Raw genomic sequence first — 72,089 nt, forward strand, 5'->3', positions numbered from 1 at the left:
GAATGTTAATCCAGTGTTAAACAAAAGCAAATTAAGGCAAACTTGCATTTTCATCATACACGGAATACATTATAAAATACATTTCTTCCAAGAATTCGGAATGATCTATAGTGATATTATTTTATTTGCCCTAACTCGGTAATTCTAGATTTCCTAATGTTTAAAGGAATAGTAAAACTACTGACACATTCTTTAATTCCTGGTCCCTAAGCCCTGACCATAACCTACTTCTTAACATATCATTTCTACTAAATCTATCTAACATTTCCGGAACACGACTCAACAAACGCTCCAACCTTAAACTATAATCCGCTACACTCTCACCTTCTCTTTGGCTTTCACTCTCTGGCAACCTCTCCAGAGCAGCCCTTTCTACAGCATAAACCTCTCCACAACAGCAGCATCAAAATTTCCCATAGCAGAATTTTACTATCAATTTAACCTCTATAAAGCAACAACCTCTCAACAGAGGTCAATATTTGTATCTCCCAAAGAGTGTTGCTCTGCAGAGGTTGCACTGTATCTCTATTATTATCTAGTTAAAAGAAAGATTAAACAATTATGTATGACTGAACCAGTCTTATAATATAATAGTGTTTTTGATATCATATATAATATCCCCTCTCCTTCTGAGTGTGTGTGCGTGCGTGCGTGCGTGTGTGTGTGTGTTCGTGCGCGTATGTGTGTGTGTGTGTGTGTGTTCGGGTTTAACGTTTTTTTTAACAATTTAAACGACGGTGTCTACTTGTAGCAGTGAGCACTTTATAGTGCTGCCTCGCTGCAATATCACGCCGTAGACACGTGACATGATACCCCAACCAGTCACATTATACTGACACCGGGCTGACCAGTCGTAGCACAACTCTCTTAACGCAGAGCGCCAAACGAGGAAGCTACTAGTACAATTTTTTATGTCATTGGTAGGACGCGGCTGGGGATCGAACCCACGACCTCCCGCACTCGAAGCGAACGCTCTACCACTAGGCTACCGAGGCGGTTCTTCCTTCTGTGAGACACTGCTATATCTTTATCACAGAGGGTACAGAAAATGGCTGATATGTGTCTAATTAATGTTCTACTGGTACCTCCAGATAAATATACAAGTAAAGAAACACTCAAATATATTTGTGACATCTTGTTGAATGTATCCTGGATTCAATTTACGCAAAATAACTTTCTTTGAGTACAGACTGCCCTCCAGCTCTGGGTTTATTCTTCCCAATTTCAGTCATATGAAAACAGTAACACTACACTATGAGTGGATTCCTTTCCATATTGGTGAGTAATAAATGGCTAAGTTGGGAGCATAAAATATTTATATGCATGTACATGAATCACTGTGAACTGCGTTTGTTGTATTGAATGAAGTTAATTGTCATAAATTAACGAATTAATATAGACACTGTGCCATTTAGACTAAATCCTAGGTCTTGTTAAGCGTCTAAGAGTTCCTTCTGTCGTGGTTGGTGTTGGTGGCGGACGATCTCGTTGTTCAACAGTGGGTGCATTTTGATGTTTTGCAGGAGGCTGCCCTCAAGTGTTGGCTCTTGCACCTGTTCATCAATTGGAGGTAATTCAGGTCAAGACCTTTTGCTAGAGACTGGTGACTTGGTCTTAGCATCTGATGTATGTGATACTAAGTATTATTTTTTTTATGTGACTCGAACGCTATAGGATCTGGTTGTGGCTTATTGTGTCTAGATGCAAACTGAAGATCTGATGTAATAATCTGTCTGCTAACTGTAGGAAAAACAGGCGTATACTTTCGCAGAAACTTCATATTAAGGACTGTAACGTGACCGGATACATTAAAACGAATTACATTGTGATGAAACTGACGTTCTTAAACTACCAGTTTTGTTCCGTTTCAAAGGATGTGGACCTGTTTGATTTTTGATTTTGACAAGTCTCCTACACACAATGGGTGCAAGCGTTTGGTATGTTCAGAAAGTCTTTCAGCTATTTTCATGCGTCTGTTTCTGAATGCTTCTTCGTGTAGACTAAGTATATCACTTCAAGTATGTTTTGGGAGCGTAGGATGTCAGGAACTATTGGTATGAAGTCCTTGATAGTTTTACCAAGCACTCACATTGCTGGTGATATCTTTGTATCACTGTCAGGGTTTACAGTATAGAAGCACCGCACGCTGAATGCTGTCTACATCCAGTCCACCGTTAGAACCAGTATTATCTGTGATCAAGCGTTTCACAGTTTAACGCCCACCTCTGCTCTGCAATTGATGTGTGGAACGCTGTATGTCGGGTTGCCTAGCTTATTTTCTGTACTTGTTTGAACCGGACTGCAAAATGTATGATGTACTTTTTACAAATGAAGTAATGTCTCTGTCATTGAAATGCAATGGCCATATTTTGAAATAAAGCAATCCATTAAGCAAGCTTTTACAATGTTTTATAGGTCAGAAGTAATTAAAACATTGTGTTATTTAAAAGTCTGGTAATGGTCTCAGTCAAACGAAGTGGGTTCCTGTCAAAAGCATGCGGACCCAGTCAAAATTTAAGGATACTAGTATGCCGCCGAGCACTGTAGCGGCAGGTGCTAATAACGAACCGATTACCAATGTGACAACCGTCACGTTTACTGATTATCTGAGGGTGCGATCAACTATTCCTGCTTGGCAGGTGGTCGTGTATTGAGATCTCAGACCGAATTATATAGTTTTCTCCATTTTCACCGGACATATTTTTATGCCCCCAAAGGTGGGAATATTAAAATCGCACTGTCCGTCCGTGCGTCCGTGCCTCCGTATAAATTCTTGTCCGGGCTGTAACTCTGTTATCCATAAAGGGATGTTGAAATTACACGGCACAAATGTTCACCATAATGAAACGACATGTCAGGTGCAAGACCCAGACCCCTAGCTCCAAGTTCGAGGTCACACTTAGAAGTCAAATGTTAAAACAGGGCCTGTTTCGTGTCTGATCCAGAACTCTGCCATCAATTAAGTGATTTTGAAATAACTTGGCATAAATGTTCGCCATAATGAGTCGACGTGTCATGCGCAGACCCTGACCCCTAGCTCTAAGGTCAAGGTCACACTTAGAAGTCAAATGTTAACAAGATCTGTTTCACGTCCGGTTCATAACTGCAATTCATCAAGGGATTTTGAAATTACTTGACATAAATTTTCACCATAATGAGACGACGTGTCGTGCGCAAGATCCATACCCTAGCTCTAAGTTCCTTAGGTCAAGGTGACACCTAGAGGTTAATGGTAAACATGGTCTGTTTCTTGTCTGGTCCATAACTCTGCCATCGATGAAGTGATTGTAAAATTACTTGGCATATATGCTAAGGGGGCATTTGTCACTAATAGTGACAGCTCTTGATTCTTTTTTTTTTTCCATTTCATGAATCGGTCTAATAAGTTAAAAATTGGCCCAGCCAGAACGGACAAACCGGAAAATTTCCGAAGTCTTGCCCGGCTTGCCTCAGACTGAACATTAAAATTCAAGTTTAAACAAAATGACAACAATTGATATGAGAAATTGAAAATAATAAACCAATATTGTTTCAGTAGATATTCTAATGTGTATTATATAAAACAGAGCTAAATTCCTTCTATTTTGCATCTAAGTTTAATAGTTTGACTAACTCTTTTGCGCGCTTTCCTGTGCATTGTATTGATTAAAATAGTAGATAAAGGTTCCTAAAATGCTTAAAATCACATCACATTTTCTTTTTATTCCAATAACGGACTAGTGAAAGCTTTCTCTAAATTTCGGAAAAATGATATAAACTGGCAGGTGTGCAGCTTTAAAGTTATAGCGACAACTCTCAAAACAGTTTTAAATGCAGGTGATCTGCTGCCCTTCTGCATCTTCTAATAATGAACGAAAGGTTCATGTGTTAATTTAATCTGAATACCGGAAATGGGCAATATTCTGCTAACAGAAATGATGTCTATGGATTGTCTTATGGATAGATATAGCTGACATGAAATTCTAGTAATTATGTGCATAGATAGTATTAGCCTTCAGTAAGAACTATATATCAAGAATAGCATATTATCAACGTAGCCCTATATTACTCCTACAACATTTTATTTTTCAATCTCCGTTTCAAAATGTTTACATCCTGAGGTTGATCTCGCGCCTTATCAAAGCAAACATCACATCGCTTATATGTGCATGTGTGTATGTTAAAACTAGTCCCTGAGTTGCATATCGTACAGACATATCTTATCAACTAGACGACATATATATTGTTCCCAATCTCGTACATCTAATATTTATCTCGCAAAGTTAAAGTTATATTGTAAAGAGGGTTAAGATACATTTAAAGGTAAATATTTTTTATATTTATATTAATAATCAAAAATTGTGTTTTATTACGTAAAGATTAACGAATGCGAAGGGCTTCTCAGTACGTTACAAATATAGGCTCAGTAAATTTACTAAGATTTTAGTATTATTTTCTGATGTTTATAGTAGTTTTTATATCGTCTCATTGTCAGTTATGTAAAAGGCACTAGAGATATATTTATACTACATATAAAAATGTGAAAATTTGAAAATTTTCAGTCAGTCTTTGAATGGGGTGAAAAAGTAACGTTAGACAAAATGTCTGTTTTTTTAGGTCATAATTATGTCAACGGTGACTACGAGCGAGGTAACTATCCGACAAAGTAAACCAGAAGATGTGAAGCTTTTGATGGAGTTTGCTGAAGATTTTGAGTGGGATCTATCTATGTATGACCATTTGTCATACATTAAAATTGACCCAAATTATCTGATTGTTGCTGCAGACAGAAATGACGAGCCAGTAGGTAAGTTCAATGATATCGATACTTGTATATGTATTGGGATACTTGCTGGGAGATAAAAATATGGAACGGATGTGTCCTGCTAGGAGAGGAAACTAGTTGTTTCACTTGGAAGCAACCTTATAAATTAGCCAAAAGAATTTCATTCTCCATACAGTATTAAATAACAGCGGTACCCGTACCGAGTTAAGCCTTCGGTGAAACAGTTTCGCATGTCACACAATGTTTCAAACAAACACTTTAAAAGTAAGTCTAAAATTCATTTACCAGTTAAAAGCAATTTTTAAACTGTATGACATTCTTTCAATATTTGTAATGACTGGTTTTTCACTCGATGTGGTCATACTTGTATGTCACTGTTCCAGGATTTTGTGGTGTAAGTCAGAATGCTCCGAATACTGTTTACTTTGGTAACTTCATTGTGCGGAAAGATCTCCGAAAAAGAGGCATTGGACGGTTGCTATGGAAGGCCATGTTAGAGAAGGCCGGCGATCAGAATATTGTTCTGGACGGGGGCCCAGACATGGCAGACTGGTACATAGCACACGGATTTCCCTTCCAGGCTTATAAAGTCCAATTTTGCGTGGTTAAAGTTACAAGCGACATGAAACAAGGTATTCAGACGTCATATGACACTGTGACACTTACTGAAAACATGTGGCCCGCTTTAATGGAATATGATAGGCAAGTGTATCCAACCTTTGACCGAACGAGGATTTTACGTGCCTGGTTTTCGGGAGAACTTGTTCGCGTTGCTGTTGCTATGAAAGCTGGGAAAATTGTAGGATATGGTAGCATTCATAGGAAACCGAATAATGAATATGGACTTCGAAATGTTTTTGGCGACAATGAAGATGTCATTGAAGCTCTTTTGCACAATATGCTTTCAGGATTACCAATAGGGACTGTTGTTCACTTCATGATATTAGAAGACAAGCCTTTACCGAAATACATTCAACATAGTGTAGCGGTTGAGGAAACTGCTATTCGAATGTTTAACAAGGTCAAAATTGAAGCCAACACTGATAAGATATGGCTTGCAACTGCACATATAGTTTAGTATAAGGTGTTTCGATTCTTTATTTTGATATATGTAGGATGTTTAAAATATGTAGACTGGTTCTACTATTTTGTCACGTGTAGTATAGTAAAACTGGTACTGTTATAAACAGTAACTCTTTGCATTGAGAACTTTTAATCATAATTAATTTGCTCTTTAGATATTTACAATAATAGAACATTTGCACAGCATAAAGAAAAAAAGAAAAAAGGGTTGAGTAATAAGTTCTTCCAACACCAATGAATGCCCTCCCCTAACGATTTACATATAAACGTTGATCGGCTGGCGAACTGTATGTATAAAATATCGGTCCATGTAGTATTTCAATTTCTTTAATGCAGTATCGCTAGATCTATTATCCTCAAAACCTGTTTTGGTGATAATAGGTCCATCCAAAGTAAAATTATCTGTTTAACGCCCCACAAAAGATACACCCGATTCTGAAAACTAGGCCTTTCTTTCGAGTTTAGGAGTAGAAAAGTTGATAGATATATTTCTGCTATACATATATCTTGGTTGCACAACCGATATAGACAAAGGGAGGTAATAATGGACTTTTTTTGCATTTAAAACGAATTTTGCGAAATATATACTTGTCAATAAAAAATCTTTGACAATTTTGATACAGTAGGCTTATATTCATATTATTCGTGAGGAAAAAATATGCTTATTTATTTTTATACTTACGCTAAAATAAAACTATCTTGGTTGGGCAACCAGGATAGGAAAATCAAATTTTAAAAATGCTTCCAGCGAAAATCTGACATATATAAAGAACTCCGTGAACATAATAAGCGTAAATGATCCAATGGTGAAATTTTGAGAAAAAACACATCCATTTCTTTATCAAAATTTGACTAACCACCTTTAAAAGTACATATTTGTTTGAAGATCAGGCAATATAGAAAACAAAGCCACGGAATATAATGCAGGCGCGTAGCTGCTTTTACGCAGATACGCAGCTGCGTAGTGAAAATCTGGCAAGCATGCACAATTAAACTGGTTAATTTATTTGGTTGCAACAAGAAGTCTATATCATGCAACGGAGATTGCTTCATACGCAATCATTGCTTACTTCATATTTTGTTTAAAGTACAGTAAACTGAAGTAATAGCAAACTGGTTTATATAATCGGTTGATTTAAAGTGCATTGAAATCCAACAATAATTGTCTTTGTAGTTTTATAACAATTTAGGTACAGTCATTATCCTACTGTTTGATTGCTTATTTTGTAATAATCCTGATCATGTGAAATATAACATTCATACGCCGTCTACAAGTCAAATAAAAATATGTCTATAAAATATAATACAATGTCAAAAATTAATAATTGTTGGTTGAGAAATCGGCAAAGAGACATTTTCAAGGCTAAAAGCTTTTGAATAGAACAATTTTTATATCACTGCAGACTTATTATGTCACGCATAATAATTGTAACGTTATTTTCAGATATCATAGATATAAAATTGTACTTAAATGTATGAAATTATCATTTATTCCATGGTCCCAATGTTGTAGAAAATAAAATATTAAAGAAATCAAATAATTACACCTAGTTAAATCCTACGTGTATTGCCAAGGTTTAACACTGGTACAAGTCATACGATATTACAGTATCTGATGAACAATTAACAGTGAGATAAATATGTTCTTCTTTATAATTGGTGATTACAGTTTTTTCCAATGGCCTTATAGGTAACTAAATTATATGTTTTATATTTTAGAAGACCTTAAACAACATTCTAAAAAATTGTTCAATCAAGATTTTTATGTAATACTTGGTTTTAGATGTCATTGAGATATATCAACAATCATGCTATGTTTTTAAAAAAAATTATGATTCAATATTGTAGGTAAAGTGTCTACCCAATGTCAATGTTAAAACCTGAAATTTTCGTTCTTTCGCACTTCGCCATTGTGACCTCGCGCTTCTCCATCATGATCAGGCGATACGCGAAGCGCGGAATCATGATGGCAAAGCACGAAATCATGATGGCAAAACGCGAGATCACAATGACGAAGCGTGAAATCGAGAATTTTCACATGCGCGAAATCACGATGGCAAAGTACGAAATTGCTGAAGTTTCGCGATCTTGCCATTCGCCATCGTTATCTAGCGCTTTGCATATCGTTAGAGAAAGCGATGAATGAAGCGCGAGATCGTGATGGCGAAACCGTGAAATTATTTAAAAGGTGTAAGAAACATTCTGCAGAATACTGTTTTTAATTAGTTAAAAAGTTAAAGGAAATACCTATAACGAAGTTGACGAAATGAAGACGCCGCTATACCGGGATGGTTTCCCTATGCAAGGTATCAGTTTCAGATTTGGTACATTTGTCTTTGTTGTCTAGCCTAGTATTAAGTTTGGAGTTATGGCAAATCCCTTGTAACAACTATCGTATATATACTTACAGACATATCTCTTGAACGATATACCCAGTCATAAAGATATTTTCAAAGTGTGTCACCACTAACTACTAGTATTTGTTTTCAATTAATATTTGCACATATAAAACATTGATCACTAAACCACAGCTTGTACGTGCAATATTACGTACATACCTAGTGAAATAAAACATTTTATATAAACAATTAACAAAGAATAAGGTTTTAGTGCAATGTTTCTGCTTAAAAAAAAACACGCTAAAATGCACCATTTGCCGTTCTAATATTGATAAATAATCAAGAGGAGGATACACCGACCCCCCCCCCCCCCCCCCCCACACACACACACACAAATCCATTACGTCTGCGTACTATGAAAAACGCCCATGCTACGCGCCTGTGATGGGACATCGCGAGAGTTTATATTAGGTTAGAAGTAAACAATATATACAGTCAAACCTGTGTTAAGACCACCTCTGAACAGAGACCAGCTGGCTCTAAAGACCACATGTTTTGTTTCCCATTTTAACATTTACAGTGTATTCTAACCTGTGAATAAAGACCACCTTCCAATAAAGACCACATTTTGGCTCTTCCAAGGGTGTTATTTATATACGGGTTTGAGTGTATTTTCATCATTAACAATTCATTCCTACAATCAGAATAAAAGTCATTAAGTTAAGAGCATACAGATACATCGTATGAACAAGAAATATCTTTAAAAATGATGGTCGGCGAATTGTAATAAGGAAAGAAGTTTATGAATTTTTCATCTAACATTCATCTTTCATCTAGCATTTTTCAAATTGCAAAACTAAACACCGCACTTTAACAATTTAAATGGTTCTCTTTTAATTTTTCGCAAAGGTTTTGTAGGGTTGCAATTTTGTTTCGTTTATCCTTAGACGAATAATTACAGCAGTAGTTTGATGAAGATTCATGAAGCGTTTCATGAGAAGAGGTCATTAAACGTGTTTATATTTTTAGCTAAATTGGTCCCTATCCCCTTTGTAACAAAATAGCAGGAGACCTTACGATATTGTTACACATCGAGTTTGATAAAAATCCATTACATTTTAGTGGTTAATGCGAAGAAAGGCATATCTACTTTTAGCTATGGTGGTCCCTAATAGGGCCCAAGTTCCTATATAAATACATTTGGAAGAGGACCTTATAATGATGCTCCAGACCAAGTATGACAAAGATCCACCAAGCTGTTCATGAGACGCTGTATAAAGGCATTTCTAGTTTTAGCTCTAGCAGCCCCTAAAAGGGGTTAAATGTCCCAGCTGAACAAAGTTGGCTGCGGGCCTAATAAAGATGCTACAAATCAAGTTTGATTAGAATACATGAGAAAAAATCAATTAAAGGATTTTTTTATTTATTATTTTTATTTATTTCTAAAATAGGGCAACTGATCCCGCTTTAACAAATGCATATTCGCTATTCATAAATCTTTGGACAATGACGTCACACCTATAAAAAAGTGAAGGTCAAGCAAAACATACCGTTGTAATTATTTCAATATTTCTGTTTCATAAGCAAAGTTTGACCGTAGTCATATCACATAGATAAACTGTATGCTGCGTACCTTCATTTCAGAGTAATGAGATTCAGTCATTATATAGCATATATATAATAAAACAGATTTCAACTGAGTTCAATATTTGCATACCATACTACAGAAAAATATTCATATATAATAAATCAGTTAAATAATTTATAACAAATATATCAAAGCAAACAAGTACTCATTTTAATATGCAATCTGAATAAGTCACAAAAGCAAGAAACCTTTTCGTATACAGACGACAATTGTAAAAAGGAAAATCGTTTAAAAAGCACTTCTCTACTACATAAAAGACTCTAATCACACCCTTATTCATGTGATACACAGACCGTAATCAGCTCTTTCTTTAATTTGATATATGTTGGTATTTGAACAGGTTTTTATCATATTTATTAAACTTACTTATCATTTTGAGATATATCAATATTCTTGCTAAATATACTGAGCCAAAGTTAGCTTTAAAACTGTGAACAGCGTCGTTTAGGATAAACGCTTTGTCTACATTTCACTCAGCGTAGCACAATCAACAGAGTGAAAGAAATTGACACTTTCGTCCAATCAGGCAGAGTGTTGCATAAATCTTCCATTTTGATAAATTATCTATAATGCGTTATCAAGAATTTAGACGGCGTCGCCGAAAAAAAGATTAACAATGTAAACCATTTTTCCTTTGACCGTTATGCGATTTACATAATAATTTTGCTTTCAGCAATGTGCGTCACATATCTGCGTATACTTTTAAACCGAGACCCTTTAAAATCTGATTATGAATTATTCTTACTTTTTATGACTGACTTCATCCATACTTATTAAATGTATACTCATAGATAGAATTTTTACAGGAATAAAGATTTAGAGCAAATTGCAAATTAAGTTCCATTTTTGTTAATTTTTAACATGTACTTACTTGAAACATTTAAACAACAACGTAATATTAAGAAGCGTGACACGCCATTTGTTTGAAGAACTTTCTCATAAACTTGTAACACATTTAAGACGACAAGTTTATCAAACTATAGACGGAATAAAATAAACTCTGCCCGAAATCATCGTTCTTCAATGATGAACGAAAAACAACGAAAAAGTCAATCGAAGAAACTTTGAGTAACATTCTTTTCCTATATTAAGTAGATAGATAAAATCAAAATGTTTACACTCCACCATATTGAATATATACATGTCAACAATCTTGTCTATAAACAGTTTTATATCAAAGAAGTTCTGACGACAGATTATAAGGATCTTACATGCCTGCCTGTATAACAGAGGTGTTTCCCTAGTCGGTATTAAGACCCTTTGTTTTGTTCACAAGAGATAAATACGGAGACTATTCAAATTTTGTATAATTAAGTAGGCAGTGTAACTAAAAATATAAACTTCAAATAGGAACTATCTATTTTAGATATATGTGTAGTTAACTGCATCAAAGTTCAAGAACTGAAAAAATATTAAAATATCATTTTCTGAAAAAGGGTTATTTAAGCTGAAAAAAAATGATCCCGGGTAAAATATCTGGAAAAAATGGAGAAAACTCCGCTAAGACTTAGGTAGGCTTACGTTGGTATTGACATAGAACCTCATGCAAACTATCTACTTTTTACCTCTAAGCATGGAAAAAGCATGCTTAATTGCCACATGGATTAGCAATCTGAATAGAAAACTATGTAAAGATCAAATAAATCAATGCCCTGGGGAGAGTGGCACAATTTTCTGTGGTGAAATTTGTCAACAAACAGACGATTATTTTTAAAAAGTCAAAACCCACAGAATTTTACAAGGTGAAATATGCTGAAAAGGCTACTGCTGGAAAGAGAACAATCTCAACTACCCATATATATGCGTCAAAATATGGGGAAAATATCTAGAAATATGAGAAAATCGAAGAATTCAATTTCAGGACTTTTGGATGCATGACTGTGTTATCATGCATAGCATTTAACATAGATAGGTTACTTTTCCTTTGCACTGATATAAAATGGACATGATTAGGGTTAACAAACGGTGTCCACTCAACAATATCACTATATAAACAGATTGTTTCCCTTGTGTAAAGAAGGTTTAGGGTAAGTCTCTAAATTATGCTCTTTTTCTTCTCCTGTATTAGTGACAAAACTGGTTTCTGCATTTCCTGAATCCTGGAGGCCGACCTTTCCTGTTTTCAAGCTAAAGTGGTAATTACGGTATATTTATTTGTAAGTCTAGGCAAGAACAATATAATTATATAAAGCATGACATTCAAACTAACAGAAAAAATCCTGTGATCTAGACCTTTAAGTTAGTTACTCAAGTTTAACATACACAAATGTACATTCTACTGTTCTACTGTTATTTAATCAGTCTTGCCCCGTATGACTTTTGTCGGAAATTTTAAAAGGATACAAATGTAAATTCGGGGTTGGCTTTTGGTTGTAGATAACAAATAACTTTTAATATATTAATCAGGTGAAAAACAGCAATTTCATCTAATCAAAGATCATTACAATGGTGTTATTGGAGTGGTCTTTTCAAGTAATAAACTTGTCTGTAATATAGTTGTCCTATACATCTGTTTACGTTTTTAACAAATCTAAAGGTATCAAGAAATAAGGTCCCTATTAAATTTGGTAATTTTTTCAAATTCAAACGGTATATAACTCTGATGATGCCCATTGTAAAATGTATCTCAAATCATCATTCTGTGTCCATTATAAAAAGTACCTCAAATGGTCATTCCGTTCAAGAAATGCATAGGATAAGGCAAATTGTTCCCATTTTAAATGGAAGTATAGTCAAATTATTTATTTTGGCATGGTATCTATCTTGATATTGAAACGTATAGATATACGTCATTTCATTTCCATAACTGATACTGTGTCTTTTTGATAATGTCCAATTATGAGACTGGACCTTTTGCCGTCATAAGAAAGACACATTGGTTTGGACATAAAGTCGTTTTGTGTGACGACTGGGTCCATACTAGTTTTGTCACCTTCATAGTCGATACAATATATACAGCAAGTATCGGCGTCTGTAACAAGCAGTCTATCTGTACTGTCTAAACAAATACCCCAAGTATTTTGCAACTCATCAGGCTTTAAAGTACATATATGTTTGCCATCAGTACCAATAATTTGCACACCTCCATACCTATCAGATATGTAGATGAGATCCCTTCTTTGGCTTATAACAATGTGATTAAACCAAACTTTACCGGCTTCACAGCTATACAATACTGTTTTATTCTGGAAGTCTGAAGTGTAACTATATACATTCCAGTCGTCGACAACAAAAAACTGTTTGCCGTTGTAAGCAATGCCATTACTGTCATGGTCAAACTTAACGAAACGGGTTCGCTTAAGTTTTCCCTCATAATTTATAAGTTGGACACAGTCATAGAGAGCAACAGCTGCTTCGTTGTTTTCGACATTGCATACATCCCATGGTTTGTCAGACATTGAAATATGACTGACAACCTGAAAGTTTTGATTCAGCTTTTTCAACCTTTTATTACTGTTATCCACAATCAGTATATCCCCATTTGGCAGCACACAACATCCGTAGATATCACACGTACTTTTATCCTTCTTCACCTTTATTCTGTGTTCTACTATCTCTTTTTTGCCATCTATTTCATCTTCTGAAATACGCGTTATCTGACGCAATCCAGGACACGATCTGTATGTTGTAAAAGAACAAATCAATTAATACCAATTCAAAATCTACAATATACGCAACTGATTGATGGATTCAAAAGTATTCAAAAACATCTGACAGAAGCATAATGAATTTTGCTATACTTGTGCTTGGTTCACATTGAACTAAATGTCGGGAAGCGTAAGAGTATTCAAGTTGTATACTGAATCATTTTTATGAGAAGGTATTTTTTCACAATCAGAATTAGTATGAGAACACCTGTATTAGTGTCAAAATATCAAAATTGAGATAACAAAATGTTCACGAAGAACAATCTTTTGCCTTTCAAATATGAAAATTTGAAGTAATTATCTTCGCTATTTCAAGAGTTACAATGGTTGTAAGTAAGTCACCGAAGACATTTTGAGATGTGATTATTATTTAAGTCATTAATGCAACAAACTGTGCGAATCACGTACTAAACATTATACGTTTGAATATTTAGGAACAGTTTAAAATGGTTTTACTGAAAAATAACTTATCCGTATATTTTTGGTTTTATCATGGGTCTTTTATCTACACACCTTCTTTTTTCATGATGCGTAGGTGCTTTGGAATTTCTGTTGCCATGACAACACAAATAGCATTTATTTGTAAAATATGGCAGAATTTGATTTCCCTTAGATAACTTAATTACAATATACTTGTTTCTAGTTTCTGCAGGAAGGTAAGAAAAACGGTGATTTTCTATTATTTTAAACTACTAATTATGCAAAAATTATATCATGCCACTAATTAATACAGGTTTTCTCATGGAACGGCCCGTATATATATTTATCGTTCTGCAACTTCCGCTTCACCTTTTCAATGCCTATGAACATTTTTCGTAAAAGTAGAATATCAAGATCTTTGAGAATAAGACCTAATTAAGTAGCTATTTTGATGCTAACACCTGTTTAGAAATTAACAAATTTTACATAAAATGTTTTTATCATAACCCCACAAAAATTATACTCATTAATCTCAGTAACTTATTTCTTGAACAAAAGAATAGAGAAAATAGTTTCCATAAACAAAAGTATACACACACCTGTGATAGTTAAATCAACAAGTGAATAAATTACAGGATACGTTGTATGTGTTCAATTATTTAAGAGTTTTAAAACTATTTATACACGATGGGCGGTTACACGTCGAACGTAATAATTTCACCGAATTATTTCTTAGGACTTATGACCGCCGAAGTGTATAAATAGTGATAAACACGGTTTGCAATATGCACAGCGTGTGTGTTTGTGTGTGTGAATAAATCAAAACATTGGTGCTAATTATGATATTTCGTTTTAAACCATTGTTTAAGTTATATATTTTATCAAATCTGAGATGCGTACATGGCGCTAAATATCACGTCGACGTGACGTCAACATAGTATCACTGTGAATTTTTAAGCTTACCTGGTCATATTAGAGTTCTAAATAATGTATTTATCTATAGTATATATGTAAATTTTATTTAATGACACTTAATTATCGACCATTTTAGCCAACATACATGTTATCAGGACATTCATTTTAACATGATTTTCTTTTATTACATTTGTTTTCAAATATAAAACTTTCACAGCATAGAACTTTTGGCAGGCTTTCAACAGGATATTTACTTTTGAAGGTCAGTACGTAGATATCTTATTTCTATGTACTTTATTTCTCTTTCGTGCGAATTGTGTTTCTTAAACACGCTTGACAGCTTCGGAATAACAAGTGAAGTCTAGTAGTTCTTGCCTACCTAACGGGGAAAGTATACATTTATCCGAGCACGCGCCGGGGATAGATATTCCTGTCTTTCCCTAGGGAAAAACCTTGTCTAAAATAGCGTGCACTAAGCTGACGTCACATAGTACTGGTACCATTGTGACGTCATAAACTTTATAAATAATGTCAGGAAAATTTGTCTCCACGATCTATTTTGAACATGATAGGCAAGAAAAATGATCTAACATGTCTGCCTGTGTAAGACAGCTGTTTTCCCTACCCTCGGGACAGCATGGATAAAAAACCTCGCTAACGCTCGGTTTTCCATTCCACACTGTCCCTCGGGTAGGGAAAACCCCGTCTTACACAGGCAGGCATGTAAGATCCTTATATTCATTTTATATACTAATTCATTAAAAATCACTCTTTTATTGAATTTTCGGCCACCTGGCCTTTATCAAAACATGAAAAGTCATTGATACAGCTATGTAACATCCATATTATAAACCTTGTTTTGTCTCAATGACGTGACGTCATTTCCTGTAAACACGACGTATAAGTATAGGTATAAGAATTAAAAGAATTTCTGAAAAAGAACCTGACTATATCAAACACAGAGGAGAACTGAAACAACAGCTAAGAAAAAGAGGATATAGTGGTAGAGAACTTGAACAACAGTTGCAACGGGTCGATAAATTAGACAGGCAGGAATTATTAAAAACAAAAAAGAAGACTGAACCAGAAGAAAAGAGGCTCCCATTAGTGCTGACCTATTCCAAAATGTTACCAGATATACGAAACATCCTGCGAAAACATCAAAAAAGTACTCTATAATTCAGAACGTATGAGAACTGTCTTCCAGGAACCACCATTGTTAGCCTTCAGAATAGATAAAAACATTCGTGATGTATTGGTACATGGCAAAACTAATAGAGCTTTTAGATCTTCTCCTGATATATGTTCCTGCCACATTTGCCTACTGATATTTAAAGGGGAGGTAGCTGACACCACAAAGAGACACACATACCAGACAGTTACACATACCAGTTGTAGTGATACCAATTTAGTGTATGGATTACTATGCAAACCATGCAATAAAACAATATATGTTGGGGAAACTGAGAGGAGTCTGAAAGAAAGAATAAGTGAACAGTTGCGTGATATCAGACAGCAGGTTGAAAAGCCTATTAATCGTCATTTTATAGGTCATACTGAAAGGGACTTGCAAGTGGTAGTACTGCAAAAGTTATACCATGAAGGCCGCCTTTACAGACAGATAATAGAGGAGAAATGGATGAAGAAGCTTGCAACGAAATTTCCACATGGTTGCAATGTTAAATATAACTCATAAATTGAGTGACAGACACATGTGAAATAATACGGGAAGTGACGTTACGTCGTTTGACGTCGTGTTTACAGGAAATGACGTCACGTCATTGAGACAAAACAAGTATTATAATATGGATGTTACATAGCTGTATCAATGACTTTTCATGTTTTGATGAAGGCCAGGGGGCCGAAAATTCAATAAAAGAGTGATTTTTAATGAATTATTATATCTACTTCCCTATGGAAGATCTTTGAATGAATACATTTTATATACGTTATGTAGGTTATGAAAAAAGTAAAATCGATACTTTACAAAACGATATTGTGCTCGTCTATGAGCTAAGATGGTGCTCCAGTATAATATTTCTGTAATATGCCTAGAATATTGCATCTATGAAAATTCTGAATTACTTTTCTTACATCTCTTCTGTAATGTGTGAAATGATTAAATAATTGTATTATCACTTTAACATAAATAAGAAAGTTACCCATGCTTTTCAGGCGCACACTGTTGACAGCAGAATAAGAAATGGTCTGAGCAGTACAACTTCACTGATTCTTCAGGATGTATGCTGCATGTCATTTCGTCATACTGGTCGATTTCTATCCCAGATCCTTCTGTAATTTATCAATAATCCAAGTTCTATCTCAGTGTAAAACTAGATATCAAAACTGGTAAAACTGTATATTCTGATTTTATCTTTTAACTAGAAAACGACCAACAGGTACATATTCGGTAGCTATGTTATTAATTTGATATTTTTCAACAAAATTATACGACTTTTTTCCCCAAATATCCTGAGATTTATACCTAAATAGCTGAACGGGAAGCAAATAAACGTGTCCGATACCTATAGATTTTCATATGCATCTGAAATGCATCTTAAAATAGATTTACTTTCTGAAGTACTAACAGTTTTTTTTAAAGGAGCCGCCAACATAGGTTTCTGGTGGCAGCTAAAGTAGGCAACAAACGCACGGACGAAGGGACGCCAGACAACAGACAATATATGTGATCAAAACGTTTCACAGTGGGCTCACTCTATTCAAACAAATAGATATCATATCAGATGCATATGGAAATCTATATAGAAATCAAACTATTCATCCAGCTATCAGATATCACATCAGATGCAAATGGAAATCTATATAGAAATCAAACTACTCTTCCAGCTATCTATAGGAAAATTTTACAGGTATTTCAGTGTTAAAGATCACTTCTTAGGGACAAAGAATCCAATGCACATTCATTTTCATTGTAACTGCAAAAAATCCTACAAAAGTTAATGAACATCTAAAAATTACAAAGTTCAAAACATGGCTACTTTCCTTTTGATATTGTTTCCTTTTAATATTGTTTAAACATCTGTAAATCAAATTATGTAGTTGTGGAATATGTACGCGTAAACTGAACAGTGTCTAATATTCCTGAAATATGCATTTAGATCTTAGAAGAAATTGACACTTTTCCTTTTCAAGACATATTCTCATCAATTAATTTACGACAAAGGTAAACTTGAGGGGAAATAAATCGGTTGACAAACTCTTCATAACAAAAGACAAAAAAAAATGTCTTCATTTTGAATATAGCACATCTAAAAGATCTGGAGCATATTACAACATGACCACTTAGTGTAAACGTTAGATGTTGTATTATGTATGTTGTATTAATATTTGTATCATTTAACCCGCCCACTTAGCTCATTAGGAAGAGCGTCGGTCTACGGATCGCAGGGTCGTGAGTTCGATCCTCGGGCTGGGCGTATGTTCTCCGTGACTATTTGATAAACGATATTGTGCCTGCAATCAGTAGTCCTCCACCTCTGATTCGTGTGGGGAAGTTAGCAGTTACTTGTGGAGAACAGAACAGGTTTGTACTGGTACAGAATCAAGGAACACTGGTTAGGTTAACTGCCCGCCGTTACATGACTGAAATACTGTTGAAAAAAAGCGTTAAACCCAAAACAAGCAAACAAGCAAATTTAGCGGACTTTTCCGCATTTAAAAATATTCTTACTCAGGTGTGCTTCTACATCTCTAATGCTTTCATTAGAGACATTCACATTTACACAAGTAACATTTGGACAATCATCTTGTAACGCATTTGCAATCCGCTTGACAGCATTTTCAAAGTCGGGTTTTAGGAACGTTTTCAGTAGCTCTCTCATACTGTGACATGTTGAACATCGGATTTTGAGCAGTACGCATTTATCAACTATTTCATATATGTACACATCATTGACGTTGTGTATAAGTGTAATGAGGGTATTGACGGCACTGTCCAATTTGCTTCTAGTACACTTTGGTTTTTTCTGTATCATTATGTCTAACTTTGTAACGAAAACTTCAAGTAGTTTGGCTGTTTCCCCACTGACTATCTCTACAGATGTGGCCAATATATTGATTTCCTGGTGTATCTCTGAAAACAGTAATATTGAATAGCATGAGAGCCAGGATTTTGCAGTAAAATCAATTCGAAATGGGAAAAATCAAATCTGACTGGAGATCACAACACTGAAAATGACTACTCGACTACTTGACAGTTTATTTATAATTTAGAACAGTGTAAGTAAATAGAAACTGGAGACGACAAAACAAAACAAGAAAAAAAAAAACGAAAAAACAAAACAAACAAAAAGTTGGACGACAAAACAAAACAAATAAACAAAAATCCCCTTTTTTATCTATTCCAAGTTGTTTTTATTATTATTATTATTATTATTATTATTATTATTACAGAAAATTATCTCTCATTTTTTTCTGTTGCAAACTAAAAAAATTTTCATCACATATAGAAAATGATATTTTTGAGAACTTAATAAAAGAAATTTGTTATTAATTTTCTGTAGTATTTAGCTAGAAATGTATTAATTTGTATCATGTGATGATTATATTAAAAATAAATTATAAAAAAAAAATGACTACTCTACGCTGTGAACATATTATTTTAGTATACAAACATGAATAACAACCATTTCTGGTAATGTGAAAAAGGTGATCAATTATTCGAAACTATTAAAATGATTTATCTTAAATAAATAGAAAGTTAGAAGCTTCTCAAATATCCTTTAAAAGATAAATGATTAAATTACTATTTAATTGTGCAGACATTTTACGTTTTTTTTTGTGTGCAAAATATGCAGTGATCTTATTTACCCTGTTCGCTTCTAAATTCTTTTTTCTCTAGTATCGTTTTAGTCAGTGTTTCTTCTAATCTATGTAGTCTTCGGTTCCTTTTGTTAGTTGTACGAGTTATTATGCCTGCAAACATGAAAACCAGCTGTGCACGTGTATAAAGTTTATTGGCTATGATAAATTACTTTAAGAGATTGAAACTTAACATAATTAGAAGCATTTTGTAGAAGTCTGATATGTTTTTGGAATAGAATCAATAAGACGCTACATGGAACATTAGAAATAATTAATACTTAAACAATTAGCACATGATTAAGCCAGTGATATTTGACCTCACCAGAAAAAATCAGTATGAAATAAAAATGGAAACTCCACAGGTATCTGAACAAAACAAAAACGAAAATATTGCAGGCTCGATTTGTCGTTTTGGGCTACCTGTGGTTTTCCACTTTTTCTATTTAATCCGGGTACGGTAGTGAAAATGTACGCCACAGCCCGCGCACTCTAAGTCCTAAGACTAGACAGTACTGTTAACACAATAAAAATGTCGTGTCTCACGATATCAGCCAATCGGCAGTAATGATAAAACAAAGGAACTCTACAGGTCGCCGTAATGTAAAATACATGAAAATCTTGAAATATAATGAACCAATAGTGAACATTTGTCACATTCTAAAAAGGAACAATAGTCTAGGTAATGCACTTTGAGTAAAAAAAATATTTGTCGTAACACTATCTGACTAAGTTGCATTATCTAGACTGCTTTTAATCTTACTTCCCAAAGGTGTTCTCTGGGCGGATTCACTTTCCCTTGCTTTTGTGTTTGTGACCAGTGCTGAAGGCATATCACGCTGTATTAAAGATGTAGTTGTAGTTTCCACACCATTAGACTCACTTTTTTCTTTTACCACAGCAGAATCTTGATGTGATGTGGTAGTAAAACTTTCTGTGGTGGCCATTACATTAGAAATGGTTACTCCTAATGCAGACATAAATGAAGATTGTGTGTAGTATACTTTACATTTATAAAAATATGTATAATAAGGCAATTATAATATATATACTGATTCTGTTTTCTACCGAACAACATTTCGTTACATTTGCTCTAAACGTGTAATCGCCTTTGATCAGTATTCAGCTGCAAAAATAGAATGCCTTTTTAAAATGATACATAGCATGACAATACGATTGTAACATACACTTTGGATAAATTGCATACCTTAATTATAGTACACGAAACGTTGCTTTTCTTACATTTGTTCATATTGTTTTATATTTTGGTCTTCTAATTGGAGTGAAAATTTGATAATGGATCTGTTTAAAGGTATCTATCCTGCCTATTCAAATCGTACCCTACCTGTTCTAAATGCTTTTCTCATGATTTCAGTGAATATACTTCTTTACCGGGGATAAAAACGGTGAAAAGTTTTAACCTCCATGACAGTTTGATCTAGCAGAGTAACGTTCTATAACATCGTGTTACAGCATTCTTTTTCAAAAAGCAGCGATGGTCATGTCAATGCACTGGCTATTAGATTTCTGTTATTTAAGCATAAAACTACTGTTCATGTCACTTTTCGGGGATGTTTTAAGAAGAAAGAAAACGTGTTAACTGAGAGATTCTCGAGCTCACGTGCTGTTATAACACCTTTTTATATATGCGCGTTCCGTGGCAAAGCGTTACCGTATAACGGCTCCAAAACAGATAATTCAAATGGAAATGACGTCAACTTAAAAAAAACTCAGATATTCCCGCGCATTTCATGGTCATTTAATTACTTTGATGGATAATTCATTCGTTTATTAGTTTCTTTCGCGTTTTATGTTAGAATAGAGTTAGCACATATTCATTTCGTGTTATAACATCTTCAGAATAACTCGGGATACGTTGGTACCCTCGCCCTACGGGTTCGGGCACCAACAAATCTCTCGGGATTCTGCAGACGTTATAACACGAAAAAACATGCGTTATCCCTACATAAACATAGTACACACATATCACCACAGCTTGTTTTTTTTTTAATCAGACACGTTCTTCTGACGTACAAGTGTTTATGGTGGCAAACATCTGTCTCTATTCGAGCCTCAAAACGTGATTTGTCACCTTTGTCATTTACAGTTGGAATGGGCGTCATACTGTATGTAATGTAAATTCGCATTGTTTATAATGTTTTAACAGGATTACTGAACTGTGGCGGATAGATATATTCACTTTAAGAACATGGTAATTTTCTATCTTTATAAATCGGGTGTAATTTCTTAATGATTTGGATTACAAATTATCGCTAGTAGGATCCTCTTCAGAATGATGTACTTACTATTAGGGCTTTTGTCAACGCTCTTCGCTTTAGGGACAACTGACACAGCTACGGCAAACTCCGTGGATTCAAGAGACCAAATTGTAACTGGAATTTAACAGATGTTATCATTATACTATCGTAATACAGTGCACAATGGTCTTCTCATTGGCATCACAATAAAAGAGCAATAATTCTTCTATTCTGGAGAAATTGTTATACGATAATTAGTATTGTTGTGTAAACAATTATATGAATCTTAATTGACTGCTGTTAGATAAATCATCCTAAACATGTACACCAGTTTTCACTTTCTGAGACGCGGAAACTTGTGAAAATTGCTGTATCTGTTTTTCAGAAGAAGTTGACAAAACAAGATATATGATATTATTGTGTTCGTTTCGTCTATATAAAATGGATGTTAGAAAGTAAATTATTGAAATCTGTATTTGTGTACGTAGAAATCACACAATCAAAAAACAGATAGGAAAACGCATTCATATATATCTTATATATGTGATAATCTATCTTCTTTGGTCACTTTTTCATATTATTTAAAGCATTGTTAAAGTATCAATTATTTATATATCACAATACACTCAACAATATTATTGTGTTTGCATTTCTGCTGCTACATGTAACAAGCACTGTACATTTATCTAAAACACCTTGAAGAAATGTCCCCAATTTATAATTTACTACCTGTTAAAGGAAAAAAAAGAAAGAAAAAAACAATATGCATTAATTTTATTGAAACACATTTAGAATGAAAATGAATGGCAAAGTCATTTTAATAGATAATAAACTTACCATGATGAAAAGACTGACAAAGTAAAAAAACAAAACAACAGTGATATCTTTTTTTTTCCAGCGCATTACTTCAGTTCAGCTTTGATATGTACAACACTAACGTGATCTTAATATCTTATGATGAAATGAAAGATCTTACTTCTTTTGAGAGGGTCGTAGCGTCCAACAACACTGTTTTGAGGAATGATCAGCCTTGAAATGTGTTTCAAACTGTCTGCAGGGTTAAGTCCACGTTTTAATTGCTCTTGAATTAAACAGTGTATTAACTTGTATAATCAATTCAAATTGATATAATAACTGAGAACGGTCATTTAAATATAATGAACACTGACTGAACATCAAAAAAGATGTCTATTGACTAACTGATTTACTTTTGAGAAAAATTATCATTACAACACAATAAACTACAATTACTTAATTAAGCATTAAATGTTTTACAATGCTCCTAGCTAACAAAAACAGAACACAAAAGAAAATAACTACCTATACTTTGTACAGCCTTTCGAAATTGCTCAAGATCAACTTCTGCTGATACTAATATACTTCTACCGGTCATCGTTGAAAATGCTCGCGAGATGCGACTGAGAGTGTTGCCTGCTTTCCCTTCTTCAAAAAGGGACCACAAGTCTAGAAGAGCCGTGGCGGCTGTTACACGTACTGGTAACGTTACTGCTAGTTCGCCACCTACTTTCTTTTGGTATGCTGCTATGTCATGCTCACATTTTGCTACGAAATATAAATTATATGAACGCATATATAATATGATATGTGTTTGTCTCAAATGGACATTTTTACTAACAAAGTGTTCAAGCTTATGAGTCATTTAATCAAAGAAGTTACACAGAGACATTTTTCGATTGGTGATGTCATTAACATCACATTTCCAAGAAGATATCTGTTATTCTACGGATGTTTAATTCAAATTAACATTAAACTGATTTGTTTACTAAAAAATTGTCATGCCAGATCGTGTCATTAATATCAAGGTTAGCGAAGAATAGCTCACTTGAGCAATTGTGAAACAATAGTATTCGTCATCCATCGTTAGCCGTGCGTCGTCACAAATTACAATAATACAACAACAGAGGTCGAAAATGTAACTAAATATTTTAAAAAGCTTGTTCACATTGTTTGTCTCTATGTGATATTGGAAGAATTTGAACCTGAGCTATACGAGGTCAACAGCTAGGTCACTACGTCAAATAATAGAAACAAAAGCTTTTGTAACACCCATCCATAATTTGATCAATGTTCTACTTGATTTAAATAATATCTAGATAAGGCATGTTAAGAATGCTTGTTTTAATATGAATTAGGTAAATTTTTATACTATTACTTATCTGTGGTTAGAACTAGGTCATGTCAGCAAACAAGGTCATGACCATCCTTTTTGTTTAATCGCCGGAAATAGTATTATGATCATGCTTTTGTAATATTTTATTATCTTTGTAAGAATCATGTTTAAACACGTATGTTTATTTTAGCATAATAAATCTACCTGCAAATATGTATAAATGAACACAATTTACAAGTACTGCGCTAATCTATGGGAATCTGCATAGTCCATTTGTAATTCATCTAAAACATCACCGTTCAGTACATTGCTAAACTTGTATTGCAGAAAGGCCTTTAAATCAATCATGCAAATAAGAAATATGCCAAAGATAAGACATTTGTAAAACTAAATCTTCAGAGATTGGAATATGTATCATATCAATTGTTTTATGTTGCTATAGAAATAATAGGCTTGAACATAATTTCAACCCAAATATCATTGCGTATACATATGCGCAAAGTATACATTTAACACTTTGCAAGATGTACTGTTTACTTACTTTCTATTTCACAAATATTTATCTTGTTTGAGTGTAAATCTGGTATGATATAATACCTTTTCTATGAAAATTTTATTCTAACATCTTACTTGGAAAAGCGTTTGCAATTGAAAATCGTGTTATTTGTATTCGGTGAATGTGATTTATATTTTTGAGTAGCCTTTTGTCTATATTCATCTACGCAATGTCATATATGCACTTTCCCAAAATTTCCAGTAGTGCAGTTACACAATACATCAATAGATATGCAACATATCAATAAACGAGGGGAAGTCAGATCTGTTTAAGATTAACGCGCTTCCGTATAAATTATTACATTTCATGGACTTAAATACCCATATACATTGAAACGTTTTAACAGGCCACACTCGTATAAAGTGGTGCTATTAATCGTAAGCATAGAGCCTCTTAAGTAGGAAGGAAAGAAGGAAATTAGGTCTACATAAAGATGCGTTGTTCTCTGAATATTCCAGCCAAGCAGATTGTAGAATGGTATAAAGCTGTTTAAGGTGATTCTTACCCTTCCAAAGCCATTGTTTATTGGTGCGTAAGGGTATGGAATAATGGAGACTGTAGAGTCCAAGATCTACAGTGTGTAAGACGCCTTAAAAAGTCAGCATCATCTCATTACATTATGCTTTAGCAGCCATTGTAGCAGAAGACTCGGGAGATATACATTTTCCGAAATAGCTGCATCAGTGTGCATTTAATTGGGAAGTGTTCATTAACTAAACACTTGAAATTATCGAAGGTGTTTGCAAGGTGGGTACCCCATCTTTTGACAAAATGTAAAAAGCCCAAAGGGTGCAATGTTGCAAAAAATTAATAAAAATAAACGAGGTTACGTTATTTCGATCCTTAAAGGTTGATATCAACAAAAGGTGGCTTGGGAAAAGGTAAAATAACCAGTTATCAAAAAAAAAAAAAAAAAAGAACGGAAGAAATTGCAAATTGTTTCTTTACACAATTTTCTTTAATTTAAAATGTCCTGTTGTGCAAACACCCAGTGCACCGGCAGATCTATTACTAGAAAGTTTTAAAGGGACAAGATTTTCAAATGTGTTAGAAAACATCACGTTAAACCTTGCCAACAAACTGGTCTACGAGGCATCTGCCTTATTTGCAGACAAATACAATGCTGTACAGCAGTATTTGCAGGGCCAGCGGGTCAAGCAATTGACGCTCCCTACATATTCGTCCAACCTGTGCCTTTTCTCTTTCCTTTACTGAAAAGAATGCTGGCTAGGCGTCACTACAATTCCAGAAGCGCCCTTGGTAACGCAGTTTATCAGTGTCTGCGTAGTATTTCAAGGACAGACTACTCTGTGGTCATGGAAAATCCGGACGGAAAATTGCGTTTCTGTTAAAGGGTGAACATTTTGAGGGACTGGTTGAAGTAATATGCTTAAACTCAGTTTTTTTTCTGAAGTTTACATGGACAGTCTCAAAATTTTCTGACTTCCCCTCATATAAGCTTGAAAATGTATCATCTTTACCATAACCTACCTGTACGCAGTATTTGTCTAATCTTTTCATAATTCTCCATTGTTTCGTGCATTGACAAAGTGCATGAAATACCAGTCTTCGTTTGTATCTCTTCAGAAATGGTTCGAAGACGCAGCCTAAAGCTGGCGCTGTCCAAATACTGTAAAAGAGCTAACACACCTCCAAGAGACGTACATTTTACTTTTAGTAAGATACTGCTCTGTTCAGCAGTATCAACCTTTGCTCCCTTTATCTTATTGATTTCAACAAGAAGACGTTGGATGGCCTCTTTAACTTCTTTTGTATCTTCTGGATTATTTGCAAATTGCTCGACAACTTCGATGAACATTTTTTGTATAAACTGTCTGTCTTCACTGTTGACTTTCTCAACTTTGATTTTAATACCTAAAACTTGAACAGTTATGACAAAGATTTAGTACAGGAGTTATATTGCATTTCTATATTATATTTTGTTCGATTGCCAAATGTGATACAAATATAGTGAAGCTAATAAATTTTAAACATCTACCTGGTTTCATGTTATCAAACTCATACCAATCTTGATTTCGAGATTTAAATAAAACTGATATTGATTAACTTGCCGTTAAATGCCTTGGTATAAGAAATGACTATTCAGTTTACCTGAATCGATTGGAATATGGTTCTTTTCGACAAGCAGTGCCTTCAATTCTTCAATTAATTCCCCTTTGGTGGCTACAACATACAGTGTAAGAAATATTACATATATGAAAGACAACACGTACTTTCCTAATAAACAAAAAGAAGACTGAAACTGTGTGTTATTATGCCATAAAATCACAGTTTGTACGTCACAATTATTATGTCATAGCGTCAAATGTCATAGCGGCACACTGGAAATGAAAACCATGATAATAGTTTAGATGCGTATTTCATCTTAGCTCCAAACAATGATTTTATTCAATGCAGTTTATTCCAAAATAAAAAGTTGATATAAAATGAAATTAATTAGGTACTTTATGTCATACTGATGAAATACCGATCTGAATTATTTCATTTGTGAAAGGTTCGATATTTTAGAGACGTTCCTATCTATTTTGATTTTTAGCAAGGGTCTCATCAGAGACACTTGCTTTAGTTAGGCTAAATCCGAAGACACTCGATGAAAGCCTTTAGATTTGAACCGCCAAATTCACATGAAGAAAATAGTCCTTGGTTAACAAAAAGAAAGCAGCGGTAAGCATTTGCGATATCAGCTGGAAAATGGATTTGAAGTGATAATACTTATACAATAGAAATCACCCAAGAGAAATTCGCTGTTAAAATATTGTAATTACAGAATTAAAACAAAATGTCTTCCCACGCGAAAGCGACCTTCAACGAATGGAATCATGCCTATCACGCGTGAACTGTATGGGACAATGCTTATCGATTAATCAAATGGAATTAGACGCTTCCGCTGGAATTATCTGCGCTTATCAGTTGTGCAGTGCTTAAAGCTTCACAGATGTAGGTTTAACATGTTATGTTTGTTAATTGACAATACGCAAGTCAAGTTCATTGCTTTTGAGGATAAAGACAATTTTCTATGAGCATTCATTACCAAGGTTTATATATTGTGCTACATTTCCCTTAGGGAAAGCCTGACTATTATTAGATTAGCATTCGCGCGGTGGATCATGGTATTGATACAGAAATCTGTTAGACTGTGTAACTTCCCTTGTCTTATAGACTTAATTTATTTACGGCTGAAATAGGAATCTAATAAATCTGTACGCTTGTAATTGGTATGTTAAGTGACAGGGGGCAGTTTCGCATTTGGTTACGTTTTTTAAAATAAAATAGGTAGATGTACTTGAATGCCTTTATATTCAACTGGTTCTTATGGTGTTTATAGAAATAAGGATTCCTGCGTACGTGTAATTATTGTGTAAAATAAATGAATAAATGCTTGATTCGAATTTCCTAACTCTGTGTAGGAGACCGGGTCTAAAATCTTACCTGAGGGAACGGAAGTCAGAAAAATAGAAATGGTCATCAATCCATCCAGATTCAGCTCAAATTTGCGGAAAAAGTAAACGGTTATTAACACTTTTCTTCCCACCATTATTTTCGTCTGGTCACATGCTTTAAAAATATACCTGTGATTTAGGTCAGTCATTTGCAGATAATGCGGTACAGGTCGCGCAAGATGTGCATTCTGGATCATTTGTGCCTCAAAATTTAGTGTCCTGAAACTGGAGTTTTACTCGTTTTTATCATAGAAACAACGGAATCGACAGGCTGAAGTGTTAAATACATGTATATGCAATACATCCGCTCAACACTTTCCGGGAATTTCTCAAAATGGAATTTTATGATTTGTTTTAAAGCAGATTCGTGGAATTTTCAAATTTACTGTCCCTTGCCCCCATAACTGACGCTGTATTGCTCAGAATGATCAGAGGAACAGACTACAAATGGAATCAGTTTCAATTCCGACTTAGAAAAAATATTTATAATCTTGCCCCTAGTGATAGAATAATTACCAAGATGATTATACAATTCGCCAATATTAATACAATATATATAACAAATACGCCAATATGGGGCATTTGTTTTTCGGTGCAAGTTTCTTCAGAAGTGTCTCCACGATTTTGACAAGCCACTGGAAGCAAGTTGTCGAGATTTTAATTACTGAGTAATCATCTCCTTGTTGTTATTATTGTACAGTAAGTATAATGGTTGATTTTGACAGATAGTTTTATGCTGATCTGATTTTTCTGTAAGTTTGTAATTACGAGTGATCATGTCTTAGTCATGGTCTTGCGCATCAGTGGTAATAATTGTCAACATCCAACAGTTAGACATAATGGACTAAAGTGAGATATTGATATCTCCTTCAACTGCGTTCAGCTCTGCGGAGCCCATCTCTGTTACTTACTTCAATGACGTACACTTTGCCATTGACCTGTTTATGTGAGAAAGTTGTCACGAGTCGTGACTCGCACTCTACTGGTTCTTACTGAAAGTCTGTTGAAATCTGCCATGAAACCAACAAAACAAAGAGTGTTTTTGAATGTATCTGACTTTAATGGTGGTACTTAATGGGCTGGTATTACTGAGCGTATACATTTGTCCAACTGACATCCATGATCTGCAATGGGCTCCTTGCTGTCAGCACTTTCAGTGCTTTGATTTAAGAAGAAATCTGTTTTGTTATCTATTCAAATTAACTTTGCAGGATTTTTGTTGTTTTTTTTAAAGTGTTTTAGTGAAATTAAAAGCAAGACTCTTGGATTTCATTATGGCTACTGCTGCTCTTGGGAACATCAGTGAATTTTCAGAAATAAACGAAACTTGGAAAAGTTACACGGAAATAGTGAAATATTTCTTCGTGGCAAATGACATTAAACATGAAAGAAAAGTGGCGACATTACTTTGTCTGGTGGGAGGGAAAACATACAATTTACTTCGAAATTTACTGGCTCCAGAAAAATCCAGCGTCAAAATCGCTGGACAACAAAACCACTTTACTGAAAGAGCATTTTTCAGCGAAACCTTTAGAAATTGTTGAAAGATACAGATTCCATAAACAGAAAGAGAGTGAAACAATTAATATGTATATTGCTTAGCTTAGGAGCAATGCGGCTTTGGTAATACAATGAACATTGCTTTGAGAGACAGCTTGTTCGCGGAATTAAAAATGGAAAAATGCAGAAAAAGATACTTTCAGTTATGGATTTGACTTTCGAGAAAGAACAGAATATTGCTACAGCCGAGGAAACTGCATCTAAAGATGCGGATGAGCTGCAATTTTCAGCGGGAAAAGGCAGAAAGCTTTAAAAACAAAGTTCACTGGAAAGAACAGCAGCCAAAACAGAAAGAGAAAATGATAAACAAATCTAGCGCGGATGATAAGAATTGTTTAAGATGTGATAAAAATCAACATGTTCCAAGAAAATGTTTCTTTAAGAACACTAAATGTAATTTCTGTGGAAAAAATGGACATATAGAAAAATGTTTGTTCACAGAAAAAATCCGGAAAACTAAAATCCAAATCCTAAAATTTTGTGGTCAGAAAAAAGTGCTAACAATCAACACTACAGCTATCATCAAACGTGACAGTTTAACAGTTACACCTATTGTCGAAGGAAAAAAGATAAAAATGGAACTGGATACTGTTTCTGCCATATAAGTTATACCATTAAAAAATATCAGCCATTGTTTTCTCACAAGCCCTTATCAAACACACGAAAGGTTCTCAAGGCGTTTTCGGTACACATAATTGAATTGGAGTTATCTATGTGGATGTATAAAACAGCAAAAGATGAGACCGTGCATAAAAATCTGGAACTGTTTGTTGTAAAAAGGAAAACTCCGTAAATGTTTGGAAGATCTTGGTTGGAATTCATTCAGTTGGATTGGAAATCGATTCAAGCATGAATTCAATGATGAAATTGGTACAGTTAAAGGTATAAAAGCAAATCTTGTGTTGCAAGAAAACTCAAGTCCAAAGTTTTTCAAACCAAGGCCTGTTCCATATGATTTACGTAAGAAAAGGAACTTGAGAGACTAAAAAAAGATAACATTATTACAAAAGCCGACCAAAGTGGATGAGCAACACCCATAGCACCTATAGTAAAAATGAAGGACACATCAGAATGTGTGGGGAGTACACAATAACTGTAAATCCATAACTGAAGGTTGATCAGTATCCTCCACCCAGGGTGGAAGATATATTTGCTTCACTAGCAAATGGAAAAAAAGATACACTAAACTTGATCTGAGGCAAGCAAACCATCAATCAGAGCTTGAAGAAAACTTCAAAAAGTATCTGACGATCAACACACACAAAGAACTATTTTGTACAATAGGTTAGTCATGGGCGTACACAGTAGTACATGCACACACACCACAAAATTAAACACAGCCACGCGCCTGGTTAGGACTTGCAAACTACTACAGGAAGTTAATTGAGAATATGGCAACAATTGTTCACCCGTTGAATCAATTGGGAAGAAAGAATGAAAAGTTTGAATGGACCGAAAGTAATGACAGAGCATTCGAGAAAATCAAAACAATCATTTTATCTGAAACAGTTTTGACTCATTATGATCCTGACTTGTCCATAAAGTTAGCACGTAAAAGTTCACAATATAATATGAACTGGGTAATGTGATTTCTCCCGTTATGCCAAATGGAGAGGAACGACCGATAGCTTTCGTTAACAGAACATTGACTAGTTCAGAAACGAATTATGACTGCAAGTGAAAGCATTTTTTTACTATGGAGAATTCGTGTAATTTTATCTGAAATATTGCGAGGTAAAGTTTTAGATGAATTACATGAAGGACATATGGGAATATTCAGAATAAAATGATGAGCAGAATTTTTTTTCGTGGCATAAGCTTGATTCAGACATTGAACGCTTAGCGAAATCGTGTCCCAGAAACAACCACCAAAAGCGACTCTACATCCTTGGGAATTGCATTCCATTCCTTCTGAACGAATTCACATTGACTTTACCGGACCATTCATGGGACATATGTTCTTACTAGTTGTAGACGCGCACTCTAAATGGCCGGGAGTACAAGTGATGAATTCAAAAAGTGCAAGTAATACCATTGATATATTAATGACTACTTTTGGCCGATTCTGTGTACCAAAGCAAATATTTAGTGACAACAGTAGCCCTTTTCAATCGTAACTATTTAAAGCATTTTGTGAAAATTATGAAAAACGACATTGGACTTCCGCGTCTTATCACCCAGTGACATCAGGACTGGTTTAACGGTTTATACAATTATTCAAGCAAGCAATGAAATCAGCTGTCAATGATAAAGGATCATTGTATCAAAATTGCAAGCTTTCTTTTAGCTTCCATAAATACTCCGCATGCTACTACAGACGAAGTACCAGCGAAAATGTTTATTGGTAGACAGTTAAGGTCAAAGCTAAATCTTCTTAAACTCTGCGGCGTACCGTCACGAAAGTCTTGTAGTCTTGACATTTTCAATAACGATTGGATATTTTTCCTTCCCGTACTTCAAAACAATATACTTTAAATACCACAGTAGTATACTTACTTCATCTTTCCTTTTTCTTCCTTTCCGTGTTTTCTTCACTAACTTATCGTTGTATTTTTTCTGTACTAACGTTATGGAAGACCAAAATTGTTATATTTCTATAGGTTATAATGGTACAAAAATGTTTGTGTCTGTTTTACATATGGGGACGGGACGTCACGGGACGAACTGATTCTTATATAGCCTCTAAAGTTTGGTGGGAGTGGGTATAATAATTTAAGATTTAAGTGCAACGAGATGTGAAAAATGTGCAGCCACATTGGGATAAGAGCCCGGGGCCTCAGAATATCGCTCCGATGCTCTAACGAATGTATGTATACAGTGACACCATTTTTGAAAATCATCATCGAAGTTTAGTAGGTATTAGATAAAATTAAGCAGTTACTACCACCGTAGACATATTAATACAATGCCACCACAACCTTCCGTTTGACAAAGGATGACTAAGGCTCGATATACCGTTCCGGTGCTCTGACCTACCGGGTCGTTGATATAAACATTTTCTCGCAAAATTTTGAGTCCAGTCTAAAACTGCGATGTCTTTCCGCACTAAATTTGAATTCGTATCCCGATTTCTATGGGCACGATTGATCATTTCCGGGTGTTGCACTCTAGACTAACAAAGTAATTTAACCATGGTACTATGTTGGGTTTCAAATGGCAAAGGTAAGCAAATGTTCAGTCAGGTCGGCACTCATTCCAGGGCCTCTGAATACCGTTTCAATGCTCGACTGACTAATTTACCGGGACGCTTCCACTGGCACCAGACCAAAAAGAAAATGCCACTGTACATGTTATACCCTACCCGTAGGTATAATTCAAGGTTTAGGAGTATATCACCAAAACACAGAAATATTTTATAAACGAACAACATCGTTACCAATATTTAACGTGACCATTACATGTTCTGCCGTACTGTCCCGTACTGAAAATATTCTGAAAAAGTTGTCCCCCTTTGAAAATGAATGCCATTTGTAAAGAAATAAAAACAATCAATCGCTAAAAACTGTGTTATTCGTTTATAAAATATTTCTGTGTTTTGTTGATATACTCCTAAACCTTAAGAACCACGGTCATGAACGGGAAAATGCACTTACCTATTTCAGTCGTACACGCAGAGTTCGATGAATGGGTACCAATCATATTGAACAAGTGGTAATTCATTTTCCATCGTGCGCCAGTTATATTGTCTCAATATTTCATATTGCAGAGATACTCAACATGTTTTATGCTTTCATCAACGTTACAGAAAAACAACATGATGAACATCCGGTCTACAGGTCACAACAGTGTGCACATGTTAGGCGAAATGTAAACAAACAGAAACAGAATGCAAAATAGTCACAGTTATACAATTTGTATTGTTAAATCATGCATACATTGACATGCATTTTCACATCAGTCATCAGATAATTTTGTAATCTAGACTGGAAATTCATTAGGGAAGTTCATTCAAGTTGATGAAACAAGAGCTGTCACAGGAGTGACGAATTATACCCCCACAATACGGCCCTGTCACAGAAGTAAGCCAATAGAAAGTCGAACTGTTCCGGGTCACTGTGATATTGACCTTTAACCTACTGACCTCAAAATTAATAGGGGTCATCTGCTGCTCATAAACAACCTACATATCAATTTTCATAATCCTAGGCCCAAGCGGTTTAACCGTCCGGGTCACTTTGACCTACTGACCTCAACATCAAAAGGGGCCGGCCATCTGCTGGTCATATACAACCTTTTTATCACCTTTCTTGATCCTAGACCCAAGCGTTCTCATGTTATCGTCCGGAAACGGTTTAACTGTTCCGGATCACTGTGACCTTAAGTTTTGACCTACTAATCTCAAAATCAATAGATGTCATTTGCTGTTCATGTTCAATCTTCCAGGCAACTTCCATGATCCTAGGCCCAAGCGTTCTCAAGTTATTGTCCGGAAACGGTTTAACTTTTCTGGGTCATTGTGACCTTTTGACCTACTGATCTCAAATCAATAAGAGTCGTCTGCTTGTCATGATCAACCTCTCTTTTAAGTTTTGTGATCCTAAAACCAAGCGTTCACAAGTTATCGTTCGGAAACGGTTTAACTATTCCCATGTCAGTGACCTTGACCTTTGACCTACTGACCTCAAAATCAATAGGGTTCATCTGCTGGTTATAACCAAGCTCTGTATAAACTTTCATGATCATAGGTCTAAGCGTTCTCAAGTTATCATCCGGAACCGTTTAATTGTTCCAGGTTGTGACCTTGACCTTAAACTTGACCTGAAACTATTTAAATCTGCCAAGCCTTTCATGGGTTATCGTCCGGAAACCATGAAAACCAACGGACCAACCGACATACCTACAAGCTCACTCCTATGTACACCTCCCTAAACTGTGCGTTGTTTCTCTGAGATATAGGTGGGAAATGCGCGATTGAAACTGGTTAGTCACGACCATGGTTCTTATAGTATACCTAGGGGTAGGGTATAACATGAACAGATGCATTTTCTTTTTGGTCTGGTGCCAGTGGAGGCTTCTGTCGATATTTTCTCGCAAGAAATGTGAATCAAGTCCGCTACCGTGACATAATAATATGGATACATATATGTATTAATTAAACAAAAAGTGATACCTTTGACTTCTTCAAGAATTTCCTCTTTTGACTTGGCTAAAGCTCCTGCTATTTCTGATAAGCCTTCATCCACACTTTCAAATTTCGATAATATGGTTTGGAAAAGCTCAACACGTTCAGAATGTTCTTTCATGTACTCTATGGCATACCTGTGATCAAGGGGCTCCTTACTGTACTTACTAACAAGATTCTTACATTCTTCACCAATTCCAGTATTTAATTTTTTGCAAAGCTTCTCCAGCGCAAGAGTAATATTTCCAAGGGTATGATTATATGTATCAATGTCAGATGTAGGCGATGATGCATGGCTTATTTCGTGTCTTATGTATCTTAACTTTTCTAACTGCTTCTTTTCAGAAGTACTTAGGGAGTACAAAAATACATGTAGCAGAACTGTGGACAGCAGCGCAAAATCCCATGATTCAGGATCGCTTTGACCGTTCTGTGGAAACAACTTCTCGGCATACTTTCTTGTAATCGTTTTAAGAAGCTTTTCTTGGTGACGCTTAAGTAACGTATCTAAGCTATTACCGCTCAAACCAACTTCTCTATACAGCATATGTCTGGCTATAAAAGATCCACATTCAAAGACTAATAAAGTTAGTCTAAGGAAGTTTTCATTTTCTAAGGTTGTCATCGTTGTAAACTCTCTCGAAGCCAAACCTAGAAAATGAGATATGGACAACATATATATAAAGTGATGTAAATATTAAATCAGAAAACATTTTCAATTATCTAATTATATCAGAACATGTTTATACAAATATGGGTTATCTATTGGAAAATACTTCACTTCGATTAGCGTAAAAACATATAATCTAAATCGAAATAGGACTGTGCATAGTATATACAAGCGGAAACACTTTTATTGAATCAATTTACTTACTTTTTGTAACTTTCGACTGACCAATCTGTAAATTTAATTCACCAAAATCAAGTACGCGAAACACTACTTTGCATATACAACTTTAACTTTAGAATTAGATATTCTTTTGTCACAGGTATTTGATATTTATCTTAAATAACTATTTTCTTATTATTCTCAATAATTGCGTGTTATATCTCTGTACCAGATCAAAGAATTATATGATTATGGTAATAGAAGAGCGAACGCCGCATTTAATCTTTATAAATGTAATGGCATTGATACGGTAATATGAACTGGATAAAACTGATTCTTTTATTTTGCTTGAAATCAGTCAATGGTTTTGACAAAAAAAAACAGAACCTAGCCGTCATACTAATCAATAATAAAGTAATTTAATCAAGCTATGATTTTAGTCATTTATTTAGTAGAAAAAATGATTTTCCTAAAATACCGTATTAGTATATCATCAGATGACTTTCGATTAAAATGGCGGTAGCGTAGCAAAAAGTCAACAACAGTTGGGGGAAAAAACACTAGCTTTGTCTCAAGAAACTGTAAATGTATGAAAATGTTATAGAACTGGAATGACTAAACATTAAAACGGGCAGAAACAATTAAAATTGTAAAAAAGTAGAGGGGGTCCATGCGCATACATTTAGACGGGGTGACTCCTGCGCGTGACCCCTGACTATTGAACAATGCAAATGCGACTTTCGTTTTCAAGTTTAGCCTGTTTACTCTCATTTTCTATACTTCTGGAAAAAAAACTGAAGGTCGTCTGACGTTATTTTCTGTGTTGTCAAAAACATACGTATGCGAGATTGTATAAAAATGTGCCTGTCGTCCTAAGTGTACCAGGAAAATCTTTTTTCCTGAAAATGAATGTTTTTTTCAACATTTTTAACACGTTTGTACGAAAACAGAAGTTTGAGACAAAAATATCTATAAAAATGCATTTTAGGAAATCTGTATACTAGTATCCGCGCCCGGAACGTAATAAAACGTATTAGCGTCTGATGGCCCTTTCACGCTTCCGTAGAAACTACATTTATTACCTGAAATTCATTTTAAAACTCTTTCTGAAATGTCTAGGTCTGCAGTTATTAAATACGGAAATATCTAACCTGCGAGGCATATACTGACACATTAAGACAACATCAAAAAGGACCTTTGGAACGATTTAACGAAGTTCCAAAAACTTCCATATACCCTTGCTCCGTTAAGGACCCCTGTGAGATTTGTGTTTATTCCAAGTTCAAATATGTTTTCGTAGATGAAAAGCTGACATGTCGTGCCCAGGTATTTTCAAAAAGTTATAAAGTACTGAAAATCGGCTGCCAATTAGAAAAAAGAAGTCCACGCTTATACATTTAGACGGGATGACCCGTGCGTGTGTCCCCTGACTATATAGACCAATGCAAATGCGACTTTTGTTTTCAAGTTTAGCCCGATTACTTTCATTTTCTATACTTCCGGAAAAAGTGTCGTCTGACGTCGTTTTCTGTGTTGTCAAAAGCATACGTACAGTGCATTAGGGTACAGCGGGTAGCTAACTAATTTTTCCCGCATTCCAGTTCAAAGAAATGAAATTTAGTAGTCTTTTTCTGTATAACAGACAGAAAACTGCTATATTTTTTAAAACATTCAGTTTTTAATAGAAATTCATGTGTTTTTTTCTCTCCATGCCATTGTTTACATATGCGATGATTTAGAGTGTACAGGATAGCTTTGGTCAGTTTTTCATTTATTAGTTTAAAATCTACATCTAAACAAACTTCCGAAGATTTTCGTCCTATAAATTAGAATACTAATGTATTTTCTTTTTAAAAACATTAAGCTTTCTAAATTTCGATCAAATACTTTTCATTCACTGACAATTTTTACACACACACTGATTTAGTCAGTAGAGGAGAGCTTTAATTCTCATTTGATGAAAAATAACACAAAAAAAGCAAACATTTAAAATTTATGTCAGAATGTCTGTCTGCATGCCAGTAAAATTTATACAATAATTCAAATCTAAATATAACATTTATCATACTATCCTCTATACCCTAAATCCGCTATACCCTAAAGCACTGTATGCCTGGCGAGATTGTTTAAAAATGTGCCAGTCGTCCTAAGGATATATGGAACTAAACATAATAAACCTAGATCTTAAACAATGCAATTTAAACAGAAGCTTGAAAATACACTTGTGCAACTCAGGTTTACCGGCAGAATGAACCTGTACTGCCCTCTTCGTTCAATGCATTAATAAAAGTTTTAAAATTTTGGTAATTGACTTCATTTCAATGAGGCAATGAGATATAAACATTAGGTGCATAGGAATTGAAGGTGTTACTAACATAACTGGTTGTTCTTACCTGAGAAATATTGGCTTTATCTGTAAACCTAAAGTTAAAAGACTGTGTTTAATATTAACTAGGTCATGTAAATAAACGGATCCTTGTTGTCGAATACCCTTATGAATTTCTAGAGCCATAGTTCCTAGTTTTCTTATAATTTAGATTCAATTTACAACGAGTCACACTCTTATTTATAATCTTTCGACTAAGTCTCTTGCGATTCAAAACCGAAAACCATCGATTCCAGATTGAAACAGGCCGCTGGTGACAATCTTATGCTTGACAAAAGGAGCGAAAGTGCCCACGGTGCCCGCTTAAAGATATTGGGAATGAAATACATTACCTGTTAATTTTTACTTTCTTTAAAACTCTTAGGAACAAATGTACCCCTCATCGTTTTTCCCGTAGACCAAATATTCTGAAATATAAAGAGTTGATTTAAGTAATTTTATTTTGTACAGAAACCTTCTTTACACTGTGTCCATTATTTATTATTTGTGATAGAAAGACTAAATAAGATTTAACAAACCCGTATAAGTCTATGCATTCCGGAATCTTGAACATTTTGTATATCAGTAAAGGAAAATAATGCGCCAGATAATTTGAAACAATGCTTTTCAATTTCTAATTTGGTTTTTGCCTTTTCCGCTTTCACTATTGAAATCTTACATTATATTATTGATACTCTTGATATTCTAACATCATTTTGTCCATTTAAAATTGTTTTTGTTTTGATCACTTCCCCTTCAGAACAGCAGATAAGAATATTACCACTCATGTATGAACTTTATCAATTATATGTTTAGGGATAATACACGTTTTCTTGTGTATTAACGTCTGCAGAAGCCCGCGGGATTGTTTGTGACCGAGACCGAAGGTACACAAAACAAACGTGTATTGTCGCTATTATTGTAGGGATAATACACGTTATTTTGTGTATTAACGTCTGCAGAAGCCCGCGGGATTGTTTGTGACCGAGACCGAATACACAAAACAAACGTGTATTGTCGCTATTCTTGCATCAAAAAACATTAAACGACGACTAAATGCATTGTTTTCATATGTGATGACTTGACGATTCCGGTACATTTTTTATTTACCATTCTTGTTGTTCTTGGAAACGGTAAACATGTTTTAAATATCCATAACCGGGGCACACATAACAACAACACTACTAAAAGCGTGATTTGAAGGTTTTAGAGCATCTTATTTTTATTTTTAGTTATTACAAACGTTACATTACACATAATTTTGCATATAACTAAAAAATTTGATAAACAGGAACACAATTATTTTAAGAATAACAACTTTACATTCGAATTATTTTGAGTACGAACAAACAGAGTACGGATGAGTACGAAGCTAGTGACTAGCTTTCGATGTTTATTATATGAATTCTGCGAACAATCAGGTAAAAACAAACCGACTGATACTAACAAAAATCATTAATATAATACCTAAAAACGGGCAATAGCACAAGTTACACGCGATACTTATTTATTCACAGTTATTTACAATAACTGAACAGACGCTTTGTAAAGGGAGTAAACTCTAAGAGAAGCTAGAGCGTACATTGATGGTGGCAGTACCTTTGGGGTTGGAATCTGATACAGCTAAACATACTATGGATTACATTATATCTATAATGCTACAAGAAGAAGTTATTATGGAAGAAACAAGATGCAGATGCCAAATATCAGCCTGCGCAGAAATACATACATACGTCCCTGGCAAAGCATTTCAAAAATAAAAATCATGTTTTAACAGCATGTGAATTGCCTTGTTTGCACACGATTTTTCTCCCGTTTATACATGGGCGGATCCAGTGAAAAAAAGTAGTTTTTATGCAAGAATGTATAAAAAAAACATTACACGACGACTAAATGCATTGTTTTCATATGTGATGACTTGACGATTCCGGTACATTTTTTATTTACCATTCTTGTTGTTCTTGGAAACGGTAAACATGTTTTAAATATCCACAACCGGGGCACACATAACAACAACACTACTAAAAGCGTGATTTGAAGGTTTTTGAGCATCTTATTTTTATTTTTAGTTATTACAAACGTTACATTACACATAATTTTGCATATAACTTAAAAATTTGATAAACAGGAACACAATTGTTTTAAGAGTAACAACTTTACATTCGAATTATTTTGAGTACGAACAAACAGAGTACGGATGAGTACGAAGCTAGTGACTAGCTTTCGAGGTTTATTATATGAATTCTGCGAACAATCAGGTAAAAACAAACCGACTGATACTAACAAAAATCATTAATATAATACCTAAAAACGGGCAATAGCACAAGTTACACGCGATACTTATTTATTCACAGTTATTTACAATAACTTAACAGACGTTTTGTAAAGGGAGTAAACTCTAAGAGAAGCTAGAGCGTACATTGATGGGGGCAGTACGTTTGGGGGGTGGAAACTGATAAAGCTAAACATACTATGGATTGCATTGTATCTATAATGCTGCAAGAAGAGGTTATTATGGAAGAAACAAGATGCAGATGCCAAATATCAGTCTGCGCAGAAATACATACTTACGTCCCTGGCAAAGCATTTCAAAAATAAAAATCATGTTTTAACAGCATGTGAATTGCCTTGTTTGCACACGATTTTTCTCCCGTTTATACATGGGCGGATCCAGTGAAAAAAGTAGTTTTTATGCAAGAATATGCATTTGTTCACATGTGTACTGTAACTCCGAATTCACGAATTGACTTGAATTGACTATAATCGTCACAGATCAAAACGTAAAGCTCTTTCCTGGATCTTTTCTAGATTTTAGTGTATGGTTGCACCACAAAAGTGCCAAGTAAGAGGGTAATAATTGAAGTTAAGGAGTAGATGTTTAACATAAGTGTTTATTAATTCTCTTTCAAACATTTAATTGCTTTGAATATTAGAAATATGTTTTAGTTTGAAATGTTACTCTTAACATTTTAGCATCATTATCACAAGAAATATTACTACTATATAATTTTAAAGTTATGTTAGATCCATGCTTTTTGCAACGGCAGTTGCCTTGAATTGTCTATGTTTGCTTTTATGTGGTTACCTGAGAATTCGAGCTATCCCATGAAAGACATAAAACATAAACTATCTGACTCTTAACGGTTGTTGATGTTATCTGTGTTTGTGTTACTGCAGGAAAAAGTGTTATCATCATCATAATGTTCTCATTTATGTACAAGATCAAATACGTAGTATGGTCTACAACTAAAGGTTTTTGAATGTTTTAAAAAAAATCAAGATACGTCATTATGCCCTGTGGCCTTTAAAAAAGATGTTTTGTCAATTTGCTTATTATAAAGGAATTACAAACAGATATAAAAAGTACAATTTACATGAAATTAAATGTCCAGTTTTTAAGACAGCAAATTCAGTAGTGGAGGTGTGTGTTTTTGTTGTTTTGTTTGTGTGTGGGAGGGGTGGGGGCAGGGGGGGGGGGGGGTCTGTGGGGGAGGTTACATAGTAAACAAAAATCTCCAAGATTTTCCCAATTTTTTTTATCAAATTAATATTAATATTTGTATGCTTTTTGACATTATTACATTTTTCAACATTCATTCACTAAACCAATTTTTGTGGTTTGTTTTTCTTTCGGTCTTATGCCGTTTATTTACAATGTTTCATTCATGTATATAATATACTAGTATTAACTTTAGTTAGTTTGTATTAAAAGGTAGCTGACTACTTCTCAATGTGAATCAGAAGTACATGACGAACCATTTAAAGCATAAATATGAATAGAATAGAATATAACAGAGCATGTACAGAAAACTTCCCCATAGCAAACACGGTTATAACGAATTAGCGGTTATGACACAATAGATAATAACTTTCGTCCGTTATCTCGATATTTACCTCCGTCTAAGTAATCGCTTTTTCAGAAGAATAATTCAAAAAATATGAACGCAAACAGAAATGAAAATGACAAATTACAAAATCGCAAAATTTTCAAATATCAATATTCTCCCCCGAGTTCATTATTAATCCAATGATGATAATTTAGACGAGTTCCGTACAATATACATGAAACTTAAATGTCAAGTTTTTAATTTGTGTTGGTTTTTTTTACATAGTTCATCCCGTTTTCTAATAAAATATCTCCATTATTTTCCCAATTATCATTAAATCATATCAAATTAATATTATTGTTTGCATGCTTTTAGACATTATTAAATTTTTTTCACATTTACTGACTGTACACATTTTTTGTCGTTTTTTTTCTCGGTCTTATGTCGTCTATCTAACAATGTTTCATTTATGTATATACTATACTAGTATTACTAGTTAGTATTAACAAATAACTCACAACTTCTCCACGTGAATCAGAGGTACATGACGAACCATTTTAAGCATAGATATGAACAGAATAGAACAAAAGAGAACATATACAAAAACTTTCCCTATAACAAACACAGTTATAACGAAATATCGGTTATAAGAAGCATTTGAAAATGTTCTAATTTTTACTCTTCCTTGTTGTATGTAAAATAAAATGGTTATAGCGAACAAAAGAAGAGTCAGTGGCACAGTGGTAGGTTGGATTGCAACGCCAGCGATCCGAGTTCGATTTTCGGTTGCAGCTGATATCCCGACTAGTGTTCAGTGCTGGGAGATTGTCATAAATTGGTACAGTTTCTAGCAATATCGGTCTAGACTGGATGCTGGGGAGGTAAATATGACAAACTGCCGTGGGCCCGATTAGAAATAAGCTGTTTCACTCATTCCAGATTGGGACTTTCGTCGACTACACAAGCTAAATAAGAAACTTTATCTTTATAGTTATAGCGAATAATCGCATTTCCATGTCAGATTGTTAAAAATACATTGAAAACAAATTTTAAAAACATAGCGTGATTATTGAAATATATCGACCAAGAATAACACTGAAATCTTCATTTAGTAATCTTTAAGAATGTTGTTTAAGGTCTTCTGAAATATAATACATGTAATTAAGTTACCTACTGTGCCATTAACCAGTTATAAAAAAGAAAGTCGCCATATGACCTATCATGTGTCGGTGCGACGTAAAATCCAACAAAAAAAAAATAAAATAAAGAAAGAACATACTTATCTCATTTGAAAGGACTCGTTTATCGTAAGACTTTGTATCAATGCCATACCTGGGCATTACTCTTAATTTAATTTGGCGTAATTATTTGAATTCTATTCAATTTTATATTCTACAACCTTGTGGCAATTGTAAGATATATCTATGAAAACTGAAAAATAAAGTAATAAGTATTATGTGGGAAAACATACGTCCGCGGTGTTATAAATCTCTTCAAAATGTATTCACAAGCTTTTTGGCTTTGCAACTTTGGTGATTTTCTCAACCATCATTTCATCATTTTTTTTGACATTCTATTATAATTGTATTATAGAAATTTGCCTTCTTAAACTATCAGAATAGACGGCGTATGATTTTAATGTTCACATATGTCAAGGATTATTACAAAAAAAACAATTTGATAGTAGAATAATGAAATAAGTAACAATATATTTTTTATCAAACTAAAAAGTCAACCTGTGACTTTCAAAGCTTGTTAAAACAACTAATTATATAAATCAGTTTGCTTTACAGAAATGTTTATAAGGAACTAAGAACATAAATAAACTGTTACTTAGGAGTTGCGCACCCGAGTTTTAAGTAAATCTGAGCATAACGTACTCAAGGTGACTTTTTGTGATAACATTGTGTCTGCCGTCCGTCCTTCGCAATTTTACTGTTAACACTGTAGAGGTTACAACTTAAGCCAAATCGTAATGATGCTTGGTCAGAATGTTTGCGTTATGAAACTATAGATAGATTTTGAAGCTGGATCATCTTGGATCAAACACTAGGTGACTACGTTAAATCGTACAAAGCCACTGAAGATTCATTATTTACAAGGCCTGATCAGAATGATTGTCTTTATAAAATCTACATCAAGTTTGAGGGTCAAAAAATGTCATCAGGTTAAGTTATAGAAAAACACACTAGAGACCATGCTTTATATTCGGCCTTTCTAAAACCTGGTTAGAAATATTTGAATTTATAAAATTTAGGTCTAGTTTGAAACGGGCTTATCTGGGATTAACAACTGGATCAAGAGTTTATATCATAGAAGAAAAACATTGTTCACAGTCTAGAAGAAATATATTCTACTGGATCTTATAAAATCCGGGTCAGGACGATGTTAACATTGGAACTTGGTCAAAACCTAGTAATTGAGAAACCTTGTTAACACTTTAGAGATAGATAGATAGATAGATAGATCTTTTATTCCCCCATAAGATGATTATATATATATATATAATAATTTCACAGTTATTTTACAATTTTCTCTAAACAGATGGCCCTACACAGACACCCTATGTGGGAAAGCGAAAAGTATAGGGAATCTATAGGCCTGTTGAGTTTTACGCATTGTCCTTGCAAAAACTCTACTACAGAAAAATCTATGTGGAAAGCGAAAGGCATTGAAAATCTGTATGAACTGTAAAATAAATAAATAAAGTTATTAAATGATCAAAATTGATGACAGCAGGTAATTCAATATTTTTGTTAAGCTATGTATATATCTCAGAATTATCTTGAAGCATTTAATCCGCTTCACATCATCCGAGATAAACCCTGATAACATTTCAATAATTTGATCCATGCAAGATATATCAAATAGGTTGTTGAAGTTATACTCATCCAGTGATTTATGCATATTTTGTCTTATATTATCATTTGTTCGACAAAACAAAATGAGATGTACAGCGACTGATTCTGTCGCCAACTTACATTTAGGACAGAATGCGTTATACGTAGTGGTAAAAACTTTACTGACTACGACAACAGTCTTTTTTTTACAATAAGGCAAATAGTCCCTATATAATTGACCAAAGTGCCATATATTACATGGGATAAGTTCTCCGTAAGATAAATTCTCCGTAAATACTCCTAAAGCCATACAAACTTTCATCGAGGGCCAAACGTAATCTATACTCATACTTTGCTAGCCTGAGTATGTTTTTTTTTAACAACTGATTTCCATTCAACAGCGCCAGGAAATTTTGCAGTGATCACATAATCATACAAATGGTGTCTTAGACCGTATTTTCAAAGTATACGATAGATATCTGGCATATATTCAAAGACTTTGCTAGGTTTATTTAAGTACTATATAACACGGACATTAAATAATTCTTTCACTCATTTATGTGGGTTCATATTACTCAACTGACCAAGAAATAACAGTTTACTTTTATCAATTTTATATTATTTTTATCATTTTATAAATATGACCGTTAACTGTGTTATACAACTTTAGCATAAGCAGTGAATGTGTAACCCTGTCAAAAGATTGGCGGACGTCAAGAAAACAAACGTAAAGTTTCGAACTATTTTCTGCAGCGAAGTGAATACTTTCTCGAAATAGAAATGATGTCATTGTACAACTGAATCCTTTTTGGAACCCACCCTGTAGAGCATTAATTTTAACAATTTCTATACTTTCAATAATATTCAAGATAATCTTTTCATATAGTTTGAGGACATTTGAGCATAATGAGATGGTCCTATAGCTATCTGGGTCATTTTTTTCTTTTATTCCCCCCTCTGGATCATCTGGAACATGACAAAGATCTGACATTTTCTGGAAAAGTTTTGTCAAAGCGGATATAAGAAAATCGCCCCCGTTTTCAATATGTTCATAATTAACACGGTCGTATCCACATGTTTTACCGTTTTTAAAAGTGCTAAGCTGCTTTCTAACCATAAATTCGTCAATTTGATCTTTGTTATAATCATTCAGTACAGATTCGCATTAATATCGTGCAAGACTGCCTCTCGCGCCGACAGGTAATCGTCGTCAAATTCCTCGTTACAAGTTGGTTTGTAAAGTTCCGCAAAATAATCTCTCCAGCCACGGTTTATATCTTAAGGGGTATCGCAAATATTACCATCGGAATTCTTTTCTAATGCAAGACAGTTTTTACATTGATTTTCCCCTTATTTATGAATCGCCAGAATTCATTATTATATACTTCGGCGGCAGTATCAATTTCTTTATCTACACTTTCGATAAACTGCTGGACTGCAGGTCTATGTAACTGTCAAAAAATCGGTTCGGAATTTTATAATTTTTAAAACTGGAACAATTTCCTCTCTTGGGCGATTATTTTTAAACATATGCGTCTCTTACATCGCATATTCTTGGTCATGAGTCCAATATGACTTAAAAAAAAGGTTTGAATTTCGATTTCGGAATTTATCCGATGCTAATTGAATATCTTGAACAATTTCCGAGTACAAGTCATCTACGTCCTTTGCCGACGAAATATCCCGTAGTAACATATTTTTAAAGTAGCCTTGTTATTCAAATGCCTACGAAATATTTCGATGTACATGTATTGAGGTTTAACATTTTCCAAGTTATATTATAGATATCAATACTTGGCTTATTTCCTGTTACCGGCAGTACTCATTAATCATAGAGAACTCTTTATCATACATGAGATTTACCTATCAGAGGCATCGCCATTTAATGCCAAGTACTTGTTATAGTCTTTATAACCGTGAGGGCCTCCGTGGCCGAGTGGTTAAGGTCGCTAACTTCAAATCACTTGCCCCTCATCAATGTGGGTTCAAGCCCATGTCGGGGCGTTGAATTCTTCATGAGAGGAAGCCATCCAGCTGGCTTACGGAAGGTTATACCCAGGTGCCCGCTCATGATGTAATAATGCACGGAGAGGCACCTGGGGTCTTCCTCCACCATTAAAGCTGGAAAGTCGCCATATGACCTATAATTGTGTCGGTGCGACGTTAATCCCAACAAAATAAATAAAATAAACATTATAACCGTGGCTTAACCAAGCACTAGCATAGTTATCCCTTCATTTATCCTCCTTATAATGAGAACCTGGTGTTTCTTTAAGCGATGATCCGTAAGCACTACGGGAAAGCCAAGGGCGACACGATATACAATTTGGCCAGAAATGTGGGTCATGAATCATATCGTTCGCATTTTCATCGTCTTCAACAATAACCCTGAATAAAAACATTGCCATTGCTATTTTCTTATCAAGACCTTGGTTACCTTGGAAATGCGATTTCTGGTGTAATTTGCAATTTTTGCCTCGGTAATTGAAGGATTGAATCCACCCACAAAGATTTTTTTTGTTCTTTTTTTAACATAGTGCTCAAAATCATGTTTCGCAATTATCATTGTGGAAATCGTAATAATTGCGTCGATTGTATTTTCAAGAAAACTCGCGCTCTTTGCGATCCTTAGCGGCTGCTATTTCTCTATAAATTATATCAAAATTTAACTCGCGCCTTTGAACCGGATATAGGCACTTTTACCTCAGTTTGATCACTGAGCGCTAACGGTTCTAGTTTAGTGAAAACTTGATCCGCCGTCGTTGATCCTAAGGACATGATTATACACAACAATGTCAAGATAGACTTAAGCTCATACAAGTAGGCTTCTTTTAATAAAGACACCTAGGAGAGGTCCAGTGTTGCTCCTTTTAAAGTTATATCAGAGACATAGATATGTCTCTGGTTATATGATAGGTTGTGCTATAGACGAAAAAAAGTTTCCCTGTTGCAAGTCTATTAGGGGACATAGTCACTGTGACCATGACCTAATGACTTTAAAATCAATAATTCATCTTCAGGTTATGATCAGCCTCCGCCGATCCGAGGACTATAGGCCCAAGCATTTCCTTGTTACTGAATTTCATTTCAAAATGTTCAAAAGCTACCAATGCAATAATTGTACACTGAAATTGGCCCTGGTGAAAGCTGCCAAATTAGGATCTTACCATTTCTGCGAGAATCTCACCTGACAGGCTTGGTTGTCAAATGCCCCGGCCCATGAGAATAGCTTCTAAGAAGCTTTAGGAAAGCTTAGAAGAAATCACAATCGAACGGACATCTGCCGGAAGTGAAAAAAATTTCATTTTTCGGAACTTTTTATTGTTAATGTGCTATTTGAAAAAAAAATTCTAAACATTTTATTTCTTCTAGTTTATTACTCAGTTTGTAAGGTTTATATGTCGAATATCCGCCTTGTTTTGATCACGTGATTAACATCTCCGACTGTCGGGCGGAAGACACAGAAGCTCGGAAGAACTCTTCTTATTCCGGCAGATCTTCCAAACGGGTCAATCGAGCCCACCAGTTAATCAATAAATTCATTTCATTGAACGAAATACATTTTAACGTGATTCAATTCATATGCATATCTTTGAATACTGCGAACAAAGAATAGTAAATATTATCTTTTTATTTTTTGTTAATAACTGAACCGTTTCCAACATTTGTAACAATAGAATTACACTACATTTCTTTATTTTAAAAGAAGATATTCTTTTCCCCGTAATTAAACTAATTTAAACTTTATGATATAGATCTACTTCCTTCTTTGTTCCATGTGATAGAACGTATAAATCCAAACAAACACATTTAAAAATCATATCCATTTATGAAGTTATAGCTTATAAAATCCGTAAATTTCAAGCACTGATGAAAACATGTCCAAACAGCCGGACTAATTTTTTAATCATCTGGCTTTAAATGGTTGGTCAGTAAGTAAAGTCTTAGAAAAACATTCTTAAAACTTCAGTTAACATATTTTCTATACCAAACTTAGTCAGAACATACTATTTTATAAATTGTTGAACAAATTTAAAAAGAGGGTTATCTGAGAGCTAGGTGGCTGGGTCACTAGGTCATATCATAGAAAACCATTCTTAACACTCTTAAGGTCTATGTTCTACCTAATCTACATAATAATTACTCAGAAAGTGTGCCTTGTGTCAAGTTTTAAACTCGGGAATCTTTGGTCAATGAATATGTCACTAAGTGAAATTATAGAAAAACAGTTTAACCACTATAGAAGCAATATTTTCTATTTGATCGGTATGCAATTTAATAAATAGTCTTTATCAATTTAAATACTGCGTTATCTGGGATTAAAACTTAAATCACTACATTAAATCATAAAAAACTGTATTACCCAATAAGAGACTTAGTGGTCTTCTTTTGATTCAGTTTCAAAATCCTCCGACAGATCGTTAAACAAACGTTCTGATAAATTCGCGATAAAATTCAGCCAGAGTTATGATCTCTGGAGTATTCAAAGCAAAACTTTTTAAGTTTGACGACGACGGCTGACAACGGACACAAAGCGATCACAGTAGCTCACTCTAACTACTTTGTTTCAAATGCAAAACGTCTAATGTTGGAGAAAATTTCAGTAAATTGTAAAGACGGCAAGTCAAATACTTTTGGCGATATGTGTAACACAATTTTTCTCTACCGGAAAAACGGACAGACGGACAGACAAGACAAAGATACCCCAAAGCAAAGTGGTAACATAATAAGTCAGACATTATCACCATTATAGACAATATAATTAAATTATGTTGAGATGGTCTCCTTGAAATAATGATCTTCCTAGGTGTCCATAATTCGCAAATGTCTATTATTAGTACCTTCATTATCTGCGTTATGGTTCAAGTGTGGCAAAGTCTGCAAATCTAAATTGAGTTTTTCAGAGTCATTTTTTTTTTAAATATTTGTAGTAACACCATTTAGATTTTTTAACTAGGAATTTCAACTTTTAACTAAAAAGCAGTTATATTGTTCAAATAACTGAGCCCACAATTAAACAATTAACAACTTATTTATTCATTTTAATAAATATATATTTATTCATTTACAGATGCTTACCCCTCCTTCCTGTTCAATCATTTATTATACAAGTATGTAAAGTTTTCACTACACGGCACAATCCTGAACCTATAGAATCACGTATCCAAGTACCATGTTAAATAGAGCGGCGTTATTCTTTAAATAGAATACACATTGCAAAATAGTATTGTTTTGTTAGCCTGGTTCCCGACTGGTTGTGAGACTACGTAGATATGTAGAGAGTAAACACGAGCACTAGTCTATGTGTTATCTTTTTGCCATTTCGCCATGTTGCATTAAATTTGGTTTAAGGTGTTAAAAGTATAAAATTATGAATTGTGCAGTTATTATCTTACTTGAATGAATATCCTATGTTGTACACAATAAAGCGAGCTTTTATTGCGGAAAATGTAAGTTTTTTTTTCTGTTTTCTTTTCTTTTCATTTATTTATTTATTTATTTGCTTTTACAGTAAGCAACGTATATTTATTAACTTTATTTTCATCTTCACAACAACAAATTAGAACAATTATATCACTAATAGTTCATCGGAATATCTTAAATTATTTTTGAATTATCTTAACACAATTACAATGATAAATGCAATATTACTGACCGATAAACACTAGTGTTTTATCTATAATTGACAAAATCAAAGGACTGAACGTACTGGAGGATCGATTGGCTCTGAGCAACACAAACTGTACACATACATATGTAAATATCAGGACAACCGTTACAGTAGATTAAAGTTATTAACTGGTGACACAAGTGTACACAAATTTTACCTTTTACCATTTGTGTGAACTTTACTTTTGATATAGGAACGCATGTGCTTGCCTTATGCATTCAGTTATTATGTTCAACAATCCTATGAAGTATCATAGCATCATCTTGAATGGTAATCGAGAAATTTTAACAAAACTGAATTGAAAATCCAAAGTTTGCACAACTATTAACGTCATAAAAATGTTATGGATTTTGCTGTATGGCGAAAATTGATTGAATTGGATTTAACGTCGTACCAGTAGCTATGGCAACTTCCAGCTTTTATGGAGGAGGAAGACCCAGGTGCCACTAATAAATGAAAATGTTTCATACCATCACAATCAAAAATTTTATAAACCGATCACGGTTCCTGTTATTATTCTCAAAATCTGATTCAACTATTTGCCTGGCTTTCTTGAACGGTTTTTTTAGTTTAATAAAATCTCATAGATGTTTTCATCAAAATCGCTACAAATAATACTTACAACTCCTTCAAGCTGGAATCTTCAAAAACAGAGTCTCAAACAAGAAAGCCATGAATCGCTCACCTGACCTTTAGACCTAAAGATCATCGAGAAAAACATTCTGATCAAGTTTTATTAAGATATGGTCATAAATGTGGCCCCTAAAGTGCTAGCTAGCTTTTCCTTTGATTTGACCTGGTGACCTAGTTTTTGAAACCACATGACCAAGATTTGAACTTGACCTAATGATCATCAAGATTAACATTCTAACTTGAACTGAAGGTCATCAAGATTAAAATTCTGATTGAGTTTCATGAAGATACAGCCGTTAATGTGGCCTCTAGAGTGTTAACAAGCTTTTCCTTCGATTTGATCTAGTGACTTCGGTTTTGACCCCACCTGACACAGATTTAAACTTGACCTATAGATCATCAAGATTAACATTCTGACCATGTTTCATCAAGATATGGTCATAAATGTGGCCTCTAGAGTGTTAACGAGATTTTCTTTTAATTTGACCTGGTGACCTAGATTTTGATTCCACATGACCCAGATTTAATTTGGACCTTAAGATTATCAAGGTTAACAATCTGACTGAGTTTCATGAAGAAAAAGTCATAAATGTGACCTCTACATTGTTAACAAGTTTTTCCTTTGATTTGATCTGGTGACCTAGTTTCCGATCCCAGATGACCAAATATCCAACTCTTCCAAGATTTTATTGAGTTTAACATTCTGACCAAATTTCATTTAGATTGGGTCAAACTTGTGACCTCTAGAGTGTAAACGAGCTTTTCCTTTGATTTGACCTGGTGACCTAGTTTTTGACCCCAGATGACCCAATATCAAACTTGCCCAAGATTTTATTGAGGGTAACATTCTGACCAAGTTTCATTAAGATTGGGCTAAAATTTTGACCTCTAGAGTGTTAACAGTCAAATTGTTGACGACGGACGGACGACAACGGACACAGGGCGATCACTATAGCTCACCTAGAGCACTTCTTGCTCATGTGAGCTAAAAAAATCAGAACAGTGTTCAAGATCAAGGAAACACAGAAAAAAAATAGATTAACTAAATATATAAAAAAAACAAGACTCGGATCCCGTGAATTTTTTCTCTGAATCTGATTCAACGATTTCCCTGGTTTTCACGAACGTTTTTTCTTTCAATTCAATAAAATGTTACGAATGTTTCCATCAAAATCGCTACAAAAATACGTACAACTCCTTCTAGGCGGCTAGCTGTAATCTTCATAGTAATCTATTCCAACTATTTTTATAAGTATTAATAGTTACTATTTTTATCAGGTTTATGTTTTATGATTTTTAGCTGTCTTATGTTTTTTTAAACCTTGTCATACATGAAAGTATATATAATATTATTAAAATACGTCGTATGTCTTACAATTTTTACAGCAGCTGTTTAATACATTACATTACTTTTTGAATTAACCGATTGCTCTTAATTTTGTGATAATATGGTAGACGACAGATGCGGGTGTGGTACTGTGTATGACCCTTTAGGTCCTTTTTTTCGACACATTTATTTCGGTGGTTTGGGACACAAGTACTTTTACTCAGGAGACTAGGTTTTGTCATACACTTGTCACAATACCTGACTGTCAACTACTTATTTTTTTATTTGTTTTACTCCTATCTCTTTTTATGCATGTTTATTCCCTTTTTATTTGCTAAGCAGGGGAGTAAAACTATCAGTAATATATTGGCTATATACTAATAAAAGAAATTGTTCTTTGTTTCATATAAAATTCAGCTACTTCAGATCAATTTTGATACAGTTTCTAGATTTTCACTCCGCTGTAGACCTATTTTCCATAAGATATCCATACATTTACTATAAGAAAACGAAAAAAAGGGGTGTTGAATAGTATGCAATGAACTGCAAGTCAACTGAAGTCAGGTACCCTCATATTGCCGCATTTCAGAAAGCGGTTCGCAGAATAAACACACTACTTTCGTTTTCAAGTAAACAACTCGAAAACATGCGAATATAAGCATGAAAAGTGTCTTATTTTATGTAAAATTCATTCTACCAGTCAAATAATGCCAATTTGACCACCGGTTTACGCGCAAATGCGCGAAAAAATGGAAAAAATAGGATCTATTTATTAGGGACTTCTTTCGACTACACCACGGAAGCACATTTTTGACCGAATTACTGCTATATAACCTATATCTATTGTAACAGGGTTACTTCCCTTACCTTACCTTGTGACCTAGTTTTCGCGCATTAATATGTTACTGCCGTCAGAAAAACATGAATGTATATCATACTGATTGAAAAATACGTTAAAATTTTGTATTTTTTGACGTTCGACAGCTGAAAATACCGTCGTGCCAAAGTAATTATATTTTGATGGTTGGCTAAATGTATGGCATGGAACTACTTGTTTGTATATACGACACTACTTTTTTTCGGTCCGCCGCAAGGAATTTCTACATTGTTAACAGTGGATCGATTCTGAGACAGCCGATCCAATAACTAGACTCCTATTTCAGCCGTAAATAAATTAACGACGAGAAGGGAAGTAACACAGTCTAAAAAATAACTTATTTGTACTATTAATACAACAACAACATTACCTTTATCAAGCTAAATAGGTGTACAGTAAGACATTTGAAATAGCATTACATGTGTGACATTGTGTATCAAAAAGAAACTAAGTATGATATGGTTACTCATTCATAAAATATAACTCCTTCTTCCTGCACCGCACTAACGTATAGCTTGGCTGTTCTAAGAACATATACATGCCTGTATTATGCTATAAGTGAGTTGTCTTGTATCTTCCGTAGTGAATAAACGTCTTGGGTCAGCCATTTTAAAATACAAATCCCTTTAAGGGTCCGAAATGTTCATATATAAGTAGAACATTACACAGTAGATTTTTTTCAGGCGCCCTCGAAAGGGGTGACTTCATTTATTATCCCCGTCAATGGCGTGATTGGGGTCGGAGAACATCCGCCTTTCCGCCTTACAATGAATAAGTCAATATCACTGTAATCATACAAAGTAATGCAAGCAATAAATTATTACATCATAAATAAAATGAAACAAATATAATTTCATATGTTTAAGTAGTACTGAAATAAATTACCTATATCATTGATGTGTAACAATCATAAGCGTATCAGCTTAACTCACTCTTTAAAAATTGAGTAGCTGATAAGCTTACATAGAAGAACTAAAAATTTAATGATAATGAAAAAGTAAGAAAACAAGAGCGGTTTACAGGGAGGGTAAAAACATTTATTGGACCTAGTTTCTGGCCTGTTGCTGGACATATAAAATGCCTAGTGTAATGCAAGCGTTTTCCTGAAACAGATTATAGTTCTATTTATCTATTTAATTATTTGGGTTTTACGGCGCACCAACACAGTATATGTTATATGGTGCCAAACAGGACTACAAATTTTGGTTTCACATTTCATTTACATCGAAATAAAAACACGAGGTATGGAAAGATTATAGTTCTAGGTTTTCCGAGTACGTCTATTACATTGTTGGTTCTGACTGTACGTTTTAATTGAAACTATGTCAATCGTGTATTACATAGACAAATCCTAGATGTAGGTCAGAAACGTGCTGTTCATTCTTTTACAGATTATCCTTCAGAAAAATTCAAAAGCAATATTTATTTAAACTACTACAGTACGTGACGCTGTACGAAACAATATTGTTGTCCATTAATATCTGAATAGTTGTTGCAGCTAGTAACAATATAATTAGACTTCATTTGTTTCCGTCTGTTTATGGCAGGACACCTCTCACACACATTCTGTTATACATTAAATGGACTCTTTGATCTCAAATACCTGAACATGAAACAACACTGAGACCAATCACGGGTATTTTACTACCGCCAAACAACGTTTAAAGACCGCTGTTGTGATATTTCAATAAAATGAAACAATTTCTGTTATTTGTTTTCGCTCCTGACCTCTAATACAGATACGTATAATAGCTACGGCTCTGCATCTTAAAACAACGACTTAATACTATTTGAGGATGGTTCCTTTTGTTTTATGGTCAATGATTCAAAAGTCACAGTACGTTAACTTCTGTAAACGTTTTCACTCCCGGACATGAAGTATTCTACAATTTTTCCTGGTGACTACTAACTACATTGCAACGTTATTGGTTTAGGACTCGGGCCCATTCAGAATTATAAAAAAATCATTTATTTATATACGGCTTTATTTTACAGAAATAGTAAAAATGTCAAGTTCTAGTGAAGTATGCGTATGCATCCGGCAGTGCAAAGTCGAAGATGTCAACACTCTTATGGAATTTGCGGAAAAGCAAAACTGGGATTATTCAATGTATGACTACTGGGCGTATACTAGACTTGATCATGAGTTTCTACTGGTTGCAATAGATGCATCAGGAGCTCCCGTGGGTAAGCCTCTTTAACATAGTATAACTATCATGATAATGAGAATAAATCATGTTTCACGTACACACGCACGTACACATCTAATTACGTATAGTATAGATTCTGATAGGTTTTAATCGATATAAACAAGAAGATCAACCGTTTAAATATTTGTATGTAACTTGATTTTTGCAACAAGTGCAAGATCTGTTTTTGTTATTGTTTTCTTTTTGTTTCATTTAATTACGTTTTTAACGAGGTTTTACAAAAGTTGAAAACCTGGTAATTAGATTGGCGAAGGATAGATGAATGGATGTATGGGGGCGTGAAGATTTGGTTTCTGTTCAATTACTTCTGTTTGGATTTAGATATTGAAATGAGTCTTGTCCTATAGGTAGTTCATAATAAGAGCAAAGTTCGAATTAAATTTAGGGTCAGTGGGCTCAAGGCGAAGGACACTGTTACTTAAAAAATACAGTTTCCGCTCAATAACTTAAGTTTCGATTAACCTTGACATATAAGTAGCGTATACAAAAATTAAGACTGGCAGTGTATATAGGGTCAGTGGTATCAGGTTCAATGTCAGTATAAGTGACCACATTTAGAACATTCCACCGTGGCACAGTGGTCAAGAGCGTGATGTCAAAACTACATTTTGTGCTATGGAACGGATGGGGTGCGGTTCAAATCCCAATAAGCGCCTAACCTTTTTGTGAGAAATAAGTCACTTCAATGGCATTAGGTCTAGTTCAAGTTTTTGTTGGAATCGTCTTCAATAACTTTGGTTTGGATTGAGAATTCATTAACAGAGTGTTAAAGCAAGAATAGATATCAAACTGGTAAAACTACTAACATGTTCTGTCTACTACATTTTATTTTGAAAATGTTACATTGTGCATTTGTCTAAAGCTAATATTTTTCATGAATTATAAATTCTATTATTTATCAATATTTTAACATTAATTTAAGGATTTGGTGGTATAAACCGGAACCCGTGCGACACACTGTACCTTAGCAGCTTCATTGTACGAGAGGATCTTCGTCAAAAGGGGATAGGGAGAAAAATTTGGAAAGCCTTAATGGATCGTGTAGGAGATAAAAATGTTGCTCTTGATGGAGCACCAGAAATGCATGACTGGTATGAAAAACAAGGTTTTGTCCACACGTCGTATGAGGTCTTATTCTATACTATCACAAAATCAAATTTCACGCAAACTGAAAATCAGTCAAATTATAAACTAGTTCCTTTGTCAGATGATATGTGGCCTTCGCTGATGGTATATGATAAACAAGTGTACCCAGATATTGACAGAGAGCAGATACTTCGAGCTTGGTTTACAGGAAAGGACGTCAAAATCGTTATTGCTTTGGATGATAATGCGATTGTAGGATATGGAAGTATTCATAAAAAGTCCGAGAATAAGTATGGTCTTAGGAATGTATTTGCTGATAATGAAAGCGTTTTTGAAAACATTTTGTATGAACTGTTTTCCAATATCCCCGATGTATCGAATGTGCATTTCCTGTTGATTGACAAAAAACCTTTGCCAAACTGCTTATGTTCGAGTCTTTATGATAACGAACGAACTCAGCGCATGTATACCAAATTCCCCATTCAAATTAACACAGAAAAAGTCTGGCTTGCTACCGCTCATTTTTTATAGATTTGTAGACTTAAAGATACACACGTTTTGTTAATATTTTGAATTCTAAAGTTCACTACTTTCCGTTGATAGTATTTACCGTATAGGTCGTGTAACTCAAACTATTGATGATATTACACGGCAACATACTTATTTCGGTCATGGTGAGCAGTTAGAAAGGACCTTACCTAAACATTTACAAATAGGCATTGGGGAAATACCTCATGTTCTATATCACATTAAATAACAGTTCTTGTTTAACTTATATACAGTGAGTACGTCAATGAAGACAGAGATGAAAACAAGCATTACATTTAAGTGTTCATTGAGAAAGACAGTGTGTTACTAAATGTGATGAAGAAACTATTATGCTATGATAAGATGAGTAAAACGTAACGGAATGGCATATACGAGCGTGTGATTTCAAAATGATTCAAATACGATATGCAGACATGATGTGAAAATAGAAAGTTTACAGTTGCCCGGACAGTTGTTATAACCTTCACTTAGCGCCTCAGAGTGTCCGAGTGTTCAGTGTCTTCTACTTCAAGTAATTTACCGTGCACCGAGTTTGAAACCTCGCTTCAATTATAATGTATGTTAATGTGAGAAAGTCATTCATTTCGCTTACAGAAGGTTAGTGGTTCTATCAAGATGCCCTCTGTGCCTAAAGTATTCCACAGCGCGTAACACTATCAAAGTCTGCATAGCGTATATGACATTTTAACACAATAATGTTTTATAGCATTTCTGTGGTCATTATCATAACGAATAGGTCATGTGCGATTTATTTAATTACATACATAATATAAGGTAATGATTAGAAACATGGGATTAAGTTTGAAGGAGTTATTAAAGTAGGTTTAAGTTCTTTGCGCATCCTTTTGATTTATTTGTTCTGTAATGAATTAATTAATTAAATTGTTTATAAACCGAATGATTCTCCTATCTTTTTAACATCAACATGAAGCTATCATGCTATTTTATGGTATAATTACACTAATGTACTCAACATCTTACTTGAAGTCAAAGGACCAAAGCCTAATTTACCTTATTTACTTTACAGTGCAGTACCTGTGCACAAAATCTATAATAGCAGTCAGACAAGAAGTCAAAAGAAGAGAAATATTTCTAGCAGTGGAATAAGCAATGAACCATTGACTTTAAACATGTCATATTGGTAGATGACCGTGGGGAGATGTGCAGAGTGCATGAACCAGGCCGGTAGGTCAATGTCAAAAAGTCAAATTTGACCATCATAATTACTTCCCGTCCAGAGCAGAACTTAATAACCATTCAAGGAACTGACTTCAATCTTGACATATAGATAGATAGGTGGCAAAGTGTGCAGAGTGCATAAAGCAGGTCTGTAGGCCAAAGGTTAAGGTCACAAATGGAGCTGATCGTACGATCAAGGTCTGTAGATCAAAGGTCAAAATCACAGCAAGGTGAAATCTGGAAGTCATATTTTTTGTCCAGTGTACAACTTGAAAACCAATTAAGGTATTGCCTCCAAACTTGGCATATAGGTAGGTGGCGAAAGGACAATGTTAATAGCTCATAAACTTGATCTGTAGATCAAAGGTCAAGGTCACTAATTGAGTTCAGTCCTTTGTATTTCTTGTCCAGAATACAACTTTAGCTATTGACTTTAAACTTAAAAATACAGTTGGTTGGTGATGAAATCATTTGAGGAGCGCATAAGTCCACATATCTCCCCCCCCCACACCCAACCCCCACTCCCTCACCATCCCAAACCCCACCTCTCCTACTACCATCGCCACAAAAAAATAAACTCACTTTTTTAAATTTTAGTGCCTTAGTATTCAAGCACATGAACTTGGTCGGTATTTTAAAGGTCAATGTCACAATTTTATTGCAAATCTGTCCATTGTACTTTTTGTTTACGTTGTAGTGTAATTGTTTTTAAAGAACATGGCATTCTCTTGTATATTCGTCCTTGTTCAACTTTCCTCTTCGGATTCCTCTCCCCCCCCCCCCCCCCCCCCCCCCCCCCCCCCCCCCCACACACACACACGCGACCCCATTTCGCCCCTTGCCGTTTCCTTCCCCTCCATCAATAATTAGCATAATTTAATTGTACTTGTTGGATGTTTGAAGCAACCCGTCTGAAATATTTTTCCATTACAGCTTCTTTTTGTTGTGGGCCTGCTATGTAAATGCGTGGCTCTCTGGCTGTGTTTTTGGTGCTCTGTGCTTCCGAGAAATCTACCCTTACCTATTATCTTTTGTGTCTGGAGCACTACTTCAAAACTATTCAATGTGTTGACTTTAACGTCGAAAAAAGTTGGGTGCCTCAATTCACATAACTCTCCTACCCCCCCCCCCCCACCCCACCCCACCACACGCACACACTTTCAGTTTCTAGTTTTGTAGTATTCCATCACTGCTGCCGTTCTAAACCCCGTAGACCCCGCAATAACTGCCACCTTACGTTCCTCCTTCCTACCCTCCTACTCGAGATCTGATGTAAAACTGCAGAGGCATATTGTCCCGCTTTGCAGAGCTCTTGTTTCTCTGCTTCGTTTTTATAGTTTGTGCGTGCTGTAGTTTGCAGTGTAGGGAGAGTACGTTTTTAGAGCGTGGCTTTCCCTGTCGAATATTCGTCCTTGCTTTTCTCCACTTCCCCCATTGCTCCAATCCTTTTATCTACCCTTTACCATTTTTTGTTACTGTGTATGATTTAAATGTACTTGTTGGACTTTTGAAACAACCCGTCTACTATATTTTTTTCCACTACAATTTCTTTTTTTGTTGCGGGCCTACCTTGTAGTGTATGGTTCTCTGGCTGTGTTTAGGGCGCTCTTTGCTTCAGGGAAATCTGCCCTTAAAATTATTTTTATCTAAAGCATCATTATAAGGTCCTTTTCTGAATTTGTTCAAATTAGGATGATTGGCCCCTTCTGAGGGCCGCTTGAGCTAAAAATAGAAAAAAAATGCGTTAAAGTCCTCTTCTCATGACCTTCATTTATCTCAGTCTACTGTATCATTGTAACATCCTCTCCTTAAGTTGTTTCAAACTGGGGCACTTAGCCCCTCCTGTGACCTCTACAGCTAAAACCACATAAACATTTAAACAACTTCTGCTCATGAACCAGTCGATGGTAGTTTACTTGGTCTGTAGCAGCAAATAAGGTCGTCTCACTAAACTGTGCAGACGGTGGCACTTGGCACTCTTTATTGGTTGCTAGCGCTAAAACTAGAAACTGTTCATCTTTTTTTTCAATACGAATCACATGTACTTGTAACAAATTGTTCCAAAATGTATCATAAAATAAATCACTTCGTGGGTTTGTTCAACTACTGACCATTCAGAATGTAAATATAACAATGAATAACCTGTTTCATCATCTGTATGTATGTACAATAGATATAACAAGAAATGTCTTTAAAACAGATGGTCGGCGAATTGTAATCAGACAAGAAGTTTATGAGGTTCTCATATCATTTGTGTTATTCTATCATCTAACATTTTACAAATAGCAAAACTAAACACGACACTTCGACAATTTAAATGGTTCTCTTTCAATTTTGCTCAAAGGTTTCGTGGTGGTATTATTTTGTTTCTTTTATAGCTCGACTAAACGAAGTATGGAGAGCTATCCTACTCGACCCGACCTCGGCGTCGGCGTCTTTCCGCGTCCCCACCTTGGTTAAAGTTTTTATGCACTTTCACCTTTTTTATTACTTGATAGATTTGCTTCAAACTTAAAATAGTTATTCCTCATCATTACCCACATCATATGGCACAATGGTAATAACTCTGGCATTAATATTTCATGATTTACCCCCTTCTTACATAGAATTTCAGGTTAAAGTTTTGGTGCACTTTGACCTTATCTTTGTAATTACTTGATGGATTTGAGTCAAACTTAAAATAGTTGATCCACATCATCACACACATCATATGACACAAGGTCCATAACACTGGCACCAATTTCACATGAATTATCCCCCCTTTTAGCTTAAAATTTTATGTTAATTTTGATGCATTTTCACTCTATCTCTGTTATTTCAGAAGGAATTTGATTCAAATAATTGATATAAACTTAAAATAATTGTTCATCATCATCGCCTACATCATTTGACACAAGAACCATAACTGTGACAGCTGTATTATATAAGTTATCCCCCTTTTTACTTAAAATTTCAGGTTATAGATTTTATGCACATTCACTCTAGCTCTGTTAATACCAAACAGATTTGATTCAAATTTAAAACAGTTGTACCACAATAATACCTACATCGTATGATACAAGGGACATAACTCTTGCGTCAATATTAACTTTCATGAATTATGTCCCCTTTTTACTTAAAATTCCTGGTTAATTGTGGTGCACTTTCACTATATATTTGGCATTACTTAATGAATTTGATTAAAACTTAAACTGATTTTTCAAGATGATAATCCGCATCATATGACACAAGGTCAGTAACTCTGGTGCAAATATTTAAGAGTTATATTCCCTTTTTACTTAGAATTTCAGTTTAATTTTTATGCTTTTTATATCTCTGTTGCTACTAAATGGATTTAATCAAACTTAAAATAGTTGTTTCACGTCATCCCTCACATCATATAACACAAGTTTGATACTGCTGGCACCAGTCTGTTCTGAGTTAAGCCCTCATTACTAATAAAACTTTTCTGGTTCAAGTTGGGCTGCACTTTTGCTGTATCTCCAGTATTACTAAATAGATTTGATTCAAACTTAAAATAGTTGTTCCGAAATAGCCGCGTGATATGACACATGGTGCATTAATTTTGTACAAGTTTTCTGTCGTAGTCTGGGTTCTTACGCCCTGGGTTGGAGAGTGCATGTGGGTCATCTGCCTGTAAAGGCACGCAAAGCGGCACTAAGAATTTGTCGTAAGACAAGATAAGAAAAATGGCTTCTACTACCATGTATTTCTATTTACTGAAGTGCATAATTCCGTATTTCCAAGCGAAAGCAATACAAATATGACATGAAATGAAAGACAACTGAATAATACAATGAATGAAATCAACAATTACCTGTAAAGGTACGCAAAGCGGCACTAAGAATTTGTCGTAAGACAAGATAAGAAAAATGGTTTCTACTACCATGTATTTCTATTTACTGAAGTGCGCATGCGTGACATTGGAGTGCGGGAAAGTCAAATACGTTTGAGGCCCGTCACCGTGGTTAATAAATATGAAAATGAAAATGATAGATGAATGAATATATTGGAAATGTATAGGAATATTGGAAATATGGGATGATAGGACATTTAACATAGACAACACAAAAGGACAATACATAAATCATACAATAGACAGATACAAAAATAAATAGTGTATCTGACCCTGCAACATTTCCATGAATTATGTTCCTTTTATGCTGGTTTAATGTTTTGAGACTTAAGCTATTGTCCAATATCTTCTTCCACATTTCTGTCATTAAACACTCCAGTGACAGCTTCAGCTTCCCCAGATGTGCCCAATTTCACTATCAATCATCGAAATAGTCGAGCGCGCTGTCTCCTGTGACAGCACTTGTTTCTACGAAGAATAATTATAGCAGTGGTCTTGAAGTCACTTCTCTACCTAGAAGACTTTAATCGATCAGCTAATTACACCCTTATTCATGTGATACGCAGACCGTATTCGGCTCTCTCTGTAAATTGATATCTGTTGGTATTTGAGCAGGTTTTTATTATTATCGTCCAACCAGGCAGAGTGTTGCATAAATCTTTCATTTTGATAAATTATCTATAATGCGTTATCAAGTAATCTGATTTGCAAACTTAAGTCACGTGGCATTGGTTAATCCAGTCACGAATTCGTTCTTAGACGACGTTCGCCGAAAAAATAAACGGGGTAACACGAAAGGGGCCTCAAACAGAAAAAAAAGTACCGACATTGACACTTCAAAAACCTGAGCTTATTTTGTTTCCAAAGCTGACGGTATTATATTATCAGACATATTCACCATCTCGTTTGTCGCTGGATAAAGAATGCTGAAACACGAATTCTATTCTCTTGCACTATTGTAGAAGTAAGTCCTGATTGGTGCTATTTATAGAAGCCAATTCGTGAATTAAATATTGGTAATATTTTGAAAAGTTTCACTATTAGCTATGTATTGACTAAAGAGTCTTATGATTGGCAGATATTGTTTAATGGATTTCAAGAAAGCACATACAAATATGATTGCTATATGCTTTATTTCTTTCAAGTCTCTGTGTAATGTCATTTCTGCCGAATATAAGGCAGACGGTAAACAACCGGCTTGCCAAAAAGAAAAAAAAACTAATATCTGCTACCTACGTTCCTTTTGCATATTAAAATTGTTTGTAACTTAAGGGCTGAAAAGACTACAAAATGATGATGATATGTCATCTCAGCTTTAGTGTGCTTCGCTCCTATGCACAAAGAAGCAGTTGCAAGATACATCCCGGAGAATGACCTTATTTTAAAGAAAATATGTCCTAAATATGGCAATGCTAATGGTAGCTCGCCTGACGGCAATGTGTAGGCGAATATAACAAAGGTGTACCGAATGAGGCAAAAGTGATGTGGTCAGACACTGCTGTTAATTTTTCCATAGGCTTACATTATAAGAAATGACTCTGTAGGACCCCCTCAAAACTTTTGTTGACACATGAAGTGCCATTTACCCTGTCAAATAGCCTTCCAGACACAAAAAAATAACATTTTTACATGGGCATGAGCGATCCATTTTTTTCTATTTCCATTCAAAGACAACCACCTTCAACTGTGCATGGAATTTAGTGGTGAATTCCAACAAGTACTTACTTCACTAAATTGCTAATTTCAGAATTAAATATATTGCTAGGCAGCTATAAAATACTTCAAAATGCACAGAAAACATTACATTTCCAGATTTTAAGGATATTTTCATGATTCAAAGCAACATATTTTTTACCTATCAGCTGAAGTCTCATTGAATGCTGCGGGTTTCCCTACACATTTTTCAACCAATCCGAAGCCGGCAAATAATAACAACTTTTGACCTTAAGAGAATATAAAATTTCAGTATACATGCATTTCATGAAGCTATTATATTTTAAAGTAAGACTTACCAAAGTAACAAATGTGTTATTTTTACTCTCGTCCAAAATCCATGTCTCTTGTCCCCTTTTATCTATAGTGTGTCACAGTGTCTTAAATCAGCTATATTGAAAATATGGAGTAAAACTGCATTTTCTTATTTAAATGATCACCATGGAGTCAATGTTGAGGCAATATACATGAAACTCCTCCTGTATTAAATGAATAAATAAATAAACACTAGCTGATATTAACATAAAGATTACACACTACTGACTCTGTCATTAGAGCATTTTGCACCTTACATGTCTTTCAAACAGACCTCTGCTGCATATTCTTTTCATCAGTTTTTGGCCACTATGCCATAGATATAAGCATTTTTCACATTGAAAGACAACAGATTATATAAATATGATGCAAATGTAAGCAAAAGGAGGCATAATTTTGCCAGGAATATCAATTTTGCTGTAGTAAATTGCTGTCCTCTCAAATAAATGACAGTCAACCACCTCAGAAGTGCCATTTTAAGGTTATTTTCACACATATTTTGACCATGGAAATGGAAAATACATATTTTAGAACATATTTTTGCAATTAAGAATGCCTGACAAACTACTCTTGCATGAAAATAATTATTGTAGAGCCCAAAATACTTCACGGAAACAGTTAAAAGCAGAAATATAAGAATTACAAACAATTAAAGGGAGATAATTCACATAAAATATGTATTACTTTTTCATTTCCGATAACTCCTTGGCTCAATTTTAGCATTTTTCTGACAACCTGACTAACAACAAGACTAAAATGAGTTATAAAAGCTGTACATCATGCTGGAAAGCAAATAAAATCTGTATCAACTTATCACCAAAGAAATGTGTTCAAATGACAAATACCTCTCCTGCTCTATCCAACAAGACAGCACACAACAGACTACTGTTTGATCCTTAGAATGCCTATGTAATGTAACTGAAGACTGGCCACTTAAATAATACAAGTAAAATAACTAATTTTTGTAATATAACTTCCATCTGAGCCCCACAAACAACACATTTTACTGAATAAATGGTTCTAGAGCAATGTCTATCTAGCTGAGTCTTTACACAATATTCATGTGTCCTTTAATGTACTCTTCTGATAAAATATTGTGAGCAGCAAGCTTACAGATATTTTAATATTCTACTTTCAATGTTATTCCCGCTTCCAAATGAGCTTTTGAGCATCTGAATCAGTAAAAAAATCTGAAATATGTGATACATAATCTTTGTTCACACAAAAAGAGAAATAAAAATGGCGCCCCGGAGACTTTCCTTGCTTCAAGGAAAAGAAAAAAATTATATATATAATTTTGAAGGTTGTAGGGGCAAAACTTAAATTAAGTCTGCCTATAACTTTGTATTTTTAGTGTCATACCTCTACATTTATTTATCAGTAAGCATTCTGGCACTGTCAGTACATGGTTTTCCTACAATCTTGTTCAAAAATCTTCATGGAACCACAGCCAGTTGAGTATGTTCTGAGACCTAAATAAAAGATTTACAAAAAAAACAATGCGTTCATCCAACATTCTACCCCGCCTTAATATCCTGCTCAATGAGAAAATTCTGAATCCATGCAGACACCAAAAACTTGAAATATCACTTGGATCACATGAAAACACATATTTGAAATATTGATAATACAAAGTTTGAGCACCTCTGGTCTTGATATTGGCTAAAAGTATCTACCTACCTATTCCTGCAATTATAGTACCGAACAACCTTGGAAGCTTTGATTCTGTTAAAAACACCAGCAGAAGCATGTTAAATAGCAAAATATTCTTTAGGTCAGACACTGCTATTAATTTTTCCATATGCTTACATTGTAAGAAATGACTCTGTAGGACCCCCTCAAAACTTTTGTTGACATATGAGGTGCCATTTACCATGTCAAATAGCCTTCCAGACACAAAAAAATAACATTTTTACATGGGCATGCGCGATCCATTTTTTTCTGTTTCCATTCAAAGGCAACCACCCTCAACTGTGCATGGTATTTAGTGGTGAATTCCAACAAATACTTACTTCACTAAATTGCTAATTTCAGAGTTAGATATATAGCCAGGCAGCTATAAAATACTTCAAATGCACAGAATACATTACATTTCCAGATTTTAAGGATATTTTCATGATTCAAAGCAACACATTTTTAACCAATCAGCTGAAGTCTCATTGAAAGCTACGGGTTTCCCTACACATTTTTCAACCAACCCGAAGCCGGCAAATAATAACAACATTTGACCATGTAGTTGAAATAATTTTGTCGACGTCTGGGCGCCGCCATTTTTTCTACTTCCGTCAAAGTCGGGAATTTTATTTATCTATTTTTTTAATTTCATATTTGAGTTACAATCTCTATATTCATTTAGGTGTCTTTATTTTTAAAAAGTTATGTTATGGAAATAGTTTTGCTTTTATTTTACGAAAAGCGCGTCCCTAGTGGACAGGTGCTCACAGGAAATGCTTTGTTGGCAGTGAATACAGAACTTCATTTGATTGCAGAATATTATCCATCACTTAAAAATAATGCAAGAAAGATTTCCAGTTGGTAGAAAAAAAATATTATTTTCTTTTAAAAGATCAAGCATTGGCCAGAAAATAGGATAAAATGCCATTAATAAGCATAAAGCCATAAGAACGCGGCAAACAGGTATTGACGTCGCCGTGACACCGGCTTTCCATAAATTTTGCAACGTATGATATTCGCCGTTACAGGTATGATGACACTAATGTTTTGTTTCTTTTCAAGTGAATAGGTTCTCGCGAATTATTTTAAGCAGTGAATAGTTTCTTTGTCGTTTAAGCTACGCTCGCTCAGAGGCTTTGCCTTTTTCATATTATATCAAAATTGTTAAAAGGACGAAAAAACGAAATATGTGTACCAGTATAGAGATGGTTATAAAAGATAAAAACATCAATATATTACAAAACAAATACATTTTAAAGCTACTTTCCATAGAATCGCAAGCAATTTTATCATTTGTCAATATTTTCTTAATGGTTTCAGACTATGCAAACAGCAATTATTTTATCTAAATTCCATTTTGTTACTTTGTAATCGCTTATTTTCCTCAGAGTACCGAAACCTATTTTTAGAATGTGAAATTGAAAGTAGACTATGATAATCAAAAGACTGCACACTTAGCTGGCAAACAGTAACAAAATGGCTGCCCTAGCGCACAGGAAGGCTTCTGGCTAAAGACATTCGGTACTTAACGGCGAATATTCTAATATACGGCCTTGGATGCAATGTAAATGTTCGTTGGAGTATATTCAACAGCTTAAAAACAAACTGTCAGGTAATGTAACACAATTTATTATACATTAATTGAAACGTAATGTTAATTTTTTTTTAGGCAACGCGCATAATTTGAGAATGAATAGGGTGTATTAATCAATTTTGTATGTAACTGTCAAGGGAAAAACGCTGTTAGTGAACATGATGAAGAGCCAATAATTACTATGCCAGGGAATATGACACCACTTACTGTACACCATTTTAAAGGTATTTATATTGTCTTTCAAATGCTTGAACATGCAATGTTCTATCTTGGGGATGAACTGGATAAAAATTCAAATATATTCCTTAAGTTTTCTTGAAAAAACGTTCGGATAACTTTTGAACAGTCCACAGACTTAAAAGTCGCCCCGACTTCATCTCAGTGTTGTTATATTTTCTGGTCCTTCGGGAGCATTGATTTCAACTCATTTAGATTTGAAGATTGAATACTGCTTAAGCCGGTGCTAGGGGGCGTGGGCAGTGTTGCATTTTCCATTACTGCTCATGAACAGACTCAATCAAACCGAGTCTGCAATTTTCACTGTTTGCCTTGTTCTCGTTGCTTCCGAGGGATCTACTTTTCAGATTTTATTTATATTAGGGAATGTGACACCATTTGTTATAAATCATTTTAAAGGTATTTAAACTGTGTTTCAAATTCATTAAGAGCTAAGTCCCGATCTTGGGGATGAAAAAGGAATATCATTCAATCTTCGACCTTAAGTGTTCATGATCAGCAGATCACATATCTTTTTTATGAGAATAGCATGATATCAATAATAAATTTGTGATATTTTTTCTGTTTCTTTTTTTCATATAATTCTAGTCAAATGCAGTCATATTTTTGTCATTGGTTTTCATGACTTTTATTCTTATACATGAAAATATTTTGATCAGTTCTTGATTTCCATGATTCTTACTTTATCAAAATATGAGGTGCACAAGGTCATATTGTTCGCATATGTCGGTCGGTCGGTAGGTCTGTGCTCCGAACGGCGTTCTCCATGAACACTTCAGGTGGAAGACTGAATGATCTACCTTATATTCGTCCCCAAGATAGGAACCTCGTTCGTAATGCATTTTAACACAGTATAAATACCCCTAAAATGATGTATAACAAATGGTGTCACATGCCCTAAAAAGTGTCTCTGAGCTGTTCAAAAGTGCACCGAACGGCTTTCTCAAAGGAGACGGCGTTCTTCATGGACACTCAAGGTCTAAGATTGAATGATCTACCTTATTTGTTCCCAAGATAGGAGCCTAGCTCTCAGTGCATTTAAATAACAATACAAATAACTTTAAAATGATGTATAACAGATGGTGACACATTCCCTAATAGAGAGTAGTCTATGGGACCTTCAATATGTTCCCAACGACGTTTATGTCTAAAAATCATCAAGATACAAGATTGAGATCAGCAGGTCGAAGGTCACACTGACCCGGAACAGTGAAATGATTTCTGGATGATAACTTGAGAACGCTTGGGCCAATGATCACAAAACATGATAGAGAAGTTGATCATGAATATGAACAGCCCACAGGCCCTCTTGATATATCCCCAAGATAGGAACATGAGTCTCAATGCGTCTGAATGAATATATGAAAACCTGCAAAATGATGTATAAAGGCCTTAGTAATCATCAATTTATATCAAATACTTTTGAGGTAGGCGCGTCACAAATTGTTTTTCAGACACACATACACACATACGGATGGACGCACAGAAGTATGGACAAGACTAAAATTATATGCCTCCACCACTCATAATAAAGACTCCTGCAAGTTTTTCATCTTTCAGGGAATGTGACACAACTTGCCGCACATCGTTTTGCAGGTAATTATATTTATGAAAGTTTGAATGTTTTACCTAATTCATTCTCAGGATAGCAAAATGAGCTTCAATTCATCTGAAAGATAATGTAAATACCTTCAGAATTATGTATGGCAAGTGGTGTCACATTCCCTGAAAGAGTGTATGCGGGCTGTCCAAAAGTGCTCCAAACGCCTTTCTACAAGAAAACCTCAGGTAGAAGATTGAATGATCTACTACATTCATCCCCAAGAAAGAAGCTTGGCTCTTAATGTATTTGAAAAACAATATACATCTCTGCAAATTGATGTATGGCAAGTAGTGTCTTAATGCATCTGAAAGACAATATAAATACCTAAAAAAAGATGTATGGCAAGTGGTGTCACATTCCCTGAAAGTGCGTATGTTGACTATTAAAAAGTGCTCCAAATGGCTTTTTGGTAAAAGATTGAATTATTTAGCTCATTCATCCCCAAGATAGGAGCATGACTCTTAACGCATTTCAAATATAATATACATGTCTGCAAAAAGATGTATTGCAAGTGGTGTCACATTCCCTGAAAGGGCGTCTTTGGGCTGTTCCAAAGTGTTCCAAACAGTTTCTCCGAGAAGACTTAAGGTTGAAGATTGAATTATCTACCTTATTCATCCCCAAGATAGGAACCTATCTCTTAATGTACTTTAAACCAAGTATAAATACCTTTAAAACAGTGTATAACATATGGTGCCACATTCCTTGGAAACGTGTCAGTGGGCTGTTCAAATGTATTTTAAACGGCTTTCTCTAAGAAGACTTTACCTGTAAGACTGAATGATATACCTAGTTCATCCCCATGGGTTTATATGAATTTGAAAGAGAGTATAAATACCTTTAAAATGCTATATAAAAAATTAAGTGGTGACATGTTTCCTAATACAGAATCTGTGGCCTGTTCAAAAGTACTTCTAACGGCATTCTCATAGAAGACATAAGGTAGAAGATTAAATGAACTTCCTAAATCATAGCAGACATAAAACCTGGGCCATAATGAATTTGAAAGACAGTAGATATCTGTAAATATCTGTAAAATGATGTAAGATGAATTGTAATATATATATATACCCTTAAAGAGAACCTGTGCCGCATATTATTAAGCTCCGTCGACCAATAAACGTTAGTGTTTGCAAACGGTGTTACTGTTGGCCAAAAAGTGGTTATCTTATAACTGCTAAGTGTCGTCGACGACAGTTATTAGTTTACCATTGAAATCTTTGAAAGTACGCCGAATTTAACAATTATCAATGTTTCACTATTGAAACCAGAATTATTTGACCACGTACGAGTAGAATTATTTTTTTCTATAACGAAATTTAATTAGAGTGTGGAAAGCAGCTTTAAATGAATTTCGGCATATAACGTCAAACACGAAATAAATGAACTTATGTAACTAGATTGGCTATCTAGTTTTTATGATGATATTATGTCCTTCCAGTCTTAATGATTATTTTACAAATTAATTGATAATAGATCTTTATACTGAACAAAACAGCTAACCTTACATTTATTATTGCGCCCTCGTGCAATAATTCCTTCGCATCTAAACTCCAAACAAGGATCTTTTTCAATTGCAAATCTTGTTGTTTGTTTTTTCTTGGTACTTATAACATGTGGAAATATTGGGTTCTGCTCAACTGAGGGCTAAAGGGCATGGACGGTAGCATGCATTTCCGTTACAGGCCATGACCAGCCTCAGTCTAACCGAGCCTTCAACGTTTTCTTTTGTCTCGTGCTGGGCGACATGTGGAATTTCTACTTTTTTATTTAGAAGACAAAATGACGAAATGTTAAGCAAAGGAGGCAGGCAAACTTCCACACTGTCAATTTAAACTATACAAAGGGTGAGCGTAGTAAATATGAACTAAACTTGATTAAGAAACCGTATTATGACAGGTTGATTATAAAACATCGAAATTGCATGAACTGGCGCAAGATTTTAAAATGATCCCACAAATATACATAAACGTGACAATATAGGGTTTGTATGGATAGATATAAGAAAAGTTTTAAGGCACTTCTCTAACCGTCCTAGAGGGAACCGTTCTAGAGGGACAGCCGTGACCGAGTAAATAAGGTCATTGACTTCAAATCGCTTGTCACTCACCGCTCCGCACTGGGTTCGAAACCTCACTTGGAGCGTAGAAATTGTTCATGTAAGGAAGAAATCCAGCTGGGTTACGGATGGCCCGTGGTTCTACTAAGGAACCAGCCTAAGGTTCTCGCCCATGCCTAAACCATTGCATGGAAAAGCTGGTAAAGTCGTAATATGACCTACAATACTCTGTGTGACTCTAAACTCAGCAAAGCCAGAACAATACGATGCATTAACTTCTATACAATGTAACCATTGTTCTGTCATGAACAACACTGTAGTAGAACTGTGTGGCGTCAGCTTAAAACGTGGGACATTAAGAGAATATACAGCGCCGGCGTGGAGTAAGAAATCAGACAGAATGGATCGTTATACTCCATTTATTTTTAATGGTGAAGTTGTTTGTTCATTGAAGTCCAATCCTTGAATGTTATAGAAGTTTCATAATTTAATGTACTAGTATCCGATTCTTTGAATGCCGATTGATAAATTCCAAAAATACAGCACATTACTCCAAGTCAATGGAACATGTAAAGCTGTGAATTTATTATCACAAATACAGCATGTATTTTATTAACGAATACAAAACCCCGTATTCATCTCCCATCTGTTCAATACATCCATATTACACCGTTCTGGAATGGTTGAAATGTCTTTCTTCCTTTTCATAATTTTAAAATATTCTATTCCTATGACAATAATTTTAGAAGATTATTCTGAACGTTTTGAGCACTGCTCTAAAACGTAAATGGGGTATAACGAAATCCAACATGTGGCTTGTTTAGTTCTGCTCATTGTTTTCTCGTTTAAGGCAAAACCATTATTTCAAAATGCGACCATACGCCGCTTTTCATAGAATTGCACTCTGTGTACCATTGAA

At 34.6% G+C, this 72,089-nt stretch overlaps 3 protein-coding genes across 3 annotated transcripts; 2 read left to right on the forward strand and 1 right to left on the reverse strand.

The window, feature by feature from the left end:
• Positions 1–4,600: 4,600 nt before the first annotated feature.
• Positions 4,601–6,016, forward strand: LOC128557436 (uncharacterized). Its single transcript, XM_053544809.1, has 2 exons — positions 4,601–4,786; positions 5,149–6,016. Exons 1-2 carry the CDS (start codon positions 4,606–4,608, stop codon positions 5,841–5,843), a joined length of 876 nt encoding a protein of 291 aa, XP_053400784.1. The 5' UTR covers positions 4,601–4,605; the 3' UTR covers positions 5,844–6,016.
• A 3,222-nt stretch (positions 6,017–9,238) lies between these two features.
• LOC128556840 (uncharacterized) lies at positions 9,239–49,778 on the reverse strand. The gene is made up of 13 exons (XM_053542537.1): positions 49,667–49,778; positions 38,274–38,348; positions 34,715–35,377; positions 26,696–26,767; positions 26,075–26,464; positions 23,217–23,459; positions 22,873–22,977; positions 21,945–22,031; positions 20,402–20,605; positions 19,648–19,752; positions 18,509–18,910; positions 16,980–17,109; positions 9,239–13,453 (listed from the first exon to the last, which is right to left on the reverse strand). Exons 3-13 carry the CDS (start codon positions 35,349–35,351, stop codon positions 12,625–12,627), a joined length of 3,204 nt encoding a protein of 1,067 aa, XP_053398512.1. The 5' UTR covers positions 35,352–35,377; positions 38,274–38,348; positions 49,667–49,778; the 3' UTR covers positions 9,239–12,624.
• A 126-nt stretch (positions 49,779–49,904) lies between these two features.
• On the forward strand, positions 49,905–57,831 carry LOC128557437 (uncharacterized). The gene is made up of 3 exons (XM_053544810.1): positions 49,905–50,037; positions 55,091–55,282; positions 56,228–57,831. Exons 2-3 carry the CDS (start codon positions 55,102–55,104, stop codon positions 56,920–56,922), a joined length of 876 nt encoding a protein of 291 aa, XP_053400785.1. The 5' UTR covers positions 49,905–50,037; positions 55,091–55,101; the 3' UTR covers positions 56,923–57,831.
• Positions 57,832–72,089: the final 14,258 nt, after the last annotated feature.

Source organism: Mercenaria mercenaria, chromosome 5, assembly GCF_021730395.1.
Source record: "Mercenaria mercenaria strain notata chromosome 5, MADL_Memer_1, whole genome shotgun sequence".
NCBI lineage: Eukaryota > Metazoa > Mollusca > Bivalvia > Venerida > Veneridae > Mercenaria > Mercenaria mercenaria.

Bases quoted from the DNA above. Each gene is read 5' to 3' on its own strand.
- LOC128557436 (XM_053544809.1), top strand. From the start codon at position 4,606: ATGTCAACGGTGACTACGAGCGAGGTAACTATCCGACAAAGTAAACCA. The intron at 4,787-5,148 runs GTAAGTTCAATG...TCACTGTTCCAG, and splicing joins CAGAAATGACGAGCCAGTAG to GATTTTGTGGTGTAAGTCAG.
- LOC128556840 (XM_053542537.1), bottom strand. From the start codon at position 35,351: ATGACAACCTTAGAAAATGAAAACTTCCTTAGACTAACTTTATTAGTC. The intron at 19,753-20,401 runs GTAAGATTAAAA...TCATGTTTGCAG, and splicing joins CCAGAGAACACCTTTGGGAA to GCATAATAACTCGTACAACT. The intron at 18,911-19,647 runs GTAAATAAGATC...TACTGTTTTCAG, and splicing joins AGAATTTAGAAGCGAACAGG to AGATACACCAGGAAATCAAT.
- LOC128557437 (XM_053544810.1), top strand. From the start codon at position 55,102: ATGTCAAGTTCTAGTGAAGTATGCGTATGCATCCGGCAGTGCAAAGTC. The intron at 55,283-56,227 runs GTAAGCCTCTTT...CATTAATTTAAG, and splicing joins TGCATCAGGAGCTCCCGTGG to GATTTGGTGGTATAAACCGG.